This window comes from Oryx dammah, unplaced genomic scaffold (assembly GCF_014754425.2).
Source record: "Oryx dammah isolate SB20612 unplaced genomic scaffold, SCBI_Odam_1.1 HiC_scaffold_25, whole genome shotgun sequence".
Classification (NCBI taxonomy): domain Eukaryota; kingdom Metazoa; phylum Chordata; class Mammalia; order Artiodactyla; family Bovidae; genus Oryx; species Oryx dammah.
In genome coordinates this window covers 21,145,563-21,217,651 of record NW_024070209.1, presented here as the reverse complement: position 1 = coordinate 21,217,651, position 72,089 = coordinate 21,145,563, and the positions used below count along the sequence as shown (strand labels likewise).

General features: G+C 40.0%; 1 protein-coding gene and 1 long non-coding RNA gene across 2 annotated transcripts in view; both read left to right on the top strand.

Moving 5' to 3' along the window:
• CDKL4 (cyclin dependent kinase like 4) overlaps positions 1–12,684 on the top strand; it is a 55,066-nt gene extending 42,382 nt beyond the window's left edge. The window contains exons 7-11 of the mRNA XM_040224683.1: positions 786–868; positions 3,318–3,374; positions 5,082–5,216; positions 7,679–8,918; positions 8,992–12,684. Of these exons, the coding sequence (XP_040080617.1) occupies positions 786–868; positions 3,318–3,374; positions 5,082–5,216; positions 7,679–7,780 (377 nt within the window). The 3' untranslated portion in view covers positions 7,781–8,918; positions 8,992–12,684. The remainder of the gene's footprint in view (positions 1–785; positions 869–3,317; positions 3,375–5,081; positions 5,217–7,678; positions 8,919–8,991) is intronic.
• A 24,431-nt stretch (positions 12,685–37,115) lies between these two features.
• On the top strand, positions 37,116–43,333 carry LOC120851696. The gene is made up of 3 exons (XR_005718390.1): positions 37,116–37,375; positions 38,362–38,466; positions 42,958–43,333. It is a non-coding gene; the product is annotated as an uncharacterized LOC120851696 (long non-coding RNA).
• The last annotated feature ends 28,756 nt before the right edge of the window (positions 43,334–72,089 follow it).

Below are 72,089 nucleotides of genomic sequence, written 5' to 3'. Positions count from 1 at the left end.
CCCACACCTTCTTCTGGAGAATTCCAAACTCTGGAAGATGTGGAGTAGCGTTTCACTACAGGCCACACCTTAAGCTTATGCTGTTTAACTGGTTTCCTATAAAGATTGTAGAAATTTACATTAGGCAGATATTAGACAGATCTGAGTTTGAATCTCAGGTCTGTGAGATTCAGTCTAATGACTGTGTGACTTGAGACAGGTTATCAAACATCTGAGCCTCATTCTCTCACTGGCACAGTAGAGATGAAAAAAATGCAACCATCATGAGATAGTTATAAAATTAAAGGAGATCATATGTGTAAAGCTCTCCACACCACTTGCTTACCTCCTCTGATGGCAGCTGAATGACAGACTGGGGCTTTCCAGATGGCTAAGTGGGTAAGAAATCCACCTGCAGTGCAGGAGATGTAGGTTCAATCCTTGGGTCAGAAAGATCCCCTGGAGGAGGGCATGGCAACCCACTCCAGTATTCTTGCCTGGAGAATCCCATGGACAGAGGAGCCTAGTGGGTTACAGTGCATAGGGTCACAAAAAGTCAGACACGACTAAAGTACCTGAGCAGGCATGCACAGATAACAGTGCAAGCCACGTGTGGCAGAGAGAGTTGGCAGCACTGATCTTACCTGAGAAGGCATAGTTTTTGCGGGGACCAATTTCTCCCAAATCTAGAGGAAATGATCAGGCTCAATATTTCTTTTACATCTAGACCTTGGAAATTAACTGTTAAAGCATAATGCTGTTTTTAACTAAAATTAATCGTGCGTTATCTGGTTTGTATTTTACAGGAAAGCTAATCCCAAGACATCAATCTATCTTTAAAAGTAACCAGTTTTTCCATGGCATCAGTATTCCTGAACCAGAAGAGATGGTAAATTGCTCGATTTTGGTGTTTCGCTCTTTGTGTTGCTACTTTCTTTAAAGGGGTGGTTGTTTCTCTTTTAATATTTGTGCTTTGAACTCCTGTTCTCCTTATGACACACTGACACAGGTCGAATAAACCACATAAAAACTACATAAAATGAGCCAGGAGAAGGCTTTAAAAGTTCTCTTGCCCTATCCAAAGATTAATTTTAAATGTGAAGTGAAACGTTATTTCTTTCCTTCATAAATATGGTGATCCTTTTAATCAAAACACTCAAGTACCTTTCCCTGAAATAATTATAAAATTATTATTTTCTCATAAAAAGTACTTACTGTAGTTATATTTATTTTGAAAAACAAATGCATTCTCTATTTTTTTCAGCTTCTGAAACCTCAAATCAATACAAACCATCTTTTTACAACATGTCTTTTCACATGGAAGGTCATTCTACAGAATGATCTTTACTGTATTGAAATCAAAACTGCAAACCCCAGTGATCACCTCTACACCCGCACTTTGGTCTTTGCCTTTCTTTGGGAATCTGTCAATGACTACCCAACCTTACTCTCTCTAGTCATTGATTTCTTATCTGTGTTACCTGAGTTTGGGCTATGAACTTTAGAACTCCATGTGGTTTGTTGTTGTTGCTAAGTTTCACGTCCGACTCTGCAATCCCATGGACTGCAGGATGTCAGGCTTCCCTGTCCTTGACTATGTCCCAGAGTTTGCTCAAATTCATGTCCGTTGAGTCAATGATGCCATCCAACCATCTCATCTTCTGTTGTCCCCTTCTCCTCCCGCCCTCAGTCTTTTCCAGTGAGTCAGCTCTTTGCATCAGGTGGCCAAAGTACTGGAGCTTCAGCTTTAACATTAGTTCTTCAACATTAGTTCTTCAGCGCTGATTTCCTTTAGGACTGACTGGTTAGATCTCATGCTATCCAAGGGACTCTCAAGAGTCTTCTCCAGCACCACAGTTGGAAAGTATCAATTCTTTGGCACTCAGCCTTCTTCATGGTCCAGCTCTCACATCTGTACATGACTGCTGGAAAAGCCATAGCATTGACTATATGGACCTTGGTTGGCCAAGTGATGTCTCTGCTTTTTAATACACTGTCTAGGTTTGTCACAGCTTTTCTTCCAAGGAGCAAGCATCTTTTCATTTCGTGGCTGCAGTCACCATCTGCAGTGATTTTGGAGCCCAAGAAAATAAAATCTCTCACTGCTTCCACTTTCTTTCCCATCTTTTTCCATGAAGTGATGGAACCAGTTTCTATGATCTTAGTTTTTTGAATGTTGAGTTTTAACCCAGCTTTATTCTGCCTATACAATGAAAGGACCATCAGGGGAGGCTTGTGCCCTACTTCTGATGTGTTGAAGACAGAGTGATGTGGAGGAAGGGAGAATCTGTTAAGCCAGGTCATGCTTTACGGCACCTGTGAACCATTGGGTTCAAATGGTCCTGGCTTCTCTAAACACACGTTCATCTTAAATTTATTTCATATAATACCTTGATTTATATACTGGACTTCTTTTTTTATTATGTTTGTTAAGACTCTTAATGAAAGGTTAAATGTTGAATTACAAGTATAGAGGTTGAATTAAAAATAATGTTCATAAAACATGTTTAGTTTAAAGACTAAAATACAGTAGTTCCCTGGTGGTGCAATGAATAAGAATCTGCATGCCAATGCAGGAGACATGGGTTTAGTCCCTGGTCTGGGGAGACGCCACATGCCAAGGGCAGGTAAGCCAGAGCGCCACAGCTGAGCCCGCACTCTAGAGCCCATGAGCCTCAGCTACTGAGCCTGCGTGCCTGAGCCCGTGCTCCACGATAAGAGAAGCCACTGCAGTGAGAAGCCCGGGGCTGCAACAGAGAGTAGCCCCACTTGCTGCAACTAGAGAAAGCCCTCGCAAAGCAACGGAGACCCAGCACAGCCAGAAGAAAAGTGACTAACAGACAACAAATTCACATGTACCTGCTGCCTAGTTAAGGAAGGAGAATGGTGCCATTGACTTGGAAGCCTCCCCCTCCCCGTGTACTCTTCCTCAGTCCCATTCTCTTCCTTGCTTACTGTTTGAGTTTTGCATTCATCATTCCTTTGCTTTCTGTAGTGCTCTTATTCATGCAGTTCAGTGTATTTTCATTAAGGTTCAAAGCGCCCCTATAAGTAGATTGGGGATCCCTATAAGTAGATATTACGGTACTGAAGGGGACATTTAGAATGAACATTTACCAAACACCAATTGCAAAACATTGTAAAATTAAGAATAACTTCAGCTTTTTTTATTACACTATACTGTAAAATCATGTAAAAACACTATTTTAAAAAATCTTTGAAAGGAATTATATAACCTACTAAGGGGCTTTCTCCAAAGTATTCTTAATACTAATATATTTTAAATATTTGTTACTTTGTTGTTACATAACATTGAAATGCTTTACTCTGTTTTTTAGGAAACTCTCGAAGAAAAGTTCTCAGATGTTCATTCTGTGGCTTTGAATTTCATGAAGGTACCTAATAATCAATTATAACCATATTGACTGCAAATCATAATGACTGAAGCTGGTAACTCTGGGATGGGTGGACAGTAGGTCAAATAAAGCCAATGTAAAAATGTGGTCATTGAAACTATTAAAGAACTGTAAAATAATTACAATTAGAGGAACATCAGTGGTTTAAACACTAAATCTTTCCAATATATCCTTTAAAATAAGTAGAAGGTGAAAGAGAATGATTACAGCCATGATCAACACCATGCTTCTTTTGCATTCATTAGGAAATTTGACAGTTACATCAGTGTATTTCAGACTGTGGAAATTTATGAGGATGAATGTATTCCTTTTAAGTTGGAAAGTCAAGAGCTATGCTATCCAATAGGGTGGCCACTAGCCATGTTACTACTGAGCAATTGAACTATGGCTGATTAGAATTGAGATGTTCTATGTTTCTATGAAAATTACTTTTTAAAAGAATAGAAAATATTTCACTAATAATTTTTAAAATATTACATGTTGAACTAATAAGCTTTTAGATACACTAGGTTCACTAAAATTCTAAATTGCTTTTTAAGTAAATCAGTAGAAGATCAGGCAAAATCAGAACCATGTGGACACCGAATATAGCCCTTGTACCAGGGTCAGACAAAGAACAAGTTCTAATAAAAAAACAGAAGAAGCTCATCTATAACCAGTCTGCCATTCTTGCCTGACCAGCTGAGACCATGCTAGAAAGTATGACTCTTCCATTCACCATGGATACTGAAAGCCTTTAATGGGGCAGGGATGGAGATACTAGTATGAGTATCTATCTTTAACAACCAATTAAGTCATATTTATAGCAATGGCTTCCATACCACTCATCAGAATGAGCTATTTAAAAATACAGATTCCAGTAAATAACCTCAGATTTACAGAAGCAGGATCTCTATGAGACCTTGTAGTTTATATCTTTAAGCCTCTCCCTAGGTAATTATGATGAACACCACAGTTTGAAACTCTTCTGATCTAGGAAGTAGAGCCATCAGAGTGGCCTAGAGTCAACTGTGTAGACCAGCTTTTGTGCTCGTGCTGGCCACTGCCCAGGTTCTATCCAGCGTACTGGATTCCTTCAGTCTGAGTCCTCCTGAGACCAAGAGCCCCATGCCTCTGAACTCTTAGATTGCCCTTACGACTGCTCCACTGGACCTCACCTGCTTTCTACCTCTCATTGCTCTGACCTGCTCTAACCCAGCATTCCGCAGATCCTATCCTGGAAGTCTAATTCCCCAACTTTGTTGGCTTGTTAAACACAGATTAAAAAAAAAAAAAAAGCCCACAGATTGTTTGGCCCTACCCCCAGGGCATTTGATTCAGTAGATTTGAGGTTGGACCAAGAAATTTGTATTTCTAGCAATTTCCAGGTGAAGCTGATGTAGCTGGCCTAGGGACCACATTTCTGAAGTCCTACAAACTATTTGCTTTACAAGTGACACACACCTGACCTACATTTACCCCCTTCAGAACATTGACTGTGCATCAAGTCTGCCCTCAAAAGACTTTGAATTGGCAAAAGAAGAGCAATTCTAGTTATTAACAAGTTTCATGTTCTGGATACTATACAAACGTGAAGACTTTCTAAACTTGCATTTGCTCTACCAAGTTGTTGTTCAGAGTTTTAGGGTACAGTAACAACATAGGCTCCTCTTTTTAATATCTTCTTTCCTCTCCTGTCTTCCAAAGGAGTGTCTGAAGATGAATCCAGATGACAGATTAACCTGTGCCCAACTCCTAGAGAGCCCCTACTTTGATTCTTTTCAAGAGGACCAAATTAAAAGAAAAGCACGTAATGAAGGAAGAAACAGAAGGCGTCAGCAGGTACCTCGGTTCCAAAGTTAAAGTGCTATAAAAATGATTATCTTCCTTCTTTACCTCTCAAAGTGAGACTAGGCGGGCACCAAGATCTTTTCTTTGCACTGGTTTAGTTGTGTTTGTTTGTCTAATAGAAATTGTGATTGATGCAATAAAAACCATAATACTGAAAGTTTCTAGATTGCCGCAAAATCTTATTCCAAGAATACTTAAAGTTATTGCACAGTTCTTTTGTTACACTGATGGGATATCCTCCCCACCAAGTCATGTACCCAAAACACAACAGTTTCATACAACTAAGCCCTGATTACAGCTGAACTGAGTTTGATGGGCATTATGGAAGAACCCTTGTACCTTTCTGTAGCCTCCATGTGTACGATAAGAAACTTGACTTTTCTGTTCTTTCACCCATGGCAGGCACCTTAGTGTGCCTTTCCTAGGCTTTTCCTGGTAGCCAAAGACAAGCTCTGGACAGATACAAAAAGATGAAACTCAGATATCTGAAAACCAAATCCTGTCCTAAAATGTGCCAATATTATAGATTAATATGGTGAATATAAAGATAGATGTTGATTCTATGGCTTATTAGGCAACTACCATTTACTTGCTTTCAGACAGCTTTGAAGTAGAAACATAAACTCCATGGAAGTAAGTTTCTTTGGGTTTAGATTTCTTTTCCCCCTCACCTGCATCCCCAGCACCTAAAACAATATCTGTCCCATCAAAGGTACTTAATAAATAGTCTTCAAATAAATAGTGGGTAGCCACTCCCTTCTCCTGGGGACCTTCCCGACCCAGGGATTGAACCCGGGTCTCCTGCACTGCAGACAGATTCTTTACCAGCTGAGTCACCGGGGAAGCCCAGGAAGTAGGTAAACATTGCTTATTGATAAGTCAAGATGATAAGTTTCCATTTCTCAGAAAACTGACGACCATCACATTTTGTGTTTGCTTAATTCTCCACCTCGGATCTACTTTTCTGTTCACCTATCTTCCCACTGGCATCTTTGCCATAAAGGAAGAAAGGGGTCTCTTTCAGTAGTTAAAATAGAAGTTTTTGGGGAGAGAAGGGTCAAACTGATCATTAAGATGAAATGTTAGACCCCGTGGACTGCAGCCCACCAGGCTCCTCCGTGCACGGGATTCTCCAGGCAAGAATACTGGAGTGGGTTGCCATTTCCTTCTCCAGGGGATCTTCCTGACCCCAGGGATCGAACCCAGGTCTCCTGCATTGCAGGCAGATGCTTTAACCTCTGAGCCACCAGGGAAGCCCAAGATGACGTCTGTGTATCCCAAATTTTTATCCAAGATAAAAATCCAAATTTTTATTACATAGGCCCTTTAACTGTTCAAGTTACATGCTTGCAAGTTCAAGCCTAATGCAGTTTACTTAACCAAAAAATTAGGGTTTGTTCAAATTTGAAATACAGTGTGAATCGTGTGTAAAAACACTGTCCCCTCAAAACCATTTCACCAGCTCCTGGACCTTTGTCCTGGGAGAGGGGATGGCACGGCTCCACCCTGCCTCTTGGTCCCTGAGCCACTTTCCACTGCGCTTGCCCCCAGGTGGGTAGGGATGCTGCTGTCCCTTGACAGCTCCAGTTCACAGCTATGCTACCCTTTCTTTAATACTTCGTAACTCAGCTGATACCAATTAGGGACTTTACAGAAAGCCTTCCCAAAGACACAGGACAACAGAAGGAAAAGAAACACCAAGAGCAGCAGGCATCTGGAGAATTTCATTTACAAAGATGATGTCATGTTCTCTGTCCTAGCTAGCTGCAGCCTGTCCATCTTGTGTGTCAGCCCCTCCAGAGCGCCCCCCATGAGACCATGCCTAACCATCTCCCTCCATCAGGCGGAGATGGAGAAGGCCCAGGGCAGCCTGGCACACCAGAAGGCCCTAGAGAGCAAGGCCAAGAGAAAGACAGAGACATCTTCCAAATTTTGATTTTCTTTCTGAGCATACACGTTTTTCTTAGACATCTTACCATATCAGAAAATAAAGTTTCTATATCTCTGAATGATTTACCAACAATCTCCTTAAGCCTAAGTATTGTTTAAAGTTGATAGTAAAGAGATTTTAGATTTTTGCTATTCTGCCAATACCCTAAAATTAATATCTGAAGTTACAAATCTGAGATGAGTAAAATGTAGACTCTTGCACTTGTTGTTTAATAGCTAATGGGAAGTTTTCTTTTAAACCCTGACCAGATACTCAGAAATGAATTCATTGAAACAGATCATAGTACATCCCTGAGTATCCTAGAACAAATAATACAAACTAATTTTCAAGTATCAGAGAACCACAATTTTTGGAAAAGTAACTCTGTTTAATTTTTTAAACTGATGTCTTTTGACATCTCTGTACTGTATGTATCCTTTTGTTTTACCACCTTGAAATCAAAGTGTACCAATAGGAATTGTTTTCAATTTACTTTCTTATTTTTGTCTTGTTCTGCTATTAGAATCAACTGTTGCCTCTCATACCAGGAAGCCACATCTCCCCCACACCTGATGGAAGAAAACAAGTCCTCCAGTTAAAATTTGATCATCTTCCAAACATTTAGTTCTTTCAAGAGGAAAGTAACTTAATACGTATACACATTTTTGTACCAGAGAGATAGGGAGTCTCAGTGTTTCAGATGCAAATGAGCCATATGAAAATTAAGATGCTTTCTAGAATTGTTTTGCACTGATCATTACTGATTCCTCTGCCTGTGTTTTTTACATGCCAAGTTTATCTTTTAGAACATTTTCTATAAATGTTAACAGCATTTGAAACTGCACATATGGAGGAGATATTTTCGATTTTATCAGAGAAGCCCCTCTTGAAGCAGCTTGTATTGAGAAATTGTAAATTTATCCTTTGATTTATGAAAAAGATTTACATATACCATCTTGCTTCAGCTGACCACATACAGTCTTGGAGCAATATCAGATAGCTTGCCTAGCCATTGTTTGTGTAAGGAATGGCATTATATTTCTGCATTTTAATTCGCTCTTGTTGCAACCAGGTCTGCTGAGTTAATCCTGATATTTTATTCTATGTTTTTATATTGGTATAGGAAGGGAACCTTGAAATATCATCTAGGTTTATCCCTTAATTCCAGGGCAGACTCTACTTTCCCTGTCTCATAAGACATTGACAATTCTATTTTTAAAGCTAGCTAGAAAACATGCCATACATTTACATAGAAAATAGTGGATGAACTGCAAGGAATTACCATCCTTGTGACATCACGCCCTAGAATAGCTGCCTGCTGAGCCTTCTCCTGTCCTTTGGGGCATCACCGTTCCTTATCCTTTTCTCCTCCCGATTAAGCCATCTCAGTACCTAAACCTATCCTCCTGGGTGTATTTTCTAAACATCTCGTTGTCAACACTCTCTTCCAAACATTTGCATCCATACACTCTATAAACTTGTCTAGCCCTACACCTGGGCATCATGATCGGGTCAAGTTTGTAAACACTTCTGAGAGCAGGAAGATTACCATTCAGTTAACTTCATTTTGTGTCTCTTGTCAAAAAAAAGACACAAACAAACAAAACACCTCAATAAGTGAGTTGAATTTATGTTGGGACATTTTCCCAAGTAAACTTGACACACACATATATATATCTGTAAATATATATATTTATAATTATAAATTTTGAAGCATCAGAGTAGATCCCTTTTATCCTGGACATCTAAAAATGGTACAGACTGTAACCTTCAGAGGAGTCCATAAGCTGAAACACTCTTGTAAAAAATAAAAATAAAAAAATAAAAATGGTACAGACTGTTCGAAAGTACTTTTAGTTTGCTAGTAAGGAACTCATGTAAAATAATAGCATGAGGAATAAATAAATAAAAATAAAATAATAGCATGAGGCTGTCTATCTCTGACTGGCATAAAGGCACAAAATAGTGGCATCTTTATCAATAAATATTAAGATTATTTTATTAACTTTTTTCTGCTCCTGAGTCTGGCATGTATACCTGAACATTGTCAAATTTTGCAAATACACCTAATTCCAGAAATTCTTCGTATTTGACACTAAGACACCAAGCATAAATTGTTATTAAGGAAGCACAGTTCCACCTCATGTTCATCTCTAAAAGTCTGCTGCACATATAAACATGGCTGTATGAACTTTCAGAGAATCTCATTCAGTTACTTGGGTGCATCTCTTTATTAAGGAGTTATGACATCTAAATAATAGTTCTGTGCTCACTAAAGATATTTGAGGTGGGCTTATTTGACCATTTAATATTCTTAGTGTGAATATAGCCTGCTTAGGATCTTCTTTATTTTCATCTTATTATCAGAATGTGTCTCTTCAGATTTTTTGCATTTTTAGTAGGATGATACCACAGGTACAAGAACAATGAGAAATAAAAGATAAAAGCAACATTGATTAAAGATTTATTTTTAGCTTTCATAGTGGGTTTTTTTAAATCATTTAAGCCTTCTTATTGCCAAACCACTCATGCTGTTCAAGCTCACCTAAATGTGAACTTACATGCAGAAATTAAGAGAGCACAAGACCCCAGTATCCATTTTATAAATGTGCTTCAAACAACAGTGGAGTTTTGGGCAGAGGTTGGTTGGATAACTGTCTTCCCTTAATTTTTGCTTACATTTAAGATTCCACTCAAACTAGCATCTCTCTCTCCGTTCTGTCCCTTAGACAAATCGATCATTTAGGTATCACTGGGGAGAGGAGCGGTGAAAGCATCTAATGCTTAGAAAGATGTTCCGGTGTAGTCATATTACCTTGGAGAAAAGGAATCTTTGTAGACATTTGCATGCTTATCTTTCCCTGGGTGGCCCAGGCCACAGAGCACCTCAGATGCCTGGGTCGCTCAGGGGCACACATCTCAAAGTGCGACTCTTCACAGAGTGCGGATTTCTCACCTCAGTACTTTGCAGGTTTCCTTGCATTTCTCAGCTGCATGGAAGACAGCGGTACTCATGCCCAAATTAAGTAATGACTTTTGTAAAAGTTCTCCTCAGCAAATAGGCTTGCTCTTCGCAGAAGCCCACGTGATTCTATAACTATGCGTTTCCTGTTACAGCCTTGCACACTTTCTGGCTTACCTGGGGCTTGTCTCACCTGTGCCAGCTTCCAGGCTTTTTAATTTACTTATAGAGCTCTTTCCCAGGGCTGTCCAAATACGACACCGTCATGGTGAGTGACACCATCTGAATATTCCTTTCCTCCACGTTAGTGTGACTTCTTAGTGCCCTGGTTTTCTCACACTTTCCATACACACATACCTGACACTCTCCAAGTTGCTCTCTTTCTTTCTTTTTCTCTTTCTTTCTCCTTCCTCCCTTCCTTCTCTTTCATTCTTCTTTCTTTCTTCCTTCCTTCCTCAGGGCATTTTACAATTAAAAAATGCAGACCTTACTTAGTGCTGCTGCTTCTTCAGGAAAGAAGAAAGTAGAATACATAATACATAGAGAGGACATCTGATTCAACTTTATCAGCCCCGTAGGCCTCTTTGCTTGGACTCTGTCTTTAGTCCCCATTTCGGTCCTGATGATATATCCATGCAGTTGTTCAGACTTGCTCCAACCACAAAGCCCTTGAGGGGGGTCACTTTTTACAGATTGTTTTAACAAGACTGAACCATTAAAAAGTGGTATTCAAGAGGCAGCTGTCAAATGCTTTGGATTAGGGAGGTGACTGAGTGAAGGGAGGCAGCAGAGTGCAGGGATGCAGAAGTAAGCAGAGAGAATGTCCCTCTGCTGAGGAGCTCTCTCACTGTCTTTTAGTGCTCTTGCACATTCCCCAAACTACAGGATGTATGAAAATTAATATGTTCTTTTTAGTAAGATGAAAAATTTTCAGTTCCAAACATGTTGTAAGGTCCTTGTTCATACTTGCCGTAGAATTACAGTTTTTTCAAAAGGTGGCACTTTCTTTGTCATTTGTTACCACCAGCAATTTCCAATCCTGGTTTTGGAACAACTTGAATGGCACAGAATTCTCCAAAAAATATAAGTATATATTTTAAATTAAAACATACTACCAAAATAGGAATGATCCTAAAATTCCACAAACAGTAGAATCTTGGGAAATTGGGGTACTGTGTAAGGTAATAGTGAAATCACAAGTATATAGATTTTAATGCATATAGTTAAGACATTAAGATGTCATTAAGACATTAACACTTGCAAGTTAAAGTAGTATGCTGGGTATATATGTGTATTTGTTTTCTACTAGAAACATTAACTCAACAACGTCATTCTTGTTTTGACAGAAGATGAAAAGTCATCAAGAGTGGTAATTTAGAGAATAATAGAAATACCATTTGGTCTGGAAGTTAGGAAACTGGTTCTGGGTCTGTGTAGCCTTGTCACAATATGTAACTTTCTTTTGCCTTCATTTTCTCATTTGTAAAATAAGAAAGTGGATAAATGAGATAATGTGTTAGGCTCCCCTTCAGCTCTAAACTTCTGTGACTCTCTGTGGCACATGGTATTTGTGTCTTGGATGTATCTTCCACTAAAATAGTCTTTCTCAAGACTGTTTAACAATATCAGAATACATTTTGCTCTTTATGATTTAGCCAGGAGCAAGGAGATCTCCCTCTTTGTCTCTCTCACCTGCTTTCTTTCATACAAATACACACACACCACCCGTTGCTAGTTCTACCAAGTCAATAGCAGTTTACAGACAACCACCTAACAGAGGTCAATTTGGTAAACAAAATTAAATTTTAAAGCTAATTATCACTGAATTTGTTTTAATTAATGTAAATCAAACAGGTGTGCTTTCAAAATGCAGAGTAATATGTAATCATTCTTTGCTGTTTTAATCTAACTCTAATTAGCTTGGAAATGACATATGCTGTGAAATACTAATTTAAGATATCCATTAAGGCAAAGAACATTCAGTACATTTCTAACTTCAGTAAAACTTTTGGTAGTTTCAGTAAATGACAACTTAATGGAATTCTACAAATAGAACTGAATTTTATCTGTTTTATATTTCAGCAACGGGGACACAGGCTCAGTCAACCTTATATTTAACTTATCCGTAAAGCTTATAATCAAGCCAAGAATTTTTTTTTCCTATTTAACAGGCATATAAATGACTTGTATTTATAAAGTTACAATTCTTCTTTTCTGTCCTGAACACTAGTCACTGACTGTATTTCTATATATTGTTACTTTGAATATGTTGTGTGTCTACTTATGATTTTAGGACATGTTTGTATAAAAGCAGGTCTACTTCAAATCACATGAACTTATAGCTATGATTCAATTAGCATTTGATAGCATAATGACAATTTATACTTCTAGATATAATGTACTGCAAAGTTTTAGTTGTATTATGTTAAGTATACATAATATTTTTTTTATCTTAAGATACTTGTAAAACCTAAGAATGGGATTAAAAACTTTGGTGACCTTATATTCGAATACATCACTTAACCTGAATATGTTCTTTAGCTTATTTTAATAAAAGTTAGAACTATTTCTGTCTCCTAATTTTTGTTCAACTCAGCTATTAGTCTATTGACTATTACTTTGTATTTAAGTGAGAAAAACTGTCATCTTCGTATATTAATTCCAGAATTTGTTATTTAATTTCCTATCAGTTGGAATATCTGAATAGCTGATGTAGCAAACTATTCCTTTTGTTGCCTGGGGCTGGGAATTTTTACAAATGGAAAACTAGCAAAAACTTTTCCAGTCTGACCGGCTTGATGTTTATCTCTGAGAACATCTTTACAACTTTACTTTGAGGCTCTAAGATTCTTTTTCCTTCAGTTCAAATTTTTCTCTGGCCCTTTACCATACTTAAGCTGCAAGATGTTCTTGTATCTTCAAGCCCAAGCTAGTTTCTGATATAGGTTTAAAAACACAAAAAGGCTCAAGACCAAACTTAGACTAGTGATCAGAGAGAAAAACAATTGATAAAATAATGAATGAGTCACTATTTAAATATACTTCAGTTCTTTTATTTTTTTCTGAACTAACCTTTCTGCTTTCATTATTTTTAATAGCACTTATGTAAAAAGAGTGTGGTCAATTATTTCCAATGGTAGCTGCAACAATTTCTCTCAACCTACATCAGTTTTACCATGACACTTTCCACTCCTCTTATCAAGAGATGAAGTCTCACTTGCTCTCCTCATCTTATGACCTGTGTCTTCCTTAGATGCCCTGTCCCATTTCTGGGCTTAGCCCTTGAAAGGTCTGGCAGCTTCTTCCCCAGACAGAGAAGTCTGCCATTTCTCTCTGGGGAAGCCAGCCTCCATGCTGTAAAGAAGCTTGAGCTAGATACAACTAAATGATAAGATAGCACATGGAGAGGGAGAGGCTGCTGGAGGAGCACCACAGGAGCCAGTCATGTCAGTGAAGCCTTCCTGGACTTTTCAACTCAGTGTAGCCACCAGCTGAAGATCCCCAAATCAGCATCAGGTGGAACAGAATAACTGGCCAGCTGAGCCCAGTCACCCTACCAAACTATAAGAAATAATAAACCAGTGGTTTTAAACCACTACTTTCCAGGTTGGATTTGTTATGCAGCAATACATAACTGTTTCCCCGTCTATTTCCCATGAAGTGATGGGACCGGATGCCATGATCTTCATTTTCTGAATGTTGAGCTTTAAGCCAAATTTTTCGCTCTCCTCTTTCACTTTCATCAAGAGGCTTTTTAGCTCCTCTTCACTTTCTGCCATAAGGGTGGTGTCATCTGCATATCTGAGGTTATTGATATTTCTCCCAGCAATCTTGATTCCAGCTTGTGTTTCTTCCAGTCCAGCATTTCTCATGATATACTCTGCATAGAAGTAAAATAAGCAGGGTGACAATATACAGCCTTGACGTACTCCTTTTCCTATTTGGAACCAGTCTGTTGTTCCATGTCCAGTTCCAAGTGTTGCTTCCTGACCTGCATACAGATTTCTCAAGAGGCAGGTTAGGTGGTCTGGTATTCCCATCTCTTTCAGAATTTTCCACAGTTTATTGTGATCCACACAGTCAAAGGCTTTGGCATAGTCAATAAAGCAGAAAAAACAGTGGAAACAGTGTCAGACTTTATTTTGGGGGGCTCCAAAATCACTGCAGATGGTGACTGCAGCCATGAAATTAAAAGACGCTTACTCCTTGGAAGAAAAGTTATGACCAACCTAGATAGCATATTCAAAAGCAAAGACATTACTTTGCCAACTAAGGTCCGTCTAGTCAAGGCTATGGTTTATCCTGTGGTCATGTATGGATGTGAGAGTTGGACTGTGAAGAAGGCTGAGCACCAAAGAATTGATGCTTTGGAACTGTGGTTGGAGAAGACTCTTGAGAGTCCCTTGAACTGCAAGGAGATCCAACCAGTCCATTCTGAAGGAGATCAACCCTGGGATTTCTTTGGAAGGAATGATGCTGAAGCTGAAACTCCAGTACTTCGGCCACCTCATGCAAAGAGTTGACTCATTGGAAAAGACTCTGATGCTGGGAGGGATTGAGGGCAGGAGGAGAAGGGGACGACAGAGGATGAGATGGCTGGATGGCATCACGGACTCGATGGACATGAATCTGAGTGAACTCCGGGAGATGGTGATGAACAGGGAGGCCTGGCGTGTTGCGATTCATGGGGTCCCAAAGAGTCGGACACGACTGAGCGACTGAACTGAATTGAACTGAATAGATAACTGAAACAGTATGTTTTTAAATTGTATACTGTTTAGTGGAGAAACATATTCTCAATTTATATGCAAACTTTAAGGCATAAAGTTATCTTTTTAATTTTGTTGAAGTATAGTTGATTTACAATGTTGTGTTAATTTCTGCTGTACCTCTAAGTGATTCAGTTTTATATATATATATATATATATATTCTTTTTCATTATGTTTTTTCACTAGATATTGAATATAGTTCCCTGTGCTATACAATAGGACCTTGTTGTTTATCCATTCTATATGTAATAGTTTGCATCTGTTAATCCCAAACACTAGAGAAGGAAAGGCAACTCATTCCAGTATTCTTGCCTGGAAAATCCCATGGACAAAGGAGCCTGGTGGGCTACAATCCATGGGATTGCAAAAAAGTCAGATATAACAACTAAACAATCCCAAACCGCCAGTTCTTTCTTCTCCAGCCCTCTCCCCTTTGGCAGCCATAAGTCTGTTCTCTCTGTGAGTTTGTTTCTATTTCATGAATGAATGAATGAAAGTCACTCAGTTGTGTCCAACTCTGCAACCCCACAGACTATACAATCAATGGAATTCTCCAGGCCAGAGTACTGGAGTGGGTGGCAGTTTCCATCTCCAGTGGATCTTCCCAACCCAGGGATCGAACCCAGGTCACCCACATTGCAGTCGGATTCTTTACCAGCTGAGCCACCAGAGAAACCTTTCTGTTTCATAGATAAGTTCATTTGTGTTATATTTTTAGATTCCACATGTAACTGATATCATATGGTGTTTCTCTTTTTCTTTCGGACTTATTTCACTTAGTATGGTAGTCTCTACCTCCATCCATGTTGCACATATGGCATTATTTCATCCTTTTTATGGGGGAGAAATAGTTCACTGAATATTCATTGGATATCTGTGAATATTCACTGAAAGGACTGGTGCTGAAGCTGAAGCTCCAGTACTTTGGCCACCTGATGTGAAGAGCTGACTCATTGGAAAAGACCCTGATGCTGGGAAAGATTGAAGGCAAGGGAGAAGGGACCAGCAGAGGCTGAGAGGGTTGGATAACATCACCAACTCAATGGACATGAATTTGAGCAAACTCTGGGAGTTAGTGAAGACAGGGAAGCCTGGCATGCTGCAGTCCATGGGGTCACAGAGAGTTGGACACAATTTAGAGACTCAACAACAACAAAACATTCCATTGTATGGAATACCACATTTATTGTATTCGTTCTTTATCCATTTGTCTGTCGATGGCCATTTAGGTTAGTTCTATGTCTTGGCTATTTAAATAGTGCTGCTTTAAACACTTTTTACATGTATCTTTTCAGATTATAATTTGGGGGGGGTCAGATGTTATTTAGCCTAGAATATACTCTAGGGAATCTAAAAATCCTTCTTCCCAGTTACCCATTGGCCTCTGTCTTTGATTCTTATTTATCTGAGTCAACACTGCTCTGTTTCCCAGGGGGAAATCATCGTCTCATAAAACATGTATAACCACCCTATGGGGAAAATCTAAAGCACCATAATGAAGAAATGGTCCAGACATTGTATTGTATCAAATCTATGAGTTAATTCTAGCTAGAAATTTGCTTGCTGTCTTCACAGTGATCCAATAGGTGATTTCCTTCTTTTTGCAAGAAAAATATTTACATCTATGTTAGATAACTGTATAGATGCCAGACTACTCATTTTCTATCTTTTGTCACCCTGCCCAAAAAAAAAAAAAAAAATAAGCAGTCAGTCAGTTTGGGTCCTGATGAGTGTTCTTTCACCAGTGCTCTTCACTCATTATCACACTTACTAGACATCAGCTAGGTCATCTTCTGGATGTTAGCGGAAACACTGATCTACACTGAATGAGCTTCTGCTCATAACCAAAGATCTCTAGCACGTTTGATTCTTCAAGGTAACTGGTGCCATTGTCTTTCCACATTTGCCCTCTTGCTCTTTTAACCTGAAAGGCATCCAACCAGAGGTCAGATTTTGGCTTTGTCACTTACAGGTCCTGACCTTTTATCATCAGGGTCTTCAACTCTAAATGAAAAATTTTAACAACCTGAAGTTGTTATAAGTATTCAGTGAAACAATTATGTTAATATGCTTGGTAGCATAAGGAGTTATGTAAATATGATTATTATTTCTAATACCTTCTATAACTTTTGAATATATTAACTTCTACAGTTTAATATGTGATCCCTTGAAATAAATCCATAGAGTTGTTTAATTACACTAGTTGCCATGTTCCCTCCCAAAGAAGTAGGAGAACTCATCTTATGCAACAATCTCCTGTCTTCCATTTGGCAGCTCTTGCATTTCTAACATGAGAAAGAGCTTACCTTCTAGCAAATAAAAATGTCAAGTTTTTCTATGTACACAACTTAGTTTATTGGCACTATTTTAAATGTCCACATATTATCTAACACTGTCAAGTACTAGGAAGAAACAGAATTTTAAAGCCCTCAGTGGAATATGTAACCACGAAGACAAATCCAGTTAGTGGGATTTAGCCAAAAAGGCACAAATTAAGACCTCACCAGAAAACCTAAAGACACCAACACAAGCACCATGAAACAATCTGACCATGACTCTCAGAGAGTTGAGAGATTTCCTGAAAGTCAGAATCATCAGAGATAGAAGAGTTGGCTGGGGAAGTACAACTAAATTTTGATGAAAAAAACAAAACATTTTTTTTTTAAAGTTTGGCTGCGTGGGCACATTGTTGCATCATGCAGGCTTAGTTGCCTGTGGACTTAGTTGCCCAGAGGCAAGTGGAATCTTACTTCCCTGACCAGGGATAGAACCTGGGTTCCCTGCATTGGAAAGAGGATTTGTAACCAATGGAACAGCAAGGGAAGTCCCAGAAAAAAAGCATCTCAGGTATGGGAATACACAAAACAAATTTAATATTGTGTGGGTTAAACAGACCAGGATGATTAGCCATGGAAAACTCAACTAGAGAAAAAGCAAGAGATCCAAGCTAGAGACGCAAATCTTTTTTCTGTCTGTTTGTTTTTATTTTTCCAAACTTTAAACGTTTTATTTTGTATGGGGATATAAATCTTAATTTAATTTGTGTATTCCGGCAACTGGGGTTGTATAAACAACTCTTATTCCTGAGGCAGTGAGGAAGTGCTGTGAGAAGAAAAGTCCATCCTAATCTTTGAGAAATACTTGCACTGAGAGAAAAAAAGGAAAGGAGGGAAATTGTCAGAGGTGCCAGTTGGAGAAAGAATCAGTATCTGTCACTGGTCCAGCAACTGTCCTCCTGTCAAGACCTCCTTTCCACCATCCCTCCCTTCCTCCTTCCTAGTTATGCTCCTCTCTAGCCACACAACTACTGTGGCTACTTTTCTTGGACTTGAATCCCTATCTTTTGCCACCAGTTTCTTCCTTTACCAAGTACAGATCACTCCACTCTGCTCTGACAAAGACCTAGTCATTATTCAATTTCCCTTCTCCTGATTTTGCTAATCTCCTCCCCCTACCACCTGTAGTCTTTTAGTCAGAGAAAACCATCCTGAATTTAATTTTGTCTTATATAAGAACCTCCTGTAAAATACCAGCACTATCTTATGTAAACTAAATTTGGAAGTAATCTTAGGTTCAATTCAAATAAGTCTCTAAAATATGGTTTTTTTTAATGATTAATGTCTCCTTGGATGTCATACACTCTGTTATTTCTTCAGTGTAATCCAGTTTAGCAAAAACTCTCACCAAAATTGACTCCATCAGATGTTCCCTCTAAATCGTGGAGTTTTAGCCATGAGTTGGCTTCAAGGGGTCCACTGGAAGTCCCTTCTTCCACTTAAAATTCCAGATTCCAAATGTAACCTACAGCTATTATTTCCCCAAATTTCAGAGAGCTTTGCTGGGTTAATACCTGGATGGTTCACAGAACCTCCAGTCTAGGACAAAGGACATCTTCCCATTTGCCCTGCTACTCACCAGCTTGCCTTTCCCTGCATCCTGAACACTTTATGCCTTGAAATAGAGCAAAACCGTGACTAAGTCTACCTTACAGACTGACTGGCTTAGAAGAGATAAAAATCCCTTCTTCATCCTGCCTTAACATTTAGAAATGCATCTGGGTTCCAAAATAACCCCACTGAGAAGCTATTAGGGAGAAAAAGTACCAGTTAGAATTTTGGTGTGAATTTGTTTCAAGGAATAGCTTTCCCTAGAGCTGTTTGTCATCAGAATGTAGAGAAAAGGGCGGTGTGGGCTACAGTGGGTGGGGCTGTTGGGTGACTGCAGGGTAATGTCAGGCATGGGGTTTTTCTTTAGGGACTGGGAGTGAAGGGCACCACGAGAAGTGGAAGTGGAAATAGGCCCCCATGTCCACTTTGAAACTTGACCAGTGCCATGACTGACCATCATTTCTTACAAGGAACATGCATCAGAACGGCATGGGGAGGCAGACATATACTTTGTTGGGTTCTGAAGCCAGGTCTACTGCTAACTATGCTGTTTTGAAATGTTCCCTTCTCTCTCTGGCCCTTCAGTCTGTAATAAGGAGTCCTCAAGCTTGGTGTTTTAAGGATCCCTCTGGCTAATCTATTTTGTGAAGTTATGCGCACAAACAACTATCACCTCTCTCTTGTGCTGTTCCTGTGTCCTCCTCCACCCTCCTTTTCTCAGGTCTGAGGACAGAGTAATGGCCTATAGCTAAGGATCTTGCTCTACTGGCTTTACAAAGAAGGAACCAGTCCAGTGACCTTCCACCTTTCTGATCCACTCCGAGATCTCCTTTCTCTGCAGAGAGCTGGCTCCTTAGTGGCAAATGCAAGATCCTGGGGGTGCAATTGCTTTGCAAGAGGCCAGTTTTCGCTTTGTAAGCAAACCAAAGATATGTGAGGTGTTAGATAGTTTACATCGGGCTTGAGGTTTGTTCTGTGGCTGCTGTTTTGTTTCGTTTCACCTTGGTAAGCACTTTAAACTCCTCGTTGCCATAGATGATAGCACACCATAGATAGAGGAGCTGGACACCACTCTGAAGAGGAAGAACACCATCGCTGCCCATTAAGTGCACACAACATGCCCTTTGATCAATAACATCGACAAAGAAGACGACACATGGCTGAGAGAATAGCTATTAAGTGCAAGTGAAATTGAAAACTTAGTTTTCATATTGCACAATTCCGAAGGATTAAAGTAAATCCTTGGCCAGGATCCCATGAAGACTCCATCAAGCAACATCGCCAGGAGATTTTCTGGCACTCGCAGTATGTACAGCTCCAGAACATTATTTACAGTACTTTTATCTCAACTTGCTATCCACCAGTTACCTTATCTTGCACAAATTCACAGTGTGTTTTGTTTGTTTGTTTAATTTTTCAGAATTTTTAAACCCATATGGGAGCAATAATCACCAATGCAATTGAATATTTTAGGAAATTGATGGGTTCAAACCTAGAGAGAAGCTTTAAATAATGTTAGAAATCTCAAGCCTTATGTAGTAAAAAGGAAAGAAATAGTTAAAAATCAACATTCTAAATATAAAGCAGCCAGCATATGTTGAAATACAAATCACTGATACATTATGGAGGCCGATTATGGCTTTTTCAATTCATCCTTAATTTCACCAACTTATGCATTTCCACATGTGTATTATTACCTCTTTTCTGTTGGCTTTTATGTTCTTGGTGGATTAACTGGTCCAAGGGAATTAAATGACAGTCAGTGGCAGAGGATGAGATGATTAGATAGCATCACCAACCCAATGGACATGAATTTGAGCAAACCCCAGGAGACAGTGGAGGACAGGGAAGCCTGGCATACTGCAGTCCATGGAGTCACAATGAGTCAAACATGACTTAGCAACTGAACAACAACAGCAATAGCCCTTATCGGATGTCAAACATTATAACATGCTTTACATAAACACTCTCTAACATATTCCACCAAACACTGTAGGAAGTAGGTATTGTTAGCCACACTGTACAAGTAAGAAATCTCAGGTTCAGAGACATAGACAGAAAAGTAGCAGAGCTGGATCTAAACATTTCAGAAAATTTCCACCAAACTTTTCACTTATTTTTGCACTTAAAGGTGGTAAGCATTTAAAGGTCTGAAACCTAAGTCCCTTGTTGTGGGGCATTTTTAATTTTGGCTGAATTCTTGTATCCTGATATTTGTAAGTTCTCTAAAGCCAACCTTAACTGAAATAACTATAGGAAAACACTGTGTCCTTAGTTAAATATCTAGTCTCAAACTGTAACTAGGTGTTTGGTCTCTCTGCCCGTAGATCTCATTGCATATGTAAATAAAGACATCTGCATATTCTTCTTCTGAATTTGCAGGGCTGGGCTCTAACCAAAGTGATGGTACTGAGATTACCATGAAATGCGAGCAGTTTGAATGCCACATAAAAAGGTAAAATTTAAAACAGAGTCTAAAAAAAAAAAAAAAACAGAGTCTCCTTTTGTGAGATTACTCCAACCTTCTGATATTTACAGATGAGGAAGCCAGGGCCTTGAAAAAACTAAGGGACCCAAAGAAATGTCAAACACAAATTAAACAGGTAGTCAAAACTTTGTTTTAACTACTTGTGTCTATTCATTGCCTTGTTTGATAATGGATTTGAGGCAGTTTGTATGTATAATAATTTTAAAATGGGAGAACAGTTTCCCAAAGCAAGAATGGTGAAATGTTCTAAAATTAGAAAGTGGTTGCACAGTCTGTGAATATACTGGAAAACATCCAATTGTATACTTTAAAATTGTATATTTTTTATGGTATATGAATTATATATCAATAATGGTTACTTTTTTAAAAAGAGCATGACTTTATTTTTTTCATAGAATAGAGAATAAAACCAAGGATTGATGACTATTTAATTTTTATGTCTTTTTATTATTTACAGTCTCTTTTCTCAATTCCATATTAGAATATCACCAGTGAATTGGCCCAAGTCATGTTTAGCTTAATGAGTCAAGAACATTGCCTCTAATTCTCTATTGTGGAGTATTCAGCCAGGTTACAAAGTTTCTACTGGGACTGAGAAATTATTTTCGAGTAAGAATCTGGAATACATTTCCAAAGAGAATGCATTTTTTTTCCCATGAGAAATCTCTGAGTAAATTCAAAGCCGTAAACTAAGGGGTCTTGATTTCCATTGTTGTGGTTGTTGTGTTAGTCGCTCAGTCATATCCAACTCTTTGTCAGGCTCCTCTGTCCGTGGAATTCTCGAGGCAAGAATACTGGAGTGGGTAGCCGTTCCATTCTCCAGGAGATCTTCGCAGCCCAGGGACTGAACCCAGGTCTCCTTCATTGAGGATTGTTTCTTTATCATCTGAGCCACCAGAGAAGCCCCTGGTGATTTCTATTAAGAAAGTTAAATCTGTTACTCAATATATAGGCATACATTTGTATACAAGCATACATTTCAATTCCTGGGTCGGGAAGATCCACTGGAGAAGGAAATGGCACCCCACTCCAGTATTCTTGCCTAGGAAATCCCACAGACAGAGGAACCTGGTAGGCTACAGTCCATGGGGCCACAGGAGTCATGTACAACTGAGTGACTAAGCCGCCGCTACCACCACCATACATTTCAAGCAAAATCTTTTAAGATAGCACACATAAATTGGTCTAGAAATCACATTTATCATAGACTATAATGAGCTCAGAAAAAGGCTTGAAAACAAAGATATTCATCCTAGCATTATTTATGGTTACAAAAAAGTTGAAACAAATCTAAATGTCCAACAGGAGAATGTCAGGGTGTAGTGGAATATTGTACAGCACCTTAAAATGAGGTTTTCATTTATTTTAAAATCTATATTACTTTTCTGATGACAGATAATAATGATATGCATATTATTTTAAAAAATTAAACCTCCAAACATTTTCATACAGCTCCTCCTCATAAGACATAACCCAAATTAACTGCTTGGTGAATATTTTATGTGGCCGTCCTATAACACTGCTTTACAACTTGCTTCCTTCACTTCATAATGAATCTTTGTATATAAATTCCTGCAGATCCACCTCACTAGCTTGTTTTTGTTTTTTAACACTGTTTTAAAAATTATTTGACTTAGGGAGATGTTCATGACATAATGTTAAGTGAAAAAAAAAAGCAGGCTAGCAAACATCACATATGTCATGATCCTAAATTGGTCAGGGAGGCAGAGTGGCAAAGATTATACACAAATTCATATAAAAGACAAAGCAATACAACAGATTGTTAATGATGTTTAGTTTAAGTGGTAGAATTAGGAGTAACTGTTTTCTTCTATATAATATTTTGTATTTTCCAAATTCTCTATGATGAACATGGTAAAAATAGCATTGGCTTTTTCTACTTCTAAAAATAACTTAGGTTTCTTGTAGGCAATCTGGAAAATACCGATAAACTTCACATAAGAAAATAAGAAGTCACTCATGATCCACGTACCCTGAGAAAATAATTTTTGCCTTTTAGATACATTTTTAAAACAACTCCATATGTGTGTGTGCATGTTTTACAAAAATAAAATTATGCTGGCCATAATTTTTATAACTGGCCTTTGTCACTTAAATGTAGTGTGACCATTTTAAAAATTCACCAAACACTCTTCTACAAAATGTTCTTTTGGCCACACAGGACCATAATTCATACAGAGGATTTAGTTATTACCATTTTTGCTTTTATAATTGATGTACTGAACATTTGTGGGAATAAATCTTGGTGCATATATGCCACACAATACTTTCATCTGGATAAATAGCTAGAAATGGAATTGCTGAGTCAGATGGTCTGCAAAATTTTTATGCTCCTGATACTTCTTGCCAAGACATTCTTCAGAAAAGATTTAGAAACTTTTCCTCCCAGGCCTGGAATGAAAAAGTGGTCATTTTCCACACTTTCAGCAGTGTCAGGTATTAGTAATCTGGAAACTAACTTTTATTATTTTTTCTGTTGGTAGGAAAATGATAACTTTATTACAGAGAACTTAGAATGTACAAATAAGCAAAAAAAAAATCATAAGGATACCATCAACCACTAATTCTTTCTCTATGTATATGTATGTATACTCATATGCATATGTACATATTTACATATTAATATAAGTAAATCATGTAATTTTGTTGTTGTTCAGTTTCCAAATTGTGTCCAACTCTTTTCAACCCCATGGACTGCAGCATGCCAAGCTTCCCTGTCGCTTACCATCTTCTGGAGTGTGCCCAAGTTCATGTCCATTGAATCTGTGGTGCCATGGAACCATCTCATCCTGTCACCGTCTTCTCCTTCTGCCTTCAGTCTTCCCCAACATCGGGATCTTTTCCAATGAATCAGCTGTTTCCATCAGGTGCCCAAAATATTGGAGCTGTAGCTTCAGCATCAGTTCTTCCAAAGAGTATTCAGGGTTTATTTCCTTTAAGACTGACTGGTTTGATCTCCTTGCTGTCCAAGGACTCTCAGCAGTCTTTTCCAGCACCACAGTTCCAAAGCGTTGATTCTTCGGTGCTCTGCCTTCTTTATTGTCCAGCTCTCATATCCATACATGACTACTGGAAAGACCATAACCTTGACTATATGGATCTTTGTTGGGAAAGTGATGTCTTTGCTTTTTAACACATAGCTTTCCTACCAAGAAGCAACTGTCTTCTAATTGCATGGCTGCAGTCACCATCCACAGTGAGTTTAGAGCCTAAGAAGAGGAAATCTGTCACTGCTTCCACCTTTTCCCCTTCTATTTGCCATGAAGTGATGGGACCGGTTGCTATGATCTTAGTTTTTTAAATATTGAGTTTTAATCCAGTTTTTTTCACTCCCCTCCTTCACCCTAATCAAGAGGCTCTTTAATTCCTCTTTGCTTTCTGCCAATAGAGTGGTATCATCTACATATCTAAGGTCACTGATATTTCTTCTGGCAATCTTGATTCCATCTTGGACCTCATCCAGCCTGGCATTTCAAATGATGTGCTCTGCATATAAGTTAAATAAACAGGGTGACAATAAACAGCCTTGTTATACTCCTATCTCAATCCTGAACCAGTCAGTTGTTCCATATAGGGTTCCAACTGTTGCTTCTTTTTTTTTTTTTTTTCCAACTGTTGCTTCTTGACCCACATACAGGTTTCTCAAGAGACAGGTAAGATGGTCTGGTATTCCCATCTCTTTAAGAGTTTTCCACAGTTTGTTATGATCCACACAAAGGCTTTAGTGTAGTCAATGAAATAGAGGTAGATGTTTTTCTGAAACTCCCTTGCTTTCTCTATGATCCAGCGAATATTGGCAATTTGATCGCTGGTTCCTCTACCTTTTCTAAACCCAGATTCAATATCTGGAAGTTCTTGGTTCAGTTAATGCTGAAGCCTAGCTTGGAGGATTTTGAGCATAGCCCTGCTAGCTTGGAAGATGAGTGCAATCATCCAGTGGTTTGAACATTCTTTAGTACTGCCCTTCCTGGCAATTGGGATAAGGATTGACATTTTCCAGTCCTGTGGCCACTGCTGGGTTTTCCAAATTTGCTGGCATATTGAGTGCAGCACTTTAATAGCATTATCTTTTAGGAATTTAAATAGCTCTGCTGGAATTCCATCACCTCCACTAGATTTATTGGCAGCAGTAGTTCCATACAGAGTTCTAAGTGTTGCTTCTTGACCTGCACATCTAGATGGCATGGCTCATAGCCTCCTTCAGTTACTCAAGCCCCTTCACCACAACAAAGCAGTGATCCATGAAGGGGCAATCATGCAATAAATGGCAGCTAATATTGATTAAATATTAACTATTAGACTCTCTGCTATGTGTCTGAAGTGAATTGTCTCACTGATTCCTTATGCATCTATATAATAGTACTTATAGCAGCTAATATGTTTTTATTTTTAAAAGAAAGCTGAGAAGAGAGATTGAGAAATTTGCCTTAGGTTATATAGCTAATATGTGACAGAGCTGAGATTAAACTATCTTTTTAAATATTCCTTGTTCTTATGTCCGTTAGGAGCCCCTAGAAGTTTTTAGTGGTAAAGAACTTGCCTGCCAATGCAGGTAGATGTAATAGATGTGGATTCGATCCCTGGGTTGGGAAGTTCTCCTGGAGAAGGGCAAGGCAACCCACTCCAGTATTCTTGCCTGGAGAATCCCACAGACAGAGGAGCCTGGTGGGCTGTGGTCCATAGGGTCACAAAGAGCTGGACACAACCAAAGCGACTTAGCACACACAGCTTTTATATTCTCTGTCATGCGGGACAGTCAACTTTGTTGAAAGCATAAGTACTGGCCTAACCCCTTTACTTAAATAAGAGCACTTATTATTTTGATGAGTGAAAAGGATGTTTGTATTAATGTATAAATAAGTGATTGAACAAACAAACAAATAGGGAAGGAGAGACAAATATTCATTTCAGAAGAATTCCAAATAATATATATAGATACTAGTCCCTCCAAAAGGTGGAGCTCATTTCCCCTCCCCTAAGTGTGGGTTACACACTGATTCTATTCCAAAGATTCAAGCCTGAAAAGGGTGACTTTAGAGGAACCTGGCAGAGCCCACCTAACCATGTAATCCACATTAATATCACCAGGGATCAGTCGTCATGATGATAACATGTACCCCCTGATCGGGTGTGAAGAGAAGGGTCCCTCCCTCTGATATTCTTCCCACAACGCAGTATAATCATGAGGAAAAAACATTACAGAAACCCAAACTGAGGGCCAGTCTACAAAATACCTGACCTGTACTCCTTAGAACTGTCAAGGTCATGAGAGATGAAGAAATAGTCACAGAGCAGAGGATACCAAGGAAATATGATAGCCAGATGCAATGGGGGGTCCCAGACTGGATACTGGGACAGAAAAAGGACATTTATGGAAAAACTAGTGAAATCCAAATAAAGCCTGGAATTTAGAATAATGTACCAATGTTGGTTTCTTTGACAAATGTACCATAGTAATGTAGTGTTAACATTACAGGAAACATCAGGCATGTCTTTGCAACTTTTCTGTAAATCTAGAATTATTCCAAAATTAAAAGTTTGTTCGTTTGTTTGTTTTTGAAGAAAAGGGTGCTTGTTTCAACATGAACATCACTTGTGGGTAGCGGAAATAAGGTTCCAGCTATGGCAGGCTTTTCAAACTATCGTGATCTGAACTGGTCTCCTCTCTTTCTGTTCTTGCTTCCCAATGAAGGGTCCAGTGGCCAACCAGAGTGCAGCCAAAAGGAAAAACTCTGATGAGGCAGGTCAGGCTGATCTCTAAAGCCTCATCCCAGGGATCCAACTAGTTTTCCTATTAGGATTGGTTTTTTAGTTTCTGCAGAACTGAAAGGCCTCTGGTCACTCTTATTGATTAGTCCATTTCTCTGATATATTTCTACTGACTTCAAGCAGGAGGGAAATCTGGGGTTGGATGGTTCTACTACAGTGCTGGCTGGCATCACAAATGAGCAGGGAAAAGAAGAGTGTGTTACGATCACCAAGTCTTTCCCACCCGGCCTCAGCAAAACTGCTCCCACAAAGAAGGATGGCGAGAAGAAGGAGGTGATCAACAGGCTAACCAAAGAATCAGCGTTCACAAGTACACCATGGGGTGGGCGTCAAGAAGAGTGCCCTTCAGGCACTCCAGGAGATGAGGAAAATTTGCCTCAAAAAAGGTGGGAACACTTCAGGAGTGCACACTGACACCAAGTTTTGTGGACCAAAGGAATAAAAAGTATCGCATTCCAGGAGGGGCTGAGCTTAGGAGGTAGAGGTGGAGGGAGACTCAAGAGGGAAGGAATATATGAGTACAAACAGCTGATTCTCATTGTCATATAGCTGAAATTAAGGCAACAATGTAAAGCAATTATCCTCCTGCAGGGTTTAATATAATAGCCACCTGTTGCTCTGGCTAAGCCATGAGAAAATCACCATGGGAAAAGAATAAAAGCAAAATATAGCAATATAGCATAACCAAAATGAAAGCACACTGAGTTGATTAGTTGGGGTCATCATACCCTGCTAAGCTAAAGAAAAACATAGTGTGGACCTTGGAATGCCAGGTCAGTGCAAGTTCAGAACGTTGCTTGTGTACACACCAAGATGTTCTCCCAAGGCATATGCAGGTCTATGGCCTCCAGCCAGGTGATACCCCTTGTACAAGAAACTAACAAAGATGGTTTAAAGTAATCAGTAAAATGGGAGACATGACCAGGAACACAGGAGGCTGACTTCACCGTAGCACAACAGATACTTTCTGCTTGCCAAGACACAAAAGTAAAAGGGTTGTGGCTCTGAGGAACAGGGCTCTCCATCCAAGAGGTCTTGAGTCCACTGGTCCCATCTTTAAAACTTTAATCCTGTCTCTATTTTTCCCAAGCGGTGTGTTGACCACTTTCGATCCCTACCTGCTATGCTGACTGCAGCATACTCCAATTAAAAATAAAAAGAAATGTCCCATATGATATCTATGTGCAACCATCCAGAAAAAGTAATGAGGATGAAGATTATCATACAAGTTCTGTATGGAGGTTACCTATGCACCTGTCATCACTTTCAAAAACATACAAACAATGTGGATGAAAACCAGTTGCTGATTGTCAAAGTCATAAAACCAGGGAAAAAGAGAGAGAGATCACTACGTACCCACAGGACAATGTAACCCTGATTGTTATCTTGAGCTGGACTATCTCTCCAGTATTTCTTCAGATCATGAACCAGGGCTGTTTCCCTGGTTACAGAGACCAACTGACTAGGACAAAGGGCAGAGTGGTTGTGTTATTCCAGGAATTTGTAATGGCAAATGCCAGGCTTTCATGTGAATATGTGTATGTGTCCTGAGCTTTTGGAATAGACTATTTGTAGATTTGTAGACTATAGCTCTCTTAACCACTTTGTAATCTGCTGCTTTTTTTTTTTTTTTGGCCTTAAATAAAGCATGAACATCTATGCATGTTACTAAATGTTCTTCTACAAATCTTCCACAAACATGATCTTCTCAAAATGACTAAATAAATTAAAGGGTTCATATCAAAGGAATACTCTGTGGTTGTTTAAAAGTAGCTCTCTATGTGCTCATCTTGAACAACTGTATTCTTCATATTGAAGAATTAAGGGTAAAAAGCCAAGGGCAGAACAGTGTGGATAGTAAGATACCACAAAAGAAATTAAAATATAGGCATATATATTATTATATGTAATATTATGGAAGAATGCCTCTGGAAAGATTGAAAGGGAAACTGGTATCAGTTGCCTTCAAGAAAAGAAGTCAGTGGCAGGAAGATAGGGTAGGAAAAGGCTGATTTTGTTTTTACTGTATAGACTTTTATACCTTTTAAACATTTTGTGAAACACTCATGAACTATTCAAAGCGATAATTTTTAAAATTACATCATAATTAATGCCTAGTGTGTACATAAGGTTGTTTCTAGTTATCACTATTACATATAACAAATCTTTGCCTACATTACACTGATTTCCTTCAAATAAATTACTGCCAATGAAATCACTGAATCAAAAGGTGGGAACAGGACTTCGATGGTGGTCCAGTGGTTAAGGCTTTACACTTGCTGGATGGTCAGGAGCGGTGGAGGGGGAAAGTTTGTAGGATTTTTTATAGGCTTCACTAAACTCTCCAGAAATAAATGAACTTACACATTTTGTTTTCCTGTAGTCTCACCGGGTTTCCCTGGTAGCATAGCTGGTAAAGAATCCACCTGCAATGCAGAGACCTCCAGTTCAATTCCTGGATCAGGAAGATCCCCTGGAAAAGGGATAGGCTACCCATTGCAGCATTGTTGGGCTTCCCTGATGGCTCAGATGGTAAAGAATCTGCCTTCAATGCGGGAGATCTGGGTTCGACCCCTGGGTTGGGAAGATCCCCTGGAGGAGGGCATAGCAACTCACTCCAGTATTCTTGCCTGGAGAATCCCCATAGACAGAGGAGCCTGGCGGGCTACAGGCCACGGGGTGGCAAGGAGTCGGACACAACTGAGCAACTAAGCACAGCACAGCACCTACTCTCACTAACAGGAAAGAGGTTTCTTTCTTTTTACTTTGGTAGGATAAACTATAGTGGAACAGAGGTGGCGGGAGGGAAATCCAAGAAGGAGGGGACATATGTTTATGTATAACTGAATCACTTCATTGTATAGCAGAAACTAACACAACATTGTAAAGCAATTATATTCCAATAAAAATGTATATATAATGGAATAAATGTACATATATATTATTCCATTATATTTTGTACACATATACATAAATATATATGCACGATTATATGGTTGTTTTGCTTCGTGAGGAACACGTGGATGGGAAGCATTCAAGTCCCTGCATATATGATTGTATCTTCATAGTTTTTATCAGTTATAGATTTTAGAGTCAGATAACTTCCTCTCACAACTTTGATGACCGGGCTGCAGTACCTTGCTGTTCTTAAAGTCTGACATTGTCGACTGTGGACCCTTTGTAAGTTACCAAATTTCTTTCTTCCTCTCTGAAAGTTTTTAGAGTTTGGGATTCTCATTAGCTGGCTTTCATTAGATTATGCTGTGTAACAACCTCAGAATCTTAGTAGCTTACAACACTACATATTTATTTTCTGCTCATGTTACTGGTGGTGGCTGTGGTTTGGCTGTTTTGGTCTGCTCCATGTGTTGGGTTGATAATGGACTCCTTTATCTCCTGGTTCAGGGATCCAGGCTAAAGGAGAAGCTTCCATAGGGGCTGTGCCCTTCTGACCAAGGATATGGGATCCGGGAACAGTAGGCCTGGGGGAAGCTTGCAGTGCTCCTAGAATCTTCTGCTCAGGAGCAGTACAAGTCATGTCTGTTCATAATTTGATGCTTAAGGCAAATCCCTGGGTTGAGTGAATCACAGGGAAGGGGCTAAATAAGGCTTCTCCTTGGAATTCTGATTTTTTTTTTTTTCCCTAGGAGGTGTCCAGAAATAAATCAGCTCCTTAATTTTTACCAAAAAATTCAGCTTGTATAAAGCAATTTATGGGCCTCCCCAGTGACTCAGCAATAAAAAATCTGCCTGCAAAGCAGGAATTGCAGGTTCAGTCCCTGGATCAGGAAGATTCCCTGGAAGAGGGCATGGCAACCCACTCCAGTATTCTTGCCTGGAGAATCCCATGGATAGGGGAGTCTGGCAGGCTATGGCCTTGGGGTCACAAAGAGCTGGACACAACTGAAGCAACTGAGCACACATGCACAAAGCACTTTGTGGGTCGTAGTCTTTACAAAGCATTGAAAGAGAATTTAATAGCAGTGGTACACACACACACACACACACACACACACACACACACCCTTTAAATTTGAATTTGGACATTTGCAAGTATAAAGCTCCTCTGACTCCCCTTCCTCGGGTGCCTTTTGGCTTCCACTTCTCCCCTGCAACAACTGTGCATCTTGCTTTCCTGTCTGTCCTCCTATCTCTCCTTCTCAACCTCTCCCTCTTCAGTTCTTGGAATTTGGGGATTGATATTCTGGAACTTAAGCAGGAAGTGGGGGACCTGAGAGAAGAAGATTAAAAGTGCTTGTCTCAGTTATCTTTTGCTGCCTAACAAACCACCCCAAAACTTAGCGGCTGAAAGCAAAAGCCATTTTATTATCTCAATGCTGTGGGTGAGCTGGAGCCCAGCAGAATGTCGATTTCACTGGTTTCCTGTGGGCATCTGACTGGTGCAGTCAGACAGCGGTGAGACTAGACCATCCAGATGGTTCCACTCACAGGTCTGGCTGGGAGGCTGGGCTCAGGTGGGCCTCTCTCTCCACCCCTGTAACACCAGGTCCTTTCTCCTGGTGAGCTCTCCACAAAATCCCTCCAGCAGGCCTTCTATTAATACACACTTGCTCAAGGCTGCAAAATACACAAGAGCATAAGTTACCAGGCCTTCCTAAAGCCTCGGCCCAGAATAGGTAGGCTGTCACTTCTGCCACTTTCTGCTGGTTAAAGTGAGTCCCAGGGCCAGCCCACGTTCAGTGTGGCAGGGGAAACACAGAAGCACGGACAGCAGAAGGCTGCTGTGCTGGGGGCCACCTTTGAAGAGAGACACCACAATGCTTTAACACAAGTTCATAGCATTCATGCCTTTGTTAAGTGAACTTATAAGATAGTAATACCAGTTAATCCCATGTGGCATTATTCAATACTAAAGTATTGATTTTAAGCTGAATTGTTATTATTACTCTGTTTTTGTCTGTTGACTGAAGATTTTGATCACTCTGACTCCTCATTTCCACCTTCTTTCCCTTCCAAATAGATTCAGTGTGATTTAGTTCCTCTGCTGGATGATACCTTTAGACCTTTAATTGATTTTTTAATCAGTCAATTACTCTCAGCTCATAAGGTGAGAGACGCTTATCACACCATCATCTCCCCTCCCTCTATTTAACTTCTGTCTGCTGTAATTTGCAGCATTGGGGTTGATCGCTTTGTTCTCCTGTGTTCTGCAGTTAGTGTTGCAATTAGACTTGTTTCCCATTCCTCTCTGTAGATTAATTCTGAAAGTTCAAATACAATATGCAGTCAAGGTAGGCCTTGGGGACCACTGTGAGAACTCAGATTTGGACTCTGAATAAGATGAAGATCCCTTCGAATTCTCTTCTGCTGTGTCCTCTGCCTTGACTCTGCTGGCCGCCTGCAATCGATGTTTCCTAAATGAAAGAAAAGGAAGGGAAAGAAAAGAAGGAGAGGGGAGAGTCTGTGGAAATTTTAATCCACCACACCTGCTTCAGAGAGGGTGAAAGTTAAAGGTGAGGTGATCTCACCAGGAGTACCATGCTGCTAAGTCGCCTCAGTCGTGTCCTACCCTCAGCGACCCCATGGACCGCAGCCTTCCAGGCTCCTCCGTCCATGGGATTTTCCAGGCAAGACTACTGGAGTGGGGAGCCATTGCCTTCTCCGAGGAGTACCATAGAGGGCCGTATAGTACTGCTCACTGCACATCGGAATGGAAAGGTATGACTACATTCCCTTTTTTCCTAAATGTTGGCATGCAAAAAAAAAAAAAAAATTCTTAACTCTCATTTGATTAACATCTTAGGTGTGTACAGAATTCTGTGTTAGAAATATCTTCCCATAAACTTCCTGGTGGTCCAGCGGTTAAGACTCCATGCTCCCAATGCAGGGGACATGGGTTCAATCCCTGGTCAGGGAACTAAGATCCAACATGTTGCACAGTGCAGCCAAGGGGAAAAAAAATTTCCCTCTTAATTTTAAAGGCCTTGTTTCTCAGTATTCTAGCATCCAACCGCACTGACAAGAAATACCAGGTAAATTTGATTTTCATTTCTTAACAGATTACCTGTTTTTGCTTTTGCTTGAGTCCGTTTTCTCTGTTCTTTCAAACTTTTTAGCGCTCCTCTCTGTTTAGTCTTCAGAATTTTTACGAAGTGGAATCCAGGTACGAGTTTCCTTCCTCCTTCCCTTCCTCCCTTCTTCCTTCCTTCATGTCTTTCAGAGCTGGGAAATGCTTATATTATTTGTTTTTCTTGTTTTCTTTTCTCTGTTTTCCCTTTTGAGTCAGGTGTTGGGCCACTTGGATTGATCCTCCGTATCTCATAAACTTTCTGTCATTTTTTTTCTTTCTCTTTCGTCTAAATTCATTTGTTTCCGTCGTGGTCTCTTCTGTCTCTGAGTTTTTCTCGTAAATCTGTCTATGCAAGCAAAGTTGGCAACGGCTTCTCTTAAAGGCGAACAGCTGAGGACCAGGCTGGAGCTCCTAATGCCAACGCTGGGGGTGGGGTGGGGGGGCTTTGTTCTATTATTCCATTCCATTAGAGGGACCCCTCTACTTAGTGTCAGGGTTGGGTGGAGAGAGAAACACTTGTTGCCAGGTGTGGCTGTGTGGCGCCGGGGAGGCAGGTGGGCAGGGCTGTCTGTCCATCGTGCAGATGGGAATGGATTCTGGTCTCTCCAGCTCCCTATCTTACTTCCTCTTCCTACCTGGCATTTCCAAGCCATCTCCCCTAGGTTTTTCAAGGCATATTCTGCTTTCTCCAGAGCTGTATCCCACTTGCCCATACTCCATGCTGTAACTCTTTCCATATTACATTTAGCCTCTCTTCATCCATTTGCTGTCTTGCATAGACCAGGGGCTTCTCTGGTGGCTCAGTGGTAAAGAATCCACCTTCAGTGCAGGAGACACAGGGGACTGGGGTTCAATCCCTGGGCTGGGAAGATCCCCTGGAAGAGGAAATGGCACTCCAGTACTCTTGCCTGGAGAATTCCGTGGATGGAGCCTCAAAGAGTCAGACACAACTGAGCACACACACAGTCCACACAGGCCTGTTGAAATCTCTCATCTGCTGTGGCTTCCCCTCCAGTTCTCTTTACCACCTCAGATTTCTTTGAAGCTACTCATGCAGAGAGCCTGAAGTCTATCATAATTTCTCTTCTTAGAAACCACAACATCATATAGAAGGGAAAAGGTGAAAATATCTAATATTTGAGAAACCATTTTCTTCCTCTCCCTGTGTTCCTTTCTTGATCCCTCAAGTAAGCATCTACAATCTTTTGAGAAAGTGGAGAGTGAGCCTCCACCTTTTCTTCCACCTTAGCTCACCCACTCTTTCTGAAGAGGAGTAAATTATCTGAGGGGTGAGGTCAGGAAAAGAGTCTGACTTGCGGCTGCATGCTTTCTTGTCTTTCTAGCCTGTCCTCAGCACACCCAAATTCTCTCTCTTTAGCAGATTGTGTCACCGAGTCCAATGTTAGTTAGCCAAGAGCAGTGAAACAGTCCTGGGGTTTGTCTGCTGAGACAGTTTCTCCATCTAGAAAAGAAAGTGGTATCATTACCCATTTCTGATGGTACTACCCTTTGATTTTATTAAACTTGTACTGCTGCTGCTGAGTCGCTTCAGTCGTGTCCAACTCTGTGCGACCCCATAGACGGCAGCCCACCAGGCTCCCCCGTCCCTGGGATTCTCCAGGCAAGAACACTGGAGTGGGGTGCCATTTCCTTCTCCAATGCATGAAAGTAAAAAGTGAAAAAAGTGAAGTCGCTCAGTCGTGTCCGACTCTTAGTGACCCCATGAACTGCAGCCTACCGGGCTTCTCCATCTATGGTATTCTCCAGGCAAGAGTACTGGAGTGGGGTGCCATTGCCTTCTCCGAAACTTGTATTAAATTTTATTAAATATTTTTTATCCATTTAGAGCTTAAGTGCAGGGTGCTTACAAGGAGTATATTAGAGTGATGAATGGATTTCTTGGTTTGGGATGGACTTGAGCCAAACAGAACATAAGAGTTGTACCAAATTATCTCCAAGTCATTCTGGTATATTTTATTATTCGCAAAGTGGAAATAAATTTCTTCAGAGTTCAGAAAAAGCAAAATGTCACAACAAAGTGTAACAAGGTAACTTGACGTGAGATCGGACCCCAGAATGTTTCGAACTCTTAATGGAGAGAGACTGAAAAAGAATAGATTGGACTTAGTTTAGGGTGACATGGACCTTATAAGGGGTAACCCTATAGACTATAGTTCGCCAGGCTCCTCTGTCCATAGGATTCTCCACGCAAGAATACTGGAGTGGATAGCCATTCCCTTCTTGAGGATAAGGGATATAATTTATGACTAAATAACACAGACATTGAGAAATACACTGACGTCACATTATTTGCCACTGGGTTTTGCCCTCTGTCAGGGAGAAGATTTCCCATAAAGGAAATTGATATTCCACTATCGACCCTCCTTACATCAGATAAAGAAAGGCTCAAAGTGCTTTCATTACAGGGTGGAGCCTAGAAGGGAAAGCAAGAAAGCAAAGCAAGGTGGGGCTGATGTGGGCACTGAAGAAGACTCATCTGCTAGCCTGGTGTCTCACAGTGATTCCTTCCTTTGTCCCCAAATTGTCTGAAATGTCTCATTAAACATTACAGCCTGGTATTGATGTACAGAGAATAAGAGCTTTCATATAGCTATGATGAAGCAATTAAGGGAAGACCAGTCAACGGATAATAGCCAAAGTGCCTTCACTGGAGTAAAAACGTAACATCTATTAATAAGGAGACTCCAAAATCCAGTGGTTCAAACTACTTTGAAGTTGGCTGCCGCTGCTGCTGCTGCTGCTAAGTGGCTTCAGTCGTGTCCGACTCTGTGCGACCCCATAGACAGCAGCCCACCAGGCTCCCCCATCCCTGGGATTCTCCAGGCAAGAACACTGGAGTGGGTTGCCATTGCCTTCTCTTAAAGTTGGCTACTCTGTCACATAACGGTCCAAGCTGGGAATTCCAAGTGAACGCACAGTTCTGCTCCACAGAAACACTCAGGGACCTGTGTTGGTGGGGGCACTGACATACTTTATATGTAGCTTTCAAGGTCAGGCTCATCACTACTTAATTACCAAGTAAGCCAAAAGGAAGGATGAGGAGGGAAAGTCCAAGACCAGGAATTTCCTCTTGAGTAAGGGAGATGAAACTTTCCCACATCACCCTTACTCTTGTTCCATCGGCTGGAGCTTTGTCAGCTCAACCAGGAGCAAGGGAGCCTGGGGGCAATGTGCTTTGTCTGGGCAGGCATGTCTTGGCTACATCTCTTTTCTACAGAAAAGAGAGTCCTTAGATTTTGGTGGGCAGCCTGCTTGCTCTGCTGCTAGAGTCCCAGCAGATACCAGATGATGCCTGTGGAGTGATGGGCTCATCAAGGGGGCCATGGTGCCAAAGGGTACCAGAGTAGAAGACAAGAGAAACATATTCAGGGTCTTGCCAAGGCAGGAAGAGCTGGGCAACACTTAAAAGGGGTTAATTTCACGCAACAAAGTTGGCAGGGATTCATCACCCAAAATGGAATGAAGATTTTTTCCCCCCCTTTGCTTTATTGAGAGGCAGTGTGAGAACAAGAGGTTTGGGATGACAGCCTGGGCTTAAACCTTAGTTCTACCTGCCACTTAACAACTTTGAAGTTAGAACATTCATTTTCAGTGCCAACTGATAAGACCCTGCCTCCTTAGCTTACAAGATTGTTGAGAGAGTCAAGTGAAACAGAATTTTAAAATCCTTTGTAAACAATAAACTATCACCCAAATATAAAAGTGTTCATAATCCTAATTAACTTAGTTGGCTTGATCTGCTATGAAATAACATAATGGAAGAACTGAAGCAAACAAAAACCTCAAAACCTATAGACCTTTGGCAAACTCTTCCCTGGCGGCTCAGATGGTAAAGAATCTGCCTGCAATGTGCGAGACCTGGGTTCGATCCCTTGGTCAGGAAGATCCCCAAGAGGAGGGCCTGGCAACCCATTCTAGCATTCTTACCTTTACCCTAATCTGAAGAATCCCCAAGGACAGAGGAGCCTGGTGGGCTGCAGTCCATGGGCTTGCAAAGAGTCAGACATGACTGAGCAACTAAGCACACACAGCCTGCAACTGAGAATCCTGGGTTGAACTTAGTGGCTGGTAGTTTTCAAGCTGACTCAGGCCCATTTTGGAATGAGGCAAGGTTTGTATAAAAATTTTATTCAAGGATCATAAATCTAAAGGAACTAAGACAGATGCTTTTTTGTTTTCCATTTTTGCCATTTGGATACGTGGCCAGAAGGCACCCACTTATCTAGCAGCATTGTTGTGAGCCTACTACAGTCTTCCTTTGGCAGGTTTGGGTAAGTAAACAACTTTAGAAGTGATACCTTCACCATTCATCTCCAGCTTCTAGTGAGCGTCTCTAAGACACAGAACCTCTCTGTTTAAATTACATTTTAAAAAGGCAAAAAAGAAGGCTCCCAAATAAACCCCAAACCAAAATGCCAGCGATAAAAGAGTGAAAGAAAAAGATCAAATAATTTTTTTACCCCTGGAAGCTCTTCTTCAAACGACTCTAACATCTTGAACCTATCTCCTCAGCGACTCAACGTGTTATCGGAGGCAGCCATCAGTAAACTGTGAGAAAGACCATTTGCCTCTGTCTCCAGAACTTTTGCACACAATCACCTTTGCACTCATAAGGCACTGAGACCTATGGCAGCTTTACTTTTTCCTTTACCCTAATCTGTTTCCAGGAAAGAATTTGAAGGAGTCATTCTTCTTGGGGTATCTGTAGTTAGTAAAGTGTAACATTTTACTTCTTTTTCAACATTTAACAAGGCAAAAGTTTAAGCCAAAGAAGTAAATCTCTACTTGTGAAATTTCAGGCATGTCAACTGAGTAATTGTTTCCATTTCTCAAAAGTCTCAAAAGCTTTGTTATAAGTTTGTATCTTTGCCAATTTGTTAAATGAAGAATGATATCTTCTGGTTTTTTACGTGTATTTCCTTTAATTGTGAGCTTTTTAAAAAATTATAAGCTTTTCATGTGTTATTGCCACTTGTGTGTTTCCTTTGAATGTTGCTCATTGCTGGCTTTCAGTTGCTTAGTGGGAGAGCACAGGGTAGGAAGTGAAAATACCTGGGAATCAGCTCAAACCACACACCTCAGGCCTCGGTTTCCTCAAAATACAGGAGACTGGTCTAGGGAACCATGATGCTCTCTAAAAGCTCTAAAATGCACAACTGGCTTCACAATGAACAGTTTTCTATAAATTTTTCTTAACAATAGTAAATCTCATAGATAAAAGTAAAACCAGAGCCAAAATCTTCTACTGTCCTTCCAGGCTTAATAAACAAATAGGAGTGATTCGCCTGTAGCCTGTGTTTGCATCAACCAAGCCAATTTGCATCAACCCCTTGGGCCTGTACCTCTTCTGGCTAATTTCAAGGTGAGTTCTTACCTGAGGCCTTTATTTGCCTGAGCTATGTTTATAGAAAGTAGCTTCATAATTGGCTTTCTTAGACATTATCTACTACATTTACCTTAAGCATGAGAATAAGGCTACATTAGATTGCATCTGTGTTGTTTAAATACTATATACAACCTTGACAGGCACAATGCGGTTCAGGTGATAAACTGTTAAAATAAAATGAGTACCTGACACTCAGGTGGTTAAATTGAGACACATCAATAGCAGTGAGTAGTGGCTAAAATACCATAATTTTGGTTAACAGCATATTTATCTAAAATCCTACTATTTTTCCTTTTCCATCACGATTTATTACAGGATATTATAGTTTCCTGTGCTATACAGTAGGACTTTGTTGTTTATCCATTATCTATATGACAGTTTGCAAACCATCCACTGCCCCCTCCCCCTTGGCAACCACAAGTCTGTTTTCTGTGTCTGTGAGTCTATTTCATAGATAAATTCATATGTGTCCTGTTTTTTTTTAATTTTTTAATTGAAGTATAGTTGAATTACAATGTTTTATTAATTGCTACTGTACAGCAGCAACTTGGTTTTATATATCTAGGTATACATATATACATTCTTTTTCATATTCTTTTCCATTATGGTTTATCACAGGATAGTGAGCTATACTGGAGAAGGCAATGGCACCCCACTCCAGTACTCTTGCCTGGAAAATCCCATGGATGGAGGAGCCTGGTAGGCTGCAGTCCATGGGGTTGCTGAGTCGGACACAACTGAGCGACTTCACTTTCACTTTTCACTTTCATGCATTGGAGAAGGAAATGGCAACCCACTCCAGTGTTCTTGCCTGGAGAATCCCAGGGATGGGGGAGCCTGGTGGGCTGCCGTCTCTGGGGTCGCACAGAGTTGGACACGACTGAAGCGACTTAGCAGCAGCAGCAGTGAGCTATAGTGTAGGACCTTGTTGTTTATCCATTCTATGTATACCAGTTTGCATCTGTTAATCCAAAATTCCCAGTCCAACCCCCCTCTTTTACCTCCCACACTCTTGGCAACCACAAATCTATTCTCAATAGATTGAGCCCCTGGTTCTGTTTCATAGATAGATTGATTTGTGTCATATTTTAGATTCCACATATAAGCAATATCATATGATACTTGTCTTTCTCTTTCTGACTTACATTGCTTAGTATAATAATCTCTGGGTCCATTCATGTCACTGTAAATGGCATTATTTCTTTTTTATGACTGAGTAGTATTCCATTATAGATATGCACCACAACTTCTTTATCCATTCATCTGTTGATAGACATTTATGTCGTTTCCGTGTCTTGGCTGTTGTAAACGGTGCTGCTATGATCATAGGGGTGCGTGTAGCTTTTTGAACTATAGTTTTGTCCAAATATATGCCTAGGAGTGGGATTGTTAGATCATATAGCAACTCTTTTTAGTTTATTGAGGAGCCTCCATGCTGTTTTCCATAGTGGCTGCATCAGTTTACATTTCCACCAGCAGTGGGTTCTCTCTAAAATCCTACTTTGGAAATGGGTAAATAGAAATTACTGCACCCAGACTAAGATTTTCCTAGTGTAGGTTCTACTTGGTGAAGAAGTAAGGATGAAATTCTAAATGCGAAGGTCTAAAAACTCTAGACTTTTAATTCATACATACAAAGGGATATACTATTCTCAACAGATTGTTTCTTCCTGATTTTTGTTGTTTCTTTTGAAAAATTGCTGGGAAAATATCTTACATTTGCCTGTTTTCAACAATCTAGTCCAGAATGAAACAGGCAAAGTTAGAAATGATATTGAGAACTAGGAAGTTAAATAATAACTAAAGCTCTCTAGAGCTATCCTGTCCAGTAAAGTACCATAATGTGAGCCCTTGAGATGTCGTTCTAACTGAAAGGTACTTAAGTGTAGAATATGCTCTGGATTTTAAAGACGCTATGAAAAAAGAGAATGTAAAATATCTCATTAATAATTTTTATCAATTGCACATTAAATAATATTTTTAATATATGAGTTTAAAAAGCTTTAGCATTTACTCCTAATATATCTATATTTACCAACTTTTAACAATACACCTATAAACACCAAGCTAAATCAGGTAAATCAGAAAATATTTATTTTAGCTATTATTGATACAAAAATTTTGCTCTTATGAAAAATATTATTAGGGATAATAATATTAATAAGAGCAATATATTTGAATATGTGCAGTTGTTTTGTTTTTATTTTTTTGGTTTTTTGACCACCCAGCTTATAGGATTTTAGTTACCCAAACAGGGATTGAACCTGGGCCCTCAGCAGTGAAAGCATGGCGTCCTAGCCACTGGACCATCAGGGAACTCCCCACAAATGTGACTTTTTATTTGACACTTTGCAATGAAACAAAGTCTAGTTCTGGTGTTCATTTTTTCCTAATATGTTCTTTAAATTCTATCAAAGCTAAAAACTACTTCAAAACAGTATGTAGAAATACATTATTGGCTAAACTTACTAAGGAGAAGGAAATGGCAACCCACTTCAGTATTCTTGCCTGGAAAATCCCCTGGACAAAGGAGCCTGGCAGGCTATAGTCCATGGGGTCGCAAAGAGTCAGACTACAACTGAACGACTTCACTTAAGTTTGCTAAATCATAGTACTTATTTTTTAGTCCTACTAACAATTATGTAAATGTTTTGTTGAATCTGGTTAGGAAAGTTTTCCATTTTCCCTAAAGTCAACAGCTATTCTTAGAAATTAATTGGACATTGTCAAATTCTTATTTTTAACAAGTATATTTAAAACCTACTGAAACTCTTCCTTTATAAGATTTTTAGACATGTTAGAAATTCCATTTCCAACTTTTTTCATATGTGTACATATGCAGGTTTTTATTTAAAGGCATAATTATATTGTTTGAGGTATTTAAAAAGTCATATAATGACTGGGATCCACTTAAATGAGGTACCTGCCGCTGCTGCTGCTGCTGCTACTAAGTCACTTCAGTCATGTCCAACTCTGTGCGACCCCATAGACAGCAGCCCACCAGGCTCCCCCGTCCCTGGGATTCTCCAGGCAAGAACACTGGAGTGGGTTGCCATTTCCTTCTCCAATGCATGAAAGTGAAAAGTGAAAGTGAAGTCATGAAGTCGTGTCCGACTCTTAGCGACCCCATGGACTGCAGCCTACCAGGCTCCTCCATCCATGGGATTCTCCAGGCAAGAGTACTGGAGTGGGTTGCCATTTCCTTCTCCAAGGCATGAAAGTGAAAAGTGAAAGTGAAGTCGCTCAGTTGTGTCCAACTCTTAGAGGCTCCATGGACTGCAGCCTACCAGGCTCCTCCGCCCATGGGATTTTCCAGGCAAGAGTACTGGAGTGGGGTGCCATTGCCTTCTCTGAAATGAGGTACCTAAAATAGACAAATTAATGCAGAAAGTAGAATAGCGTTTACTAATAGAGGCTGGGGAATAAGGAGTCATTATTTAATGGATATAGAGTTTCAGTTTGGGTTGTTGAAAAACTTCTGAAAGTAGAGAGTGGTGATGGTTTCATCACATGTGTGTATGCCTGCTCAGTTGTGTCCGACTCTTTGTGAACCTATGGACTGTAGCCCGCCAGGCTCCTCTGTCCATGGGACTTTTCCAGGCAAGAATACTGGAGTGGGTTGCTATTTCTTCCTTCAGGAAATCTTCCGGACCCAGGGACCAAACTTGTGTCTCCTACATCACTTGGCGAATTCTTTACCACTGCGCCACCTGGCAAGACCACATCACACCGTGAATGTACTGAATTGCATGCTTAAAAATAGTTAAATGGTAAATTTTACCACAATTTAAAAAAAGTAAAAAAGGGAGCAAACTACTGATACATGAACAATGCAAGCAAGAGGCTTGTCATTTCCGTGACATTATGTTGAGAAAAAGAATCCAGACACAAAAAGGAGAGTACATAATGCACAATTCCATTTACATTGGTTCAAAGCAAGTGTATCCATCTAACCTACGGTAATAGAAATCCTAACAGTGGTTACCTGAAGTTAGGCTGGGGTGAAGATTGATTGAAAAAGGACACAATGGAACTTTCCAGAGTGATGAAAATGCCCTATATCTTGATTGGTGTTACCCAGATGCCAACTGAAAACGATGCACAACTGAAAAATTGAGAATTATGTTTTATTTGGGGACATTACTGAGGACTCTACAGCCCGAGAACCAGCCTCTCACATAGTTCTGAGGAATCGTTTCAAAGATGTAAGGGAGGAGCCGGAATATATAGGAATTTTTCCTGGAAAAAACAGAAACAAATGTGTAGTCAAACAGCAAAAGATTGCTGTTAATCCCACACACACACACACACACAAGTTGTTTTTGAGTTGACATCTCAGGTTAATGATTTTAGTGCTTTTCTATGTATGGAAAGCCACAAGAGTCTGAGTTGTAATTATTGCTTTGATATGCATTTTAACTGTCTGGAGCCAGTACTTAGTCTATCTTCATTCTGAAATCCCCTCAGGATGCTGACTAGGGGGACTGCAGCGGTTGATGGCTTGATGCAGGGCATAACTGGTTGTTTACCTGAATGGCAAGCAACATTCTTTGTTTCCTGAAATGGCAGACAGCATTGTTCGTCCACACAGGTACATACAATTGTCAAAACTCATGGAACTTTATGTCTAGTATTCCTGCACTGAGTTCTATGAAACAATATGATGAAATGAAAATAAAATCAGTGAAAATGTTTTAAACTGAAAATAAAATTTAAAAAATAAGAGTCATGATACATTACAAAATAAAATGGTACAATGAAAGACTGCTTCAAGAATTCAAGACATCCCTGATGGTCCAGTGATTAAGATTCCATGCTTCTATTGCAAGAGGTGTGAGTTCAGACCCTGGTCAGGTGAACTAATACTGCTTCAAGAATTAAGGGGTTTTTCTTTTTAATAACCAGAACTCATCTCCTCAGCACTCAGGGGATATCAACCTGAAAAATGCACAACTCTCAAGAAAACCTTAAAATATTTTCCACTATGTTTTGTTTTTGTTTGTTTGCTCTAGCTGTTGAATAACATTCATCAGGAAATAAACTGAACTAGCAGAGAATGTTCATCTCAACCCCAAAGTGTAGTCCCCTATTATCCACAGTTTTGCTTTCTGAAGCTTTAGTCACCTGAAGTTAATAGTGGTATGAAAAGCTGAATGGAAAATTCCAGAAATAAATTGTCGGCTGTTCTGAGTGGTGGGATGAACTCCTGTGCCCACCTGCTCTGTCCCACCCAGGACGTGATTCATCCCCTTGTCCAGTGTGTCTCTGCCTGATAATCACCTAGTAGTGATCTCAATCATCAGCTTGGCTGTGAAGTATCCCAGTGCTTGAATTTAAGTCACCCTTATTTAGTAATAAGGACTTCCCTGGTGGCTCAGATGGTAAAAGCATCTGCCTACAATGCGGGAGACCTGGGTTCAATCCCTGGGTCGGGAAGATCCCCTGGAGAAGGAAATGGCAACCCACTCCAGTACTCTTGCCTGGAAAATCCCATGGATGGAGAAGCCTGGTAGGCTACAGTCCGTGGGGTCACAAAGAGTCGGACACGACCGAGTGACTTCACTTTCACTTTCACTATTTAGTAATAGCCTCAAAGTATAAGAGTAGTGATGCTGAGAATTTGAATATACTAAAGAAAAGCTGAAGAGTGTTTTCTTTAAGTTAAAAGATGACAGTTCTCCACTTAATCAGGAAAGAAAAAAAACCTGTCCTTTCAGCGCTAAGATCTGTAGTAACAGTTAATCTTCCATCTGTGAAATTGTGAAAAAAGAAAACAGAAATTCATGCTAGCTTTGCTGTTCCACCTCAAACTTGCAAAAGTTATGGCCACAGTGCATGGTGAAAGTGAAAGTTGTGCAGTCATGTCTGACTTTTTGTGACCCCATGGACTACACAGTCCATGGAATTCTCCAGGCCAGAATACTGGAGTCGGTAGCCTTTTCCTTCTCCAGGGAATCTTCCCAACCCAGGGACCAAACCCAGGTCTCTCACATTGCAAGTGGATTCTTTACCAGCTGAGCCACAAGGGAAGCCCAAGAATACTGGAGTGGGTAGCCTATCCCTTCTCCAGGGGTTCTTCCCAACCCAGGAATCAAAGTGAGGTCTCTTGCACTGCAGGCCGATTCTTTACCAACCGAACTATGAGGGAAGCCCTGGTGCATGGTGGGTGCCTGCTAAGTTGCTTTAGTCATGTTTGACTCTTTGTAACCCTATGGACTGTACCCCGCCATGCTCCTCTATCCATGGGATTCTCTAGGCAAGAATACTGGAGTGGGTTGCCAGGCCTCCTCCAGGGGATCTTCCCAACCCAGGGACTGAACCCGCATCTCTTCTGACTCCCGCATTAGCAGGCAGATTCTTTACCACTATCACCTCCTCGGAAGCCCACGGTGCATAGTAAGTGGTTCGTAAAGATGGAAAAGGCATTAAGTTTGTACAATAACATATTTTGAGAGAGAGACCACATTTACCTAACTATAATTTCAGTTTATTATTATAATTATTCTTTTATTATTGGTTATTTTTGTTCATCTCTTACTGTCCCTAATTTATAAATTAAACTTTATCAGAGGTAAATATGTATAGTCTACAACGTCTGATTCTTTGCAACCCCATGGGGTATAGCCCCCCAGGCACCTCTCTCCATGGGATTTTCCAAGCAAGAATACTGGAGTGGGTTGCCATACCCTTTTCCAGGGGATCTTCCCAACCCAACGATGGAACCCACGGCTCCCACACTGTAGATTCTTTACCAACTGAGCCATCGTAGGGTTCGGTAATACTGTGATTTCAGACCACTGGGGGTCTTAGAAGATACCGCCTCGGTTAAGGGAGGATTGCTGTATTGCTTTCCCAAGTATCTCTCTTATACTCATGAATTCTTGAGAACTTGCTGATTTTAGAAAAATACTCCCCTGCACACTTAATTTTACTCTGTGGCATTCTATTTAGTGGGGTTTAAATTTCGAGAAAAAAAATTCTGCTTGGATTTCTACTGATAAAGGCCTAAAGGATGTGTTAACTCATTAGTGCAAGCTAAAATGTAAACCCCAACAAAAATTTCTGGGAACCACACCCAACTTCCCCAGGAGTAGGGCAGAGCCCGGGGAAATGGGGTGGTAAGGAAAGGGAGGGGAGTGGATGGCATGTGTTGAACCCATTCTCTGTGCCATATACTATTTGCGGAACTTTACTGTAATTGTGTCATCTAAAGAATATAAACAAGAGTATGGAAAAGGGATTCGAAAAGAGGTTAAAAAAAAATTCTTTGGCTATCTTCACCTACCAAGTACAGAGTCATATCTTAGCAGAAGCCGACAATGACGGATTCCAGGAAGGACGAGGGTGGAGGTGGCTGCCAAGAACAGTCACCTCTTAGGAACTCTCACACCTCCTCACCATCCCCTCCCCACCCCTCCAAACAGGTGGCTGAGCTTTTGCAAGACTTGTCTAAATAATCAGTAAAAGAAATTGTGTGTTTAATTTTGAAGAAAACGCCTGATGTTTTATATAATTGTTTTTAATTAGCTATTTTCTGGAGGTTGATTAAATTTGGAAATAATTGCACCTTGAGAACATTTAAGAACCTCAGATCGTAAACCCAGGGCTGCCTCAGGAATTTGGGGATGGGTTGTCACCCTGTAACCAATTGCCAGTCCTGAAAACAAGTATCTGTTGTCTACAGAAGAGATCATGGTCATGCAAATTTTTTTAGTTCTCTGCCTGGAAAGAGAATCCCATCTGGCCGACTTCTCTTTTTTCTCCGTTTTCTTGTATGAAATATGCAAAACACAAGTGCTTGAGCCACCAGAGCAACAGATTATGTTGCCTGTGTATTGCAGATAAAATTGAAACACAGCAAGAAGTTAAAACCTGCCCTTGGGAGAAGCATATAAAAGATACTTTATTTACATAATAGTATAAAATTTTTAATAAGTCCAGTATAGAAATGATTATGAGGAAGAAAAGAAAATTGCCAGTTTGAAAAATGCAGTCCTAAATAAACTTTAAAAGAAATAATTGAAGAGTCTAGAATATTTAAAACTGCGATGTGAATTCATTTTACAAATTTTTCAAAGTTAAGATTTTTTAATATTGTTAAGATTATACGTCTACCTTTCAGAGCACTTTCATACCTACTATGTTATCTAATACTCATGCCTATAAAGTAGGGAGAGAAGTTATTATTAGACTTAATTTATAGAAGAAGAAACTGAAGCTCAGAACAGTTTCACCCAAGGTAATATCTGAGTTGTAGTTGGAACCGACTCTCAGGTCTTGATATTCAAAATTCCTGGGCTCTTGCCACAGTATCCCATTGCTTTTGTTCTCTCCCTGAAAATATAAACTAAGTAATAAGTTAATCATAGAGCAAGCTCTTTAATTAATTATATTCACTAGTACAAATTTAGAAAGGCGTTACAGTGTGGTGGTTAAGAGCATGCATGGGCTGCTTACACTACTTTCCAGTGTGACCTGGAATAAGATACCAGTGCTTTTGCTGCCTCGGTTTAGTCATCAGTAAGACTGGACTAATAAAAATACCTACCCTATAGGGGTTTTGAAAGCAATAAGTGATTTTTAAAAATAATTTATTTATTGGCTGCTCTGGGTCTTTGTTGCTGTGCCATGGTTTTCTCTAGTTGTGGAGAGTCTGGGCTACTCTCTAGTGCAGTGGGCAGGCTTCTCATCGTGGTGGCTTCTCTTATTACAGAGCACTGGCTCTTGGGTGCACGTGGGCTCAGTAGCTGCAGTTCTTGGACTCCAGAGCACAGGGTCAATAGTTGTGGCACTTGGGCTTAGCTGCTCCAAGGCACATGAGGTCTTCCCAGGGCAGGGACTGAACCTGTGTCCCTTGAATTGGTAGGTGCATTCTTATCCACTGGACCATCAGAGAAGCCATGCAAAAAGTGATTTAATACATGTTAAGCAACAGACTGGTTCCAAATAGGAAAAGGAGTACGTCAAGGCTGTATACTGTCACCCTGCTTATTTAACTTATATGCAGAGTACATCATAAGAAATGCTGGGCTGGAAGAAGCACAGGCTGGAATCAAGATTGCTGGGAGAAATATCAATACTCAGATATGCAGATGACACCACCCTTATGGCAGAAAGTGAGGAGAAACTAAAAAGCCTCTTGATGAAAGTGAAAGAGGAAAAAAAAAAAAAAGAAAGTGAAAGAGGAGAGTGAAAAGGTTGGCTTAAAGCTCAACATTCAGAAAACGAAGATCATGGCATCTGGTCCCATTACTTCATGGGAAATAGATGGGGAAACAGTGGAAACAGTGTCAGACTTTATTTTTTGGGGCTCCAAAATCACTGCAGATGGTGACTGCAGCCATGAAATTAAAAGACGCTTACTCCTTAGAAGAAAAGTTATGACCAACCTAGATAGCATATTCAAAAGCAGAGACATTACTTTGCCAACAAAGGTCCGTTTAGTCAATTTTTCTGTGGTCATGTATGGATATGAGAGTTGGACTGTGAAGAAAGCTGAGCGCTGAAGAATTGATGCTTTTGAACTGTGGTGTTGGAGAAGACTCTTGAGAGTCCCTTGGACTGCAAGGAGATCCAACCAGTCCATCCTAAAGGAGATCAGCCCTGGGTGTTCCTTGGAAGGAATGATGCTAAAGCTGAAACTCCAAACTTTGGCCACCTCACGCGAAGAGTTGACTCATTGGAAAAGACTCTGATGCTGGGAGGGATTGGGGGCAGGAGGAAAGGGGGACGATAGAGGATGAGATGGCTGGATGGCATCACCAGCTCGATGGACGTGAGTTTGAGTGAACTCCGGGAGATGGTGACGGACAGGGAGGCCTGGCGTGCTGCGATTCATGGGGTTGCAAAGAGTCGGACACGACTGAGCGACTGAACTGAACTGAACTGAACTGAAGCACCTGATATAGTGCTTGGCTAACAATAATCATTTAATATGTGTAAAATATGATTGTCTTTGCATATTATTTTTTATGTTTAGATTATTGTGGTAAGCATTAAAATATTAATCATTTTAAATAACTGTATTGAATTTCCAAATTAATTTTATGTTTCATTTACTCTGATAAGCCTTGAGATATTTTAAGTAGCTATGTATGTGTTGTATTGCATGGATTCTAAAAACCATGCAAATTAAGACTGAAAACAAATATCTCTTTTTACTGTCTCTAGCATGTGCTTGTCAGTTATGAATAAGTATCTCTTTTATCTGTTAAGGATCAGAACTCATAGTCAAATTAAATAACCTAAAGTCATCACAAAGCACTGCAATTTACGCCCCCTCTGAATCATCCTAGTCTAAGAATAATGGAGACTTCAATATAATTTTCAACAGCCTTTTATCCATTCTGAAATATGGCCAAACTCACTTACCTTGCTCAAATACATTTAATGTGTAGAACACTATTTAGATACCAGTTACCTTTGAGTAGACATTACATAGCAGACTTTGTTCCTGCCCTCAGGATTCAGTACAAAAATGGGCAAATGAACACTCAAGAATTATTGATCTTTTTGTGTCAGATGACAAGGATGCCCTCAGCAACTTCTGAAGCCAGGTGGAAAGAACTCAGGAACAGTTTGAAGAGGATTATGTCAGGTAAATAAGGGATTATTTGAACATTGAAAAGAATGGCAACTCTAACTGATTTTAGCACACTGAATTTCCAAAGTCTGTGAATCCATAGTCTTAGGGGTTGGGACAAAAAAAAAGAGAAATTCAGGCTAAAGCAAAGGAAAGATTAGTAGAAGAATGCCAGCCAAGCAATCAATAAAATGAAAAGGCAACTTAAAGAATGGGAGAAAATATTTGCAGACTATATATCTGATAAGTGATTCATACCCAAACTCATAGAACTCAATAACAGCAACAACAACAAAAATCCCATTTAAATGGGCAGAGGAACTGAATAGACATTTTCCCAAAGACATACAAATAGCCAACAAGTATAAGACAAGCTGTTCAACATCACTAATCATCAGAGAAAGGCAAAACAAAAGCCACAATGAGCTGTCACTTCACACCTGTTAAAATGGCTATCATCAAAAAGACAAGAGGTAATGAGTGTGGTGAGGATGCGGAGAAAAGGAGCCTTTGTGCACTGTGTGTAGGAATGTAAACTGTGCAGCCACTATGGCAAATAATGTGAAAGTTCTTCAAAAAATTGAAAATACAACTGTCCTATGATCCAGCAATTTCACTTCTGGGTATATATTAGAAAGAAATGAAAGCAGAATATCAAAAAAGATATCTGCTCTCTCATGTTTATTGCATCATTACTCACAATAGCCAAGATATGAAAACAGCCTAAGTGTCTGTCAATGGATGAACGGATAAAGATGTGGTGTATGCAAACAATGAAATACTCAGCCATAAGAAAGAAAGAAATCCTCCCATTTGTGACAACATGGACAGACCTTGAAGGAATCATGCCAAGTGACATAAGTCAGAGAAAGACAAATACTACAATATAAGATGTCACTTACATGAGGAATCTAAAAAAGCTGAACTCCTTAAGACAGTATAGAATGGGAGTTACCAGGGGCTAGAGATGTTGGTCAAAAGGTATAAATTTGCAGTTAGAAAATAAGTTCTGAAGATGTGATATACAGCATTGTGATTATAGTGAGCAATACTGTATTATATACTTCAGAGTTGCTAAGTGACTAGATTTTAAATGCTCTCACTACAATCAAGATATAATTATGTGACCTGATGGAGGTGTTAGCTAACACTATATATATATATATATATATATGTAATCATACTGCAATGTAAATATTAAATCAGCATGTCATAAGTATACCTCTACAATGTTATTGGTCAATTATATCTCAACAAAAAAGAAGAAGAATGTCAGATAATAAATTTTCAATGAATGATGGAAATTGACCATATTGCAACCCCAATGTTACAGTTAATCTAATCAGGGATTATCTAAATCAGTTCTCTTTATTTTTTTATTTTTTATTTTACTTTACAATTCTGTATTGGTTTTGCCATACATTGACATGGATCCACCACGGGTGTACATGCGTTCCCAAACCTGAATGTCAGTGTGCAGCAGAATCACCTAGATGCTTGTTAAAACACAGATTGCTGGATGCCATCCCCAGAATTTAGCAGTTCTGAGGTGGTTCCCAAGAATTGGCTTTTTTTTTATCAAGCTTTCATGTGATGCTTGTTCCAGAATCATACTTTGAGAACTATGGTTGTAAACAGTAGGATGATGGTTTGTTAAGGAGCGGATTATTCACACACACACACAAAAGGTTTTTAAAACAAATAGTTAAAAGGGAAAAAAAATTAATCAAAATGGAAGAAATTACCAACATCTTCTTGACTAAATTCAGATACTGTTCACGTTGTTAAATGGTCCTGGAATCTCGAGATCTGAAAAGGGCAGGCCTTCCCTGAAATGCCAGGCAAGATCACATCTAAATTTTAGGAGCACTTTAGGACCAAGGATTCTATTTTTAAGTCCACTATTAACAGACTTGTTTGACCTTGAGCAATAACTTGCCTTTTCTTTAGTCTCTATCTGCATTAGTTATAAAATTAGGATTTTGAACTAAGTGTTTTCTGTGGGCCTAATGGCAGAGTGTTATAAAGCCTAAAGAAGTTTGGCTGGAAGAAATGACTGCATACTGCAGCTCTGAAATCAGAAAATAGCTATACAGAGACACCATCTCTAGTGAAAGTTATTTTTATAACATTGCATAAGGGATTTCTTTTTCTAAGAAAGTTGCTTATCTTAGCATCTTAGCAGTATAGATTTTAAAAGAATGTGAACAAGAAATGTTGTAAGACAGATTTAAAGAATCAGTATTGCTGCAACCACTCTGCTTTATATAGGGGGCTAGGAATTGTTTTACCCTATGGAAATAAATAAGTAAATAAACAACTTGTCACTTTCTTTCTAGATGTAAAACCATAAGCCACTCTTGTAAAATTTGTGCAAGGTAGACTAAGGGAGACTTGGTCAGGGGAAAAAAAAGTTTCTTTGCTACCAATTCTCTTTATAATCAATGCAGTTTCTGTGGATCCCATGTTTACCTCCTTTATAGATTCTCCATTCCAGTCTTGAGATCATTCTGAGAAATAAATGGAGTTGGAGCTATAATGGGCATCATTTGAAGGGTCCTCAAAGGAAAACACCTCTCTCTCTTGATCACAACAAGGAAAACACCACAAGGGCCACCAGAAATACGCAGTAATACACAGCTCCCATCCCTGTAGTCCACTGCTAAGCATGTAGAAAGCTAGAAATATTGAGCCTTCCATATGGGTTGACTATCTCTGATCTGCTGTGCTCACTGTGGGTCATGTGGACTCAAGTGAATCCCAACTTCTGGATAAGAAGGTTATAGCTATTAAGGGTTGATGTGAAACCTGAAAGCACCTCTACTGGATTTCTATCAGAAATCCTGCAGAAAGTCAGCCATCTGGGTTCTAATTTTCTGTACAAGGTAAAGATCTAAGTGACTTGAATTAACCTGCCCTGTGCTCCATCCCTGAGGAATACTTTGTGGCTGCTTTAGACTTCCTGGAACATGTGGACCTCAGAAGAATTTTTCGGTTCAGATCATCTGTCTAGGGCTCTGATTTATCAGAGAGTAAAGCATCTGCCTGCAATGTGGGAGACCCTGGTTCAATCCCTGGGTTGGGAAGATCACCTAGAGAAGGAAATGGCAACTCACCCCAGTACTTTTGCCTGGAAAATTCCATGGATAGAGGAGTCTGGTGGACTACAGTCCATGGGGTTGCAAAGAGTCGGACATGACTGAGTGACTTCACTCTCTCTCTCTCTGATTTATCATTTCAACTTTTGACTGTCTTTTGAGGTAACCACAAATTAAATTCAACCAAACTTGGGTCCACCAAATGAGAAAAGGGGTGGGGGTGGATATAATCTTTTTTCTTTTAGTAACTTTTAATTCAGGTAGTGTTTTTTCCATGTTCCATATTAAGACCTTTTTTTTTTTTTTTTAACTTTGACTTGAAATAAGTTCTTAGAGCATATTGCTTGGTTAAGTAACCTGAGATCTATATTGGAAATGTGAAGTGTCTAGTGAATTTGCCAGCCCCTTGAGTGAAACCAAACAGGCTTTGATGTAAAGGCCGGTAATCATGGGGGCTCCACTTTAGGAGCTGCTACGGCCTCCTCTGGATCAGGTCTAAACAGTGCAGAAAACTGAGGTAGAGAGTGTGGTTTCTGCTCAGGTCAAGGGATTCACTGACCGGTCCTTACAAGTCCAAAGCAATGTGAGCAGAGCCTCAATCTAAAATCCATTTAAGATTCCCAGATCTTTGCATGATGTTTGACAAGGATTCCCAATACACATGTGCCCAAATGTTGAAGGTATTAGACATTCTGTAGATGCGGTAATTGGGCTTCCCAGGAGGTTCAGTGGTAAAGAATCTGCCTGTCAATGCAGGAGGCTCAAGTTTGACCCCTACATCAGGAAAATCCTTTGGAGAAGGAAATGGCAATCCTCTTCAGTGTCCTTGCCTGGAAAATCCCATGGACAGAGGTGCCTAGCAGGCTACAGTCTGTGGGGTTGCAAAGAGTCAGACATGACTTGGCGACTGAGCATACACGCAGATGCAGTGATTGCCCAGAGTAGCTTTGCTCTCAACCCGCTGGTATGTCTTTACATTATTCATTTTGAGATTCAGAGGTGAAAGACGGGTGGTGTAGAACTCTGGTTTTAATAATTACAACTTAAACTATCCAATTATGTTCCGTTCTGCAAAGGGATGTGAGGAAGTTACCCAAGATTACTGAAAAGTCTTTCCATTTAATGAGACAGTCTGATAATTTCCTAGTTTTGTATGTTTGATTCAATAAAAATCCTTCAAAGTAGCCTGGAACCATCTGATGCAGAGTCTGGATTTCTCTACAATAAATCCCTCTGCCAAATGCAGGCGCTGCAGACTTTCTACTGGCGGGAGTGAAGCACATCGGTAGGCAGAACTATCCTTGCGTGGGGCATTTACCTCTAGGGGTCCAGTCTTGATACAGGTGTCAGTGCAGGAGCCACACTCCTCTGGGGGGTTGTGGTGTCACCTGGCAGGACCTGCCAGCCGCAGCTGGGCAACAATGTTGGCATTATTTGCAGTGGCAGGCAAGATGCCTACATTCTGATGTGTTTGGGTGAATGAGCCAGCCAGGGAGAGGTTGGATGATTGAGAAACAAGGGATTCTTGGTTAAACTGAAGTCTTCATTTGGGAACCAAAAATCTTAGCAAATAATCTCTTGGACTTTGAGCCACATATTTCCCCTAAAAAGTATGCATTTTTTTCCCAGTGAAATTTTGTTGGGGGTTATGTTATTGAGGAATGAACTGAGTTGACTATGTGGAACTGTTATTTCATGGCATACTGTCCTAGAAATCTGAAGACCTGCAAGAGATTTAAAAACTCCAACCCTTGCTATAACTTTTTAAAAAGTTGTGATGTTATCAACATGAATCAAGTTTTAATCTCCTGTATAATGGGTGGATGAGGCTGCCAGTTGAAATTCAAATTTATTTCTTTGAATTCTCAGGCATGGTTTGGCAGTGCAAGAACTCTGTAATATTGACAAATTCCATAAAAAGTAAATAAATGGAGGGGGGAGATCGTCTCTACAGTTTCTAGCTTTTTATGTGAATTTCATAATGAAGATCCTTTCAACCAAGGAAGAGCAGATCATCTCAGTGTGTATGCAGTGCAGGAAAGGTGGTTCTCTAAAGGGAAACTCTCGCGGGAAGAAGTAGGCAAGGAGACTGGGCAGACACATGGAGATTACACGCTTCAGTGAAATCAGAGTCTCTGATGAAACAGGCATTTGGAGTTAGGTGGTAATGAACTAGGGGAGTAAGACTTGGGTAAGGAATACGGAGGTAAATCATAGAGACAGCCAGGGTGAAGTGAAGTTCTGGGCATCTTGACAGCAGAGCCTGTCTGTCAGGTGGGAAAGAAATAGATGACCCAGAGAAACTGGACTTGCTTTCATTTTTCCTTATGTTGCAAATGTATTATATTACTTTCAGCCAAACTGGTAAGGCCAAAATGATGCAGTTCTGGGAAACAACTTTTTTTGTAAATTTTTACCTCCTGCTTTGTGAATTTTTTACCACAAGCGATTTCATGAATTTTTACCTCCACCTCCTACTATTTCACACTCTTATACCATAGCAGGATACTCATTTATCACCCTTTGTCATAGTGAATGTTATAGAGCTAGGAACGGAGGACCGACCAGACAAAGCCTTCCAGTGTAGACTCACTATTCTTGGTCTGCAGTATCCAGCTCCTTAGCTTTCATCTCCAAGGAGCTTTGGAATTCCCAAGGGGCTTCCCGGTTGGTTGAGTGGTAGAGAACCCACCTGCCGATGCAGGAGGGGCAAGAGACACAGGTTTGATCCCTGGGTCAGGAAGAGCCCCTGGAGAAGGAACTAGCAAGCCACTCCAGTATTCTTGCCTGGGGAATTCCATGGAAAGGAGCCTGGAAGGCTACAGTCCACAAGGTGGAAAAGAACCAAACAGGAATGAGCAACTAATTACACACAGCTGGGCTGCTGCTTTTAGAATAAAAGCTCAGGGACTTCCCTGGGAGTCCAGTGGTTAAGAATCTGCCTTGAAATGCAGGATAAAAGAGTTTGATCCCTGGTTGGGGAATTAAGGTCCCACAAGCCGCAGAACATCTCTGTATGTGCTGCAATGAGAGAGAAGCCCACGGGCCACAACGAAAGATCCTACGTGATGCAACTAAGACCTGACCCAGCCAGAAATAAATAAAGAAAATATTAAAATGAAAAAAAGAATAAAAGCCTAGATCAGATGTGCCAGATTGAGAGCCCTGGGGAGAAGTATGTCCAGTCTTTGGCTCACCTGCATTCCATGATAATTATATAAGGACAGAAACATATAATTAAAGATATTCCAAAGTGCACCGATGCATACATATTTATTTCTTTGACTTTAAGAAAATGTCCTAATATTTCAAAATTGAAAAGATTTGCAAACTTGTAGAAAACAGCATTTTTTTTCTCCTTCTGAGGGTGTTATAGCATGCTAAATTGATTTAGCACTGGTCTCATTTTTGGAAGACTTAGTGCTGGTCTTATTTTTTAGAGCATTTAAGGTGCCCAAGTAGAGAGTGGTACCTGCATAGACCACAAACTTGGAAACCTGCTTTTGGGTTCATGAACTTAGGCCAAGGATTCTTTTCTCTAGTACTGAGTTTTAAAGGTAGGAGTTGAATCGTGACTAATGGTCATATTTACCTCCTAAAAACAAAATGCTGAAGAACAAGAACTGGATTGAGCAAGGGGACCTCTTCAAGTCAGAGCCTGCTGGTAGCCCCAGCTGGATCTGACAACAGCCTTACACACTGGTGTCCTTCAAAAGATTAAAGAATGAAGCTGTTGGAACTTTCCTCTCTTGAACGGTCTCATTTTTCCAAAAGATAAATCTGAAACAGCAGCTTACACCCAGTTCTTGGCACGAGGAAACTGGGACGGAGTGAAACAAGCGCTGACCTTGGAGTCAGCTGACTGCTTTGCACTGGGTGATGGAGGGCAACACGCTCAAAGTAGCTGCATCTCCATTTTCTCCTTGGAAAAGTGGGGATACTAATACCCGCTTCATAAACTAAAATATAAGTAAGGAATCTGGGAGATTAGAAATGCTCTTAAAGTGCTAGTTTTCATTGGCTATAACCAGACTAGTTTGAGAGTAGAAGCTCAGGGTGGTAGAGTGAGGTCTGTGCATTCAGATGTAGGAGAAGGATATGGCAAGATGAGGGAGCTCTGGGTTGATGATTTTGATTTTATTAATAAAAGTCAAAAGCAAAAGAGAAGTGGAAATGGGTGAGAGAAATAAACTGTAAGTAAAGAGGGAAAGGTGGAAATTAGGTGCTCTGGATGTATAGAATTTACAAGGGATTCTAGTCGACTTCCCAGGGATAGTCAGTCCTTGGGAGGTTTGTGGTCCTGAAATGAAGGTGTTGCCTGCTAGGCAACTGTATGGTTCTATAGCACTGCACAAGTACGCATGTGCGGACACAGAATGAGTAGATGGTTGGGATTATCTGAGGCCAGACTTTTTGCAAGGCAAGTGTGGAAAAGAGAGAGAGGCAAGGCAATGCAAAGTATTTTCAAAGGAGTAATCAGAGTGGTAATTATGGAATTTAAGCTAAATAAGGAAAGAAGAAAAGATAGTAGGAGACTTTCCTGAAAATACAAGGGAGCAGTATGAATATTTCCACTTCTGATATGAATTATATTGCCTTTCCCCTTAGAAAGCCAATTTTGTTTTAAAATAATCATCTTTTTATCTCCCTCACATTAGCAAACTAAATCCAGAAGTTTATTAACAGACTAATACAACATGAGCAAGAACAGTTTATTCTAAAATATATGAGTACTTAAATATTACATCAACAAATGAAAGAAAAATAACCAAATGACCATATCACAAGATATGGTATCAGTTATCTATTGCTGTGTAACAAACCACCACAAACTTTGTGGCATGAAACCATTTTGTTACACTCCTGGATTCTGAGGTCAGTAATCAGGGCAGAGCATAACAGAGACCATTTGTTTCTGCTCCACAATGTCTAGAGACGGATGGAGGAGACTCGAAGCTGGGGATGACTTCATGACTGAGGGACAGAATCATCTGAAGGTATCCTTACTCATTTGTTTAGCACCTGGTGCTGGCTACTGGCTGGGACCTAAGCTGGACTGTCAGATGGAAAATCGATGCATGCCTCTCCAGGTACTTTCTCCATGGGTAAATCTGAACTTTCTCATAGCATGGCTGAAAGATTCCAAAAATGAACATTCCAAGAGAAGAAAGTAAAAGTGTGGAGATTTTATGATCCAGTTTCAAAAGTAATAGTGTCACTTCTGGCATACTCAATTTGTCCAGGCAATCAAAAGATCTTTCCAGGTTCAAGAAGAGATGATACAAACTCAATGGAAAAGGTGTCAAGTGTGGGGGATTGGACATAATGCTGTGACTTCTTAAAAAACATAACCTGTTGTAGAAATTGAAAAGTTGATCAAATTCAGCATCTCTTGCCATTTTAAAACTCTTAGATGGAAGAAAATAGAAGGAAGGGTATATATCCAAAATAATCGAAAGAAAGATCACAAAAACATATCTCCACATCCATGTTCAAAGTAGCATCGTTCACAATAACAGGTAGAAGGGACCCACGTGTCTGCTAACAGGTGAATGAATAAACAAAACATGGTATATACATACAATGGAATACTGTTCAACTTTTAAAAGGAAAAAAATTCTGATACATGCTACAACGTGGATGAACGCTGGATTCGTTACACTCTGTGAACTAAGCCAGTCCCCAAAAGATAAATACTGTATGATTCTACTTATGTGAGTTAACTAGAGAAGTCAACCTCACAGAAACAGAAAGTACAGTGATGGTTGGCAGGCACTGAGGGAAAGGGGAAAACGAGGAGTAGTTATTTCATTTGTGCAGAGTTTCTGTTTTATAAGATGAGAGAGTTCTGGAGATTGGTCTCACAATAATGTGAGTACACTTAACACCAGTGAACTCTACAATTAAAAGTGGTAAATTAAAAAAAAAGTGGTAAACAGTAAATTTTATGTATGTGTATTTTATCACAATTTTTAAAAAAAGAAATTGAAGGAGACTTTCTAGCTGTGCTAAAGAACCCTGTAGGAGGGCTTGTCTGGTGGCTTAGTGGTAAAGAATCTGCCTGCCAATGCAGGAGACATGGGTTTGATCCCTGATCCAGAAAGATCCCACATGCTGTGGAGCAACTAAGCCTGTGCACCACAGCTCCTGAGCCTGTGCTCCAGCGCTGGGGAACCGCAACTACAGAAGCCCATATACGCCCCAGAGCCTGTGCTCCACCCAAGACAAGCCACCACAGTGAGAAGTCCGCACACTCCAGCTGCAGAGTAGCCCCTCTAGCCGCAAGTGGAGAAAAGCCTGCGTAGCAACGAAGGCCCAGTACAGCCAAAAATAAGTAAATAAATAAAATTAGTCAAAAGAAGAATACTGTAGGAGATACTGCATATTGGTATGCTCCAGAATGAGCGCACACATGGAAGACCCCCAGCTGTTTCCCAGGCTCTCTTGTGGTGAGTGCTCAAGATGTGATTTGGTTTCCATTAAACAGAAACACTCGTGTGAGGCTTTGACCTGGGACTGAGTCCTCTGTGGAGAAAGGCAGTGTGCAGAGCATCTGCTTTGTTGGGGTCCCCTGTGGCAGAGGTGGTGAGGTTCTGGGGCCCGAGGATAAAGTAACAGCTTCTTATGAATTTGGCAGATGACTTCTTGATTCAGCAGGATTCAACATCACCGGCGGCAGCATTCTCAGTTTTGGTCAAGGCAGAGTGGTTATAGGGTCCAGGAGTTGCCTGGGTCCCTCTCCAGCCACTTTAATGAAAAGCCTGGAGGCAAAATCATCATGGGTCTGCATATAAAATGATTATAAACAGAATCAAAGTCACTGAGTTTTAAAAGGAAAAGTACTGGAACAAATGAAAGAGTTAAAGTAAACAAGGGACCAAGATTGAAGACAACTATATTAAAAAAAAAAAAAACTTTTTCTTTTACTCAGCAATAGTCAAGTAGAAATGTAATTTTAAAGTTCAATTCCAAATGACAATAAAAGTTAACAAGAACCAGGAACAGCCGTACAAGAACTGAGCCAGAACTATTCGGCACACGGGTTCCATTTCAGTTCTTTTTTTCCCTGTTTCACCTTCAGAATACGTTCCACCTTCTCCTAACTAAAATTAATGAACAACTAAAAGGAATATTATAACAGCATACTTCATGAGGATTGTCTCTCCTGAATTCTCAGTCGTAGGAAAACCTATTTTTGCCTGATCGGCTGAGCAAATCAAAATTCAGTTCGTCATTAGTTGCCCTTGTTGCTTTCCATCCCTAGGTTTTACTGTTTTAACTTCTGCATTAGAGTTAAGAAGACAAAAACTATACACACTGTAAATCAAGGTAAACTTTTTTGTTTTCACACAAAGAAGGTTAAGAGGAAAACAATTTGGAAGCAGCAGTTCGTCTGCCTCCGGGAAAGAAAATTTTAATATAACCCTTATGAAACTGTTTTCCTGGCATTGTCTTCATAAATCATGCATGTATAAGTAGTTTTCAAAGATTTAGGGAAATCAACTGTTGCACAAGGGTTGACAAGTTATGTTATTTTGTTTTTGTATTTTTTTCTTTCTCTTTCTTTTTTCAGAGTTGCCAGTAGTCTATTGGACAAAAAATGAAGAGATTTTTCTCTTTATTTCTTCTCTGTCAGAAGCTGTCAAGGAAGAATAGATATGAAGAAGTTTGGATGCTTTAGCTGTATTTTTCATAAGTAAACTCTGGGGGTACTCTTTCTACCCCCTTCTGATGCCTATGTCAGAAGCTTTTTCTATCTCCTTTATACTTTAATAAAATAAAATTAAATTAAATTTAAAAAAATAAGTAAACTCTGCTTAAGGAGCATGATCAAAATTAGGGTAAACTGCAAGCTCTTAGAGCTTCAGAGCTATATCAATTTCTGTACATATTACAAGAAAGTAGTCAGTTTGGAAAATTATCGATGTATTCCTGAAATCAATGAATTTCAACAGCTTATATGGATGCATCAGGATTTAAAATATCAGTTGATGTCCTATAAAATAGTTCTCTATACAAATGTATCAGTTGAGTCTACTGGGAAGCAGAAACTGAGATGAAGTTAAGAGTACAGGAGGCTTATTGAGAAGTAACATCTGTGAAAGGAAAAAGGAGGAAGCTGGTCTGGGTAGAGAAGCCCTCAGACCACAGTGCAGATCTGCCAACAGCTCAGTCATTGCAATGGGGAGGTCCAGAGAAAGACTGCCCGTTAGGGGAGTTCTGCATTGGGTGGAGACTGCCCATCTTTGGTTCCACTATCTTGCTGAGCCATTGATTAAGGCTACCTCAAGTAGAGTGTGACCTTGCCTTGAAAGCTGAAGGAAACTTGAAGGAGTTAACAGCTAGATACTGTCAGTTAACTTCACAGTCCTTAGAGGGAGTCCTTTTTTTTTTGTTTCAGGGGGTACACACTATTCAGCATATGGGACCCTAGTTCCCCAACCAGAGGCTGAACCCACACACCCTGGAAGAGAAGTCCACACATCACTGGACTGCCAGGGAAGTCTGAAGAAGTCCCTTCTTGAAGGGGCAACTGAGATACACAGCATCTCCATGTCTCTCATACAAGTTAGCATCAGTGTTACCTATAAAACAAATTATGTGCTAAGTCCCTACAACTTTTTTTTATTTAAAAAAATGATATGGATGTAAAGCCTATAAACAATATCAGTTTTTATGAAATGCCAACTGACCAACTGGCCTGATTTGTTCTAACATTTTCTTTACATACATTCTTGGAAGAAAACAAGAGCTTTGTAGATCATGTGTGTTTGTCTAATAAAATCTAGGGTCAGTCCACTAGCCTGGCAGATCATCTAAGCTCTCAGTAAGGTAACAACCCTGATATACGAAGATTGACAGTGGCTTGCTTTTGTAATAAATTTATATGTTGTAATTAAGCCACATACTTTATAGAACGAACATGTAATAAGGCAATAGTATTTTAAAAATCACTTGTCTTATTCAGTTCAGAAGGCATTACCACCTCAAGGTATAAGGTATGACTTAAGAGAAACTCAAAACATTGTTTCATAGTCCTTATGGATACTAACATGATAGGAATATTAACTATTAGGTAACTAAAATTTTCTCCTTTGTCTTATTATTACTACACCACTCCTAATGAGCACCCCCAAAGACATTGAGAACATTAAATAATCAGCCCTCTAGTTTGTCAATATTTATCAAAATTGCAAATATATGTTCCCATTGACCCAGAAATCCTTCTTCAGGGAATTGTACTCAGATATATTTGAATACAAGCAAAATAATTTTACTTATTTCTAAAATCAAAGGTTAGGGAAAAGAAACAAATGTCTCCCCCCACCCCGATAAACCAAATGTCCCTCAGAAGATTAATAAGAGAAATTATTGTATATCTATTTAATAAAATTATATGTATGCTATAAAAACATGAAAGTGTTCTTTATGTATGGATTTGGAGAATTTTTTAAGATAAATCATTAAATGTAGAAAAAAGGTGCAAAACAGTATTTGCTATAATTTGTTAATAAAATGGGAATGTAAGAGTATATATTTTTTGACATACTAAAGGAGTTTAGCACTGTTTCAAGCTACAAGATAAATTTTAAAAAATCAATTGTATTTCTATATACCACCAATAAACAATCTGACAATAATATTTTTACATTTTACAATAGAGTCAAAGAGAATAAAATATTTAGGAATACATTTAAGAAAAGAAGCAAAAAGTGTGAAAACTATAAAATATTATTAAAAGAATTTTAAAATTATATAAATGGAAAGAGAGCTCATGTTCATGAATCAACAGAGTCAATATTGTTAAGATGGCAATACTCACCAAACTGTTCTGTAGATTCAATGCAAACCCTATCAAAATCCAAGTACCCTTTTTGGCAGAAATTGAAAAGTTGATCATAAAATTCATATAGAATCACAAGGGGCTCAGAATAGCCAAAACCATCTTGCAAAAGAAGAACAAATTTGAAGAGCTCATACTTCCTTGTTTTAAAACTTACTACAAAGTACAGTAATCAAGACAATATAGCACTGGCATAAACTTAAATAGTTTGATGGAATAGAATTCAGAGTCCCAAAATAAACCCTGACATTTATGTCAATTAATTTTCGGTAATGACATTAAGAGGGCTTCTCTAGTGGCTTTTATTCTTTACCATTAAGCCACTGGTAAAGAACCCACCTGCCAGTGCAGGAGACACGGGTTGGATCCCTGGGTCAGGAAGATCTTCTGGAGAAAGAAATGGCAACCCACTCCAGTATTCTTGAGCTTCCCTGGTGGCTCAGTGGGAAAGAATCCGCCTATCAGTGCAGGAGACGCATGTTCACTATGTGGGTTGGGAAGATCCCTTGGAGAAGGAAATGGCAACCCGTTCCAGTATTCTTGTCTGGGAAATTTCTTGGATGGAGGAGCCTGGTGGGCTACAGTTCATTGGGTGGCAAAAGAGTTAGACACAACTGAGCCACTAAACAACAACAATGACATCAAGAGAGTTCAATGGGAAAAAAATAGCCTTGGCAATAAATCATGCTGGGACAACTGGATATTCATCTGCAAAGAATAAAACTGGACCCCTTCTTCACACCATGCACAAAATTAACTCAAAATGGTAATAAACCTAAATCTAAAAAATGAAGCTATAACTCAGGAGAAAATATAGGGAAAAATCTTCATGACCTTGGATTAGGCAAAGCCTTTTTTAGATATTACACCAAAATCACATGCAGCAACAACAAAAATAGATAAATTAGACTTAATTGACTTATAATTTTTTGGTCCTTAAAGGACACATCAATAAAGTAAAAAGACAAATGATAGAATGGGAGAAAATATTTGCAAATCATGGATCTGATAAGGGACTTGTATCCAGAATATACAGAGAACACTTATGGCTCAATAATAAAAAGACAGCATAATTAAGGAATGAACAGAGGATGTGAATAGAGATCTTTGCCAAGAAGATATATGAAAGGCCAAAAAGCACATAAAAAGATATTCAACATCATTAGCCATCAGCGAAATGCAAATCAAAAGAACAGTGACATACCACTCCATATCTGCTGGAGCTTCCCAGGTGGTGCTCGTGGTAAAGAACCCATCTGCCGTTGCAGGAGACAGAAAAACCACAGGTTTGATCCCTGGGCCGAGAAGATCCCCTAGAGAAGGAAATGGCAACCCACTCCAGCATTCTTGCCTGGAGAATCCCATAGACAGAGGGGCCTGGAGGGCTACAGTCTATAGGGTCACAAAGAATTGGACACAACTGAAGTGACTTAGCATGCTAGCATGCCATATCTACTAGGATGGTTACAGTAAAAAAGATATATGATAACAAGATATTGATGATGTTATGGAGAAATTGTAAACTTTATACATTACTGGTTGAAATGTATTCAATAAAGTGGTGTCACCACTTTGAAAAACAGTCTGATAGTTCTTCAAAAGATTAAACATAAGGTTACCATATGCCCCAGCAATTCTACTCCTAGATACATACTCAGGAGAAATGAAAACATAAGTTTGCACAAAAAGTTGTACGTGGATGTTCATAATAGCATTATTCAGTATAGTCAAAAAGTAAAAATAATCCAAGTGTTCATCAACTGATGAATGGATAAATAAAATATCCATACCATGGAATATTATTCAATAATAAAAGGAAATGAAATGCTGATATATGCTTAACATGAAGGAAACTTGAAGACAGTATGTTAAGTGAAATGAGTCATCAGAAGACCATATTTTGTATGATTACATTGATGGAGCTTTACAGAATGGTCAAATCTATGGGAAGTAGATTATTGTTTGCTCTGAGCTGTGGAGGTAGGGGAGAAATGGGGAATGACTGCTAACGAACATGAAGTTTCTCTTGGGGAGATAAAAAGTATTCCAGAATTGATTGTGGTGGTGGTTGAATAACTGTGAATATACTAAAAACAGACAAACAAAAACATTGATTTGAAAGCTTTCAATGGTGCATTGCATAATGTATGAATTATAATTCAATAAAGCTGTTTTGGGGCTTGCCTGGTGGCTCAGCAGAAAAGAATCTGCCTGTAAGTCAGGAGCCCCAGGAGACACTGGGTTCGATCCCTGGGTTGGGAAGATTCCCCGACTCAAGTATTCTTGCCTGGAGAATCCCATGGACAGAGGAGCCTGGTGGGCTACAGTTCGTTGGCTGGCAAAGAGTTGGACCTGATTGAACCAACTTGGCATGCGTGCGTTCAAAGCTATTTTTAAAAATAACATATATTTGTACATGTTACTAATTACAGAGTGAAATAACTTTATATTGGAGAAATTTGGTTGGCTCCACCTTAACCAAGTAATCAAAATTAGTATCACGGATGACAGGACAAACTGTCATTATGTCCCCATGCTGTGACACACTCAGAATGAAAGATACCACACATATTTGCTTTTCATATCCAAAATGCAAAAACCTGAATCTTACCATGGGAGAATGTCAGACAAACCCAAACTGAGGGAAAATTGTAAGACAAAATGGCCTATCAGCTGTAGAAATGGCAATACCGTAAAAGACAAGGAAGACTGAGGAGCCATCCCAGAACTAAATAGACACAAAATCCAAATGCAGTATGTGATCCTGCACAGGACCCTAGACCAGGAATAACCGTCTCTGTAAAGAACATTGTAAGGACAATCGGTGAAATTTTAAGAAAATCTGTAGATCAGATGATAGCATTGTATCCATGTTAGCTTTCTGAATTTAATGATTTGACTATGATTGTGCAACTATAGTCTTTGTTCTTAGGAAATGCACTCTGACTCACTGAAAAATGGTTGGGGTAGAGGGGGATGATGTGTACAAAATGGTCTCAAGTAATTCTGAAGAAATACTACGCACACACTTACATATGTGTGTGTGTGTTTCATTATATATAATGAAACTAGGACAGAGAGAGAGAGACAGAGAGGAAATGATATAGCAAATGAACCAAAATGTTAAAATTGGTAAGTCTGCATGAAAGGTATATGGGAATCTTTGTCCTGGTTTTGAAACTTTTCTATTAAAATATTATATTTGTGTTTGCATCAACACACTCAGGAGGAATGCATAAGAAACTACTAAAAATGGTTATCTGCTAGGAGACTGCAGGGAAGCACTATAGCTGATGGTAGAAAAGACACTTCATGAATCATGTGGATGTATTAAATGCAAAGGGTTAAAAAAATTTTTTTAATTAACCTTTGAAATACGTATCATGGTTACTTATATTCAGATATTGAACTTCTGGACTTCCCTGGTGATACAGTGAATAAGAATCCTCCCGCCAATGAGACACAGGTTCATCCCTAATCTGGGAAGATTCCACATGCCTTGGAGCAACTAAGCCCAAATGCCCCAACTACTGAGCCCTCAGGCTGCAACTACTGAAGCCCCGAGCACCTAGAGCCGGTGCTTTGCAACAAGAGAAACCACTGCAATGAGAAGCCTGCGCTATGAAGAGTAGCCCCCACTCCCTGCAACTAGAGAAAGACCTCTCACAGCAACGAAGATTCAGTGCAACCAGAATTAAATAAATAAATCTTAAAACACAAAAAAAGATATTGAACTTCTTATACAATGGGTGCTTGACTGATGAGGTTATTTCCTCTGGACACAAATTATATAAGTTGTTTTAATAGATAATAAGTAACTTGCTTAAGGCAACAGAGAGCAATAAAGGACTTGAGTTGGCTGACCTGAGTTCAAACCAAAATGTAGCTCTTATTCTTCAGTTGTCTGTCCAACCCTTGGTATCTGAGACTAAGAAACCTTGGAGATGTTAGCCTGTTGCTGCTGGGCAGAGGAGCAGAAAAGGGAAACTGGCAGTCAGTACAGATGCTTCATATGGTTTGTCTCTAAACTGTGATCTTGTGGAAAACTAGCCTTTTCCAACTCTGATCTATAATTAAGAGCAGGTAGATTTGGGGCCTTCCCTGATGGTCCTGTGGTTAGGATTCTGCCTTCCAAAGCAGGGTAGGAGGTGGGGCGGGGGGGGGGGGCGGTTAGTCTCTAGTTGGGAAATTAGGATCTCACAGGCTGCAAGATGCAGCCAAAAAATAAAAACAAAAGCGTGTTGATTTTATTTCTTAAGTGCATTTCTGAGACTGTCGCAGTCAGTTCAGAATTGTCCATGAAGCCTCTGTGCTCTCTCTCCATTGGCCTATTGTAGCCGTCAACCCCCTCCTCTGTGTGTAGTGTGTGTCTGTAACATAACAACAAAGAGTGTATGCATTTAAATTTTAAAATAAGATAAAGAGAGGTGTACCTACTACTCAGGTTAGAAATAGAACATTACCAGTATCTCATTAGAACATTGTATGAAACCTCCCCAGCTGCAAACACTTTTTATTAATATTTTTTTCCTACAATTTACAATATATCCTAAAGATCTCTTCATATACATACATCCTTCACAACCACCATTAGGAGTTTATTATTATTTTAATATTTTGTTATACTTTTACCACTTGTTTATGAATCCATAAAAATATAGTTTTCTAATGCTGCATAACCCATTACCCCAAAACTTAGTGGCTTGAAACAACATGCATTTATTATCTCATAGTTCCTGAGAGTTAAGGATTTTGAAATGGGTTATCTCAGTGTTTCTGGTTCAGAATCTCTCAAAAGATTGGAGTCAAGATATGAATGAGATTTCACTCATCTGAAGACTTTACTGGGAGTAAGGGATCTATTTCCAAGATGGTCCAAGCCTCCATCCTGAGTCTGATGGCAGGAGGCCTCAGTTTCTGTCAGTGAGAGCTTCTCCTAGAGGATTGCTTGAGAGTCTTCACAACATGGTAGTGACTTCTCCCAGGATGAGAGATCTGGGGAGAGAGAGAGACACTCAAGTGGTCATGCCTTCTAAGACTTAGCCTCAGAAGCCACATACATAATTTCTGCAAAATCCTATCTTTGCAGGTGGCTATTGCACAAAATTGTCTATTCAACATGGGAGTGGTGTCTATACTGAGGCATGAATACCAGGAAGTAAGGCTCATCAGTTCAGTTTAGTTGCTCAGTCGTGTCAGACTCTTTGCGACCCCATGGACTGCAGCCAGGCTTCCCTGTCCATTACCAACTCCTGGAGCTTACTCAAACTCATGTCCATCGAGTTGGTCATGCCATCCAACCATCTCATTCTCTGTCATCCCCTTCTCCTCCCACCTTCAATCTTTCCCAGCATTAAGGTCTTTTCCAATGAGTCGGTTCTTCCCATCAGGTGGCCAAAGTATTGGAGTTTCAGCTTCAGTGTCAGTCCTTCCGATGGACACCCAGGACTGATCTTTAGGATGGACTGGTTGGACCTCCTTGCAGTCCAAGGGACTCTCAAGAGTCTTCTCCAACACCACAGTTCAAAAGCATCAATTCTTCGACGCTCAGCTTTCTTCATAGTCCAACTCTCACATCCATACGTGACTACTGGGAAAAGCATACATATGTGTGTGTGTGTTTAGTCGCTCAGTCATGTCCAACTCTCTGAGACTCCAAGGACTGTAGCCCCTCAGGCTCCTCTGTCCATAGGATTCTCCAGGCAAGAATACTGGAGTAGGTTGCTATGCCCTCCAGGTGATCTTCCCGACCGAGAGATTGAACCCAGGTCTCCTGCATTGCAGGCGGACTCTTTACTGAGCCACTCAGGAAGCCCACAAGTATTGGAGTGGGCAACGTGTCCCTTCTCCAGAGGCTCTTCCCAACCCAGGAACCAAACCGGGGTCTCCTGCATTATAGGCAGATTCTTTACCAGCTGAGCTAAGAGGGAAGCCTAGTAAAGCTCATAGGGCCGTCTTAAAGGTGGGGTATTAAAATAAATTGCATGCAAGGCAGTTCTACTTGTTGATTTTGTCGTTGTTGCACTTTATATAATGAATCATATAGTGGGAAGTTTCCTGTCTTGCTCAGGGGTTTTTTGGTCTGTTTTTCTTTTTTCCTTTGGAGGGTGATGGCACATTTATATACTATCAGTATTATTTTTAAAGAATTCACCTATATTGATATGTGTCTTAGCTCTTTGGGGCTATTATAACAGAATACCATAGACTGGATGGCTTATAAACAGCAATAATTTATTTCTCACAGTTCTTGAGCCTGGAAGGAGATCTTCAGATTCAGGGTCTGCTGAAAGCCTGCTTCCTGGTTAAGAGAGAACTGTCTTCTCTCTTGTCCTCACATGGCGGAAGGGAAGAGCGCTTTCTCTGCGGTTTGTTATATGGGCACTGACCTCATTTCTGAGGGCTCCACCCTCATGTCCTAACCACTTTCCCAAAACCCAATCTCCAAATACCTTCATACTGGAGATTGGGACTCAGTGAATTTTGGAGGATTATGTACTGTGGTTCATTCATTTTCACTGCTCTATAGCATTCTACAATTTATTTGCCTGTTCTACTGTTTGTTGTTGTTGTTGTTTAGTTGCTAAGTTGTATCTGAAACTTTTGTGACCCCGTGGACTGTAGCCCGCCAGGCTCCTCTGTCCATGGGATTTCCCAAGAAAGAATACTGGAGTGTGTTGCCACTTGCTTCTCCAGGGAATCTTCCTGACCCAGGGATCGAAGTCAGGCAGATTCCTTACCACTGAGCCACCAGGGAAGACCCATTCTACTGTTCGTGCTATACGAAATGATACAGTGAGGAACTTCTCTGGGATACATATACCATGGGAATAAATCTATGCCAGTTTATATAGGTCATGCCCATATTCACTTTTCAAGAAAAGAAATAGTTATAAACTGGTTGTAATCATTTATTTTTCACATGGAAGTGGATGACAATTTTAAGTTTTGTTCAACTTCTAAGTTTTTGCTAATTCAATGTGTGTGAAGTAATATTTTATTGTGGTTTTAACTTGCTTTTCTCTGATTGCTAGTGAGGTGAACATCTAACCATCATTTCCTCTGAAGTAAACCATCTGTCTTGGATACTAATTCCTTTTTGGTTATATGAGTTGCAGCTACTTTCTCTTACTTAATGACTTGTCCTTTTAGTTTTTTTATGCCTTATTTTAATTTACAGAGGTTCTTAATTTTAATAAAATTAAATTTATCATTATTTTCCTTTGTGATTTGTGTTGTGTGTGTATTATTTGAGAAATATTTTCCTACTTTGAGATCATAAAAATACTCTTTATTTTCTTCTCATAATTTTATAATTTTGTTTTTCACATTTAAGTCTTTTATTCACATGGGGTTGTTTTGGGCAGGGTGTGAGTTAAGGATGTAATTTCATTTCTTTATATATATATATTTATCAATTGTGCATATTTCGTTTATTGAAAAGTATATCCTTTCCTCACTCATCTGCAAGGCTTGCTGTGTTATGAATTAAGTTTCAATATATTTGGCTTTCTATGGATCCATTGGTTGGTTTGTCTGTTCATGATCCAGTACCACATTGCTTTAATTACTCTGGCTATACAATGTCTTCATATCTGGTAAGTCAATTTCCCCTATTCTGCTCTTATACAGAGGAAAAATTTTTTTTCTGTTCCATATATACTTTAAAACCAGTTCAAGTTCCATGACAAACTGCTGGGAATTCTATTAAAGTTGTATTGGATTGGGGTGCGATTGGCTTGAGGAGCCATTACAACTTGAATCAACTGGAAAGAGACTTTTGCCAAAAATTGGACTCTGCAGGAATCTGGGGGGGAAAAAAAGTGCCAGGAATAGCCCCATTTATCTTGGAGACCTTTGATCATTTATTCTAATTGTACCTACATTGCTCCCCACCATCTTTGCAAGAGAGAGGCAGATAGGGAGAGAGACAGAGAATCAAGATATTTACTGAAAGTGATAGAGCATGGGTATCCAATAGCTTTATCAGCCACTACTTTCTCTGAGATATTTTCTCGAGACAGTATTTGGAAAAACAAAATTGAAAGTGGAGATTGGGAAGAAAGGTGGAGGGGACACATAAAGATAGCATATACAGCTGGAAGAGAAGACTTTAACTGTATTGATGGCTGAAACTCCTGTTTCTTATGCCTGTTGGACTCTGAAGTTGCAGGTGAAGAATCCTAAATGGGGGCTGAAAGACTTCTGAGAGAAGGTAGCATATAAAGCTGGGGTTTCCAGCCTGGATAAGAGTTTGAAAGTGAACGTGTCTTGGGGAGGTGGGGTGATGCTGTGGTGGGACTGGAGGAAAATGATTAAGGGCATTTCTGGCAGGTGGAACAGAATAGGCAAGAAGCAAGAGATAGAATGAGTTTATAGGAGGCATTGCTACTGCTAAGTCGCCTTAGTCGTGTCCGACTCTGTGCGACCCCATAGACGGCAGCCCACCAGGCTCCCCCGTCGCTGGGATTCTCCAGGCAAGAATACTGGAGTGGGTTGCCATTTCCTTCTCCAATGCATGAAAGTGAAAAGTCAAAGTGAAGTCGCTCAGTCGTGTCCGACTCTCAGCTACCTCATGGACTGCAGCCTACCAGTCTCCTCCATCCATGGGATTTTCCAGCCCCTTCTCCGGGCTGTCTCTTGAGACCTGCATTAATATGGTTCTGGAGTGGAAGGCATTAATAGTTCATTTTTAGTGAGAGATATACCGGGAAAGAAGGAGAAGGCAATGGCACCTCACTCCAGTACTCTTGACTGAGTACTGAGCAACTTCACTTTCACTTTTCACTTTCATGCATTGGAGTAGGAAATGGCAATCCACTTCAGTGTTCTTGCCTGGAGAATCCCAGGGACGTTAGAGCCTGATGGGCTGCCGTCTATGGGGTCGCACAGAGTCGGACACGACTGAAGTGACTTAGCAGTAGCAGCAGCATACCGGCAAAGATAAGTAGGCCTGATTGTGCAAGGCCATGAATACCAAACTAAGGACTTTGGACTTTATTCTGGGATGGCTGTGGAGGCTCTTGAATGGGAGAGGAACTGGATCTGAAGTATGTTTCAGGAAGATCATTGTGGTTGCACCCAGGCAGGGAACACTGTGTCTGCCTTGCGTTGGGCCGCCGGGCAAAGCGCGGAGTGCTGTACTCCCACCTGCAGGGGGCGCGCCGCTGGCCCAAAACTCCTCCCCGCCTCCTTCCCTGCCCCTGTTCTGACTCGACGCTCTCAGAACTCGGCTAGCCTGCCTGGACCTCCGCCTTCGGGTCGGCTAGTCTGCCTGGATGCGACCCCGTGCGTCACGTCCGTTCTGGCTCCTGGCTCTTTAGAGTCGAAGAGGGCCGCGAATTCAACTTTTGCGCCTGCGCCGTGGGTCCTCTGTTGGAGGTTAACGCTAAGGGGTAGACGAGGCTTTCGCGTCTACACTAGCAAGTTTCTGAGTTCACCACGGTCGTCTTCTCTCACAGCACGCCCATAGATCTTGATTTGGCACAAGAGATATAAACAGACGATGTAGTGGGACTCGATTGTTCCTTGACCTTAGCAGCGCTGAGCCCCCCACCACTTCCCTTAGGTCTCTCAGCTGCGGAGGGCAGCCTCTTCCCTGCAGTTTCTCTCCAGCTGTCTACTGTCAGTCTGCAGCCAAAACGTCCCTGCTAGTGAAACCCGGACGCTAAACATGCTCGCCCGGGCTGTAATCCATGTTTCTAGTCTTGTGTACCTCTTCAGTCAAATCTGAGACTCGCAGTTGAAGGGGACCTTGGAGGTCATCAAGTCCCACCTCTTCTCCCTCCCCGTAGTCCCGAGTGAGCGAATGTACGGTTTTTACTTGCACACTCCCGAAGATCACCCGTTTCTTGGGACAACTCTGATCACATAGTCTTCCTGGAAGTTTCCTCCATTCAGCTTTCATTCCCTGTTATTGAGAACCTACTATATGCCAACTACTGTAGTTCCTTGGGATACGATGGTGAGCTAGAGTGAACTCGTAAGATTGTTGGTCTTGGAGTTTACATTTCAGACGGGGAGAGGGGGAGACCAACATCGAAAAAATAACTAAAGGCCAGAATTTATACTAGTG